The 72089-nt window shown below is 43.8% G+C and overlaps 1 protein-coding gene across 1 annotated transcript; it reads right to left on the reverse strand.

Annotated features, from left to right (window-relative positions):
• Positions 1 to 13304: 13304 nt before the first annotated feature.
• LGSN (lengsin, lens protein with glutamine synthetase domain) lies at positions 13305 to 37144 on the reverse strand (the record flags this gene model as incomplete). Its single annotated transcript, XM_082248923.1, has 4 exons — positions 13305 to 14504; positions 17084 to 17274; positions 18381 to 19209; positions 37073 to 37144. The coding sequence occupies 4 exons, from the start codon at positions 37142 to 37144 to the stop codon at positions 13305 to 13307; spliced, it is 2292 nt and encodes a 763-aa protein (XP_082105049.1).
• Between the last annotated feature and the right edge of the window lie 34945 nt (positions 37145 to 72089).

Below are 72089 nucleotides of genomic sequence, written 5' to 3' on the forward strand. Positions count from 1 at the left end.
CCGCCTCCTCTCCTACCCTATAGGACCCCACTCCCATAAATTTTTGCTCCAAGCCAGGAGCCGTGTTCCTTTTTTGTCCTCCTTCCGCAAGAGAAGTCTTACCTTATAGGATGCGTTTTCTTACATACCTGGTGGCGTGTGGCTTTCCTGGATGATGCCTTTTCTACCTTAGTCCAGCAATCTCAGTACTACTGGGTGGACCCGGGCAATTTGAAATGATGCCGGAAGATGCCATAAATCCTGAATGAGAGGTGGGCTGCATCGCTTGGCCAAACGTCCTTGCTACTAGCGGGAGGCCCTTATGCCCTGACGCACACGCTAGTCTCCGGTTGAGGAGCGTTCCAGGTCCTTCTGTCGGTATTGGTGGTAATGTATTGCTTACTTTATATTTTTTATCGTTTTGCTTCCTGGTTAGTATGGCGGCTGGAGCGCTCCTGCGTTCCAGGCCGTCGCTCTCGGCTCCTCCCCCCGCCTCCTGATTCCCAGTTGGGTGTTCATTGTGAGGCTTGGTTCCTAAGTGGTCTGCGCATGAGCGCACGCTACTTCCAGTCCTCCATGACGCGGTGGCGTCGGGGGGGGCGTGGCTTTACGGCTCCCGGGAAATTTAAACAGCTGATGGAGCTGTCATTCTTGGGATGTCTGTGGGCTTTTGCGGCGGCCTCCCCACGCTGTGTCTCTGCCTGTGTTTGGTAAGTCCTGTGCTGGGTCAGTCCTGCTTGAATGGGGGAGGGGAAAGGCGGCTATGGGAAGGTAAGATTGAGTTCTTACATCCTTCCTATTGCAGGTTATCTCGCTGTGATTTGCAATGGATGCCTCACCGCCCCCCGGTGGCCAGTCCCTGCGCAACAGGTGAGCTTTAGCTTTTAACTCTTGCTTGTCTGCCAGCTGGCTTACTGTAGCCTGAGCTTTTCTTTCCTTGTTTTCAGCCCTTTTAGGTCTGACCAACGTCCTGCATCGGGATCAAAGGACAGATCACCTTCAGGCCATCACCATGCATCATCCAAATCCAGGCACCATAGATCCAGGTCTAGGTCTAGACGCCATGATGATTGTCCAAGCCGGTCTTCCCGCCATGCTGACCGCCCCGCACACAAATCTTGCTGGGGTTGTAGGGCTGTAGTCCCTGAGGATAGATCCTTGTGTGATGCCTGCTATTCTCGGGCAATCAAGGAAAAACAAGTCCCAGATCCACCAGTGGAAACCCTGGTCAGGCGGATCGTGCAAGAATCCTTAAGGGATTGGGATCCCAACCGGCTGTCTGGTCATACAACTGATACTCCAGTTCTCCCTCAGAGGGAAGACGTAGAGCCAGGCACTTCCCAGCCGAGTCGCTTCTCGGATTCCTCTGAAAGTGAGGATGACCTAGAAGACCAAAGTTCAGGCTTTGATTTTGCCATGATTTCTCCGCTAGTGAGAGCGGTAAAAGAGGCGTTAAAATGGGAAGAGCCAGCAGATTCCCCAGCAAAACAGAAAAAATACTTTAAACACCTCAAGAAAGAACGGGATCATTTCCCTTTTCTGAGTGAGCTGGGGGAAATCATTACAGACGAATGGCATGGAGTTGAAAGGAAGAATTCCTTATCGTCCAAATTTTCCAGGTTATATCCTTTTAAGACCGACAAAGTGAAGCATCTTGATTCTGCACCTACAATAGACGCAGCCTTGATGAGGCTAGTCAAACACGTTACCCTACCTTTGGAAGATTCCGTCTCATTTAAAGATGGTCTGGATAGACGAATTGATACGGATCTCAAAAAGATCTATCTGTTAGCTGGTATGACCTGCAAACCAGCCCTAGCCCTAGCAGCCACATCCAAAGCTATGGAGGCTTGGGTAGATAACGTGGAGACCACACTGCAAGGTGTCTCAGAGGAAGCAGCCAGAAGCTCGGCTGTGTATGAACTAAGGTTGGCAACGGCCTTTTTGGGAGAGGCTTCCATTGATATCATTCGCCTGGTGGCGCGGGTCATGCTCTCTTCTGTCACGGCCAAACGTGCTTTATGGTTACGTCCCTGGCTGGCCGATCCTGCTTCCAAACAGGCCTGGTGCAGGATTCCGTTTGAGGGTGCGTCCCTTTTTGGCAACAAACTGGACAGTGCCATTACCCGTGCCACTGGTGGTAAATCAGGTTTCCTTCCTCAGGATCGCCGTTTGCTTGACCGCAGAAGATTCCAGCACAAACCAAGTTCGGATCGATCCAGAGAAGCTCGCTCTTACAGGCCTGGACGTGAGTTCAGAAAGAATTGGAAAAGATCTCAACCTACAGGTCAGAAGTTCAACAAGGGAACACCTTCTAGTGGTCGGGAGACCACAAAGTCTTTTTGATATCAGGCCTGCTCAAGCGTTGCGAGTAGGCGCTCGTCTACGTCAGTTTGCGCACGTTTGGGCAGCCTCGATTACGGACCAGTGGACCGTCAAGACTGTGTCTCATGGTCACGTTTGGTCTTTCGAAGAAACTCCAATTCTGCGGTTCATCCCTACGGCTCTACCTCGCGTGGAAGAAAAGAAGTCAATTCTTCTGTCATACGTAGATTCCCTGATCTCTCAAGGTGCTGTCATCCCAGTTCCGGCCGAAGAAAGGTTTCAAGGCCTTTATTCACCTCTATTCATGGTGCTAAAGAAAAACGGTTCTTGGAGACCGGTCATAGACCTGACTCATCTGAACTCTTTCATAAAGAAAGAGAGGTTCAGGATGGAGACACTCTTCACTATCCGCCAAGTGGTGCAACCAGAAGATTGGATGATCTCCATAGATCTAAAAGATGCCTATTTCCATGTCCCAGTGGCAGCAGAACTACAAAAGTTTCTTCGCTTTGCCGTGGGTCAAGTGCATCTCCAGTTTACCTGTCTCCCTTTCGGGCTTACCACCTCACCTCGAGTCTTTTCAAAGATCTTACTGGCTATTGTAGCTCTGATCAGATCGAAAGGGATCCGACTGTTTCACTACTTAGACGATCTGCTTCTTCTTTCTCAAGACCAAGCACAGATTCTGCAACACAGATCTCAGGTAATCTCCACCCTTCAAGAATTCGGGTGGCTCTTGAATCTGGAGAAAAGCCATCTGGATCCGACAAAATCCTTGATCTTCCTGGGGGCACTCTTCAACACCTCCAGAGGCACCATCTCTCTTCCAGTGGAGAAGATTCCGGTGATCCGCAGCAGAATACAACCGGCAATGTCAACCCCTTATCTTCGGGCATCACAGTGTCTGAAAATAATAGGGACCATGGTCTCCACGGCCCCCATGGTCAAGTGGGCACAGTGGAGGATGAGGCCCTTCCAAATCGGTTTCCTCCGCCAATGGAGCTCCGGGAATCCAGACACTCCTGTACGGATAACATCCTCTATGAGGGCGAGTCTGTCTTGGTGGCTACAACGGGAAAAATCTCCTGAATTGTCATTCGATCGTTCCCGTTCCTTGGATCGTTGTGACATCGGATGCCAGCCAGACGGGCTGGGGTGCGCACTGCCTGTCAGAGGTGGCCCAGGGCAGGTGGGACTTTTCCACCCTCGGGTTGGTCTCAAATGTCCTGGAGCTTCGGGCAGCTTTTCGTGCCATCATGGCTTTCCGTCACTTGGTGAAAGGGTCCTCGGTCCTCCTACGGCTAGACAATACGACGGCGGTCGCATATATCAAGAGGCAAGGGGGCACCCGCAGTTCTTCCCTTCTGGAAGAAGTGAAACCGATCATGGCATGGGCCCAACGGAATCTTTCCAATCTATCAGCTGCTTATCTTCCAGGAGTCCAGAACGTTCAGGCAGATTTTCTGTCAAGAACCAATCTAGACAACAACGAATGGTCTCTTCATCCAGAAACCTTCAAGTGGGTCATCTCTCTGGGGATTCTTCCGGAGGTAGACCTGTTTGCCTCTCCAAACAATGCCAAACTGACGAAATTCTACTCGAGATGGCGTTACCCCCAAGCCTACGGGGTAGATGCTCTGACGGACCACTGGAAGTTCCACAAAGCATATGCTTTTCCCCCGGTCCCAGTGATATTCAAGTTCCTGCAGAGACTCAGGAGAGAGAGGGTAGAAGTCATAGCAATTCTTCCGTTTTTGGCCAAGGAGGCCCTGGTTTCCTCTGCTGCTCCAACTGAGCTTTCGGGATCCTGTTCCCCTGCCATTCAGGCCGGACCTTCTATCTCAGGGTCCAGTGCTGCATCCATGTCCAGCGCAGTTACATCTCATGGCATGGTCCTTGAGAGGGAAAGACTAAAAGCTCTTGGCTGTCCAAGTGCGGCAATGTCCACAATGATAAGTGCCAGGAGACCGGGCACCAACAAAGTCTACGAGAGGATCTGGTCTAAGTTTGAGGATTACATGTCTAATGAGTCCGATTCCATCACTAATCCTAAGATCCATCACATTCTGGGGTTCCTCCAGACAGGCTTAGACCTATCTCTGGCTGTTGGCTCTCTCAGAGTACAGATCTCAGCAATCTCTGCCTTCACGGGGACCTCATGGGCAAAACATCCTCTGGTCCGGCAGTTTTTCAGAGGGGCGTCAAGAATGAGACCTCCCAGGAAACCCAGGTTCCCCAAATGGGACCTTCCACTAGTCCTTGAGTTTCTCTCAGCAACAGTTTTGGAACATGGAGATTCCTTCTTCCTTAAGAATCTGTCTATGAAGACGGCCTTTTTAGTAGCCATCACATCGGCTAAACGTGTCTCTGAAATTAGTGACCTGGGTTGCAAAGAACCTTTTCTGACATTTTTTTTCCTGATCGGGTCGTCCTGGTCCCTATGCTAGGGTCCAATCCGAAGGTAAATTCAGTTTTTCATGTCAACCAAGAGATTGTTTTACCTACATTCAAGTCTCAAGATGACCAGAATACCCATCCGTTGGATGTGGGCGCAGTCCTTCAAACATACTTGAAGTTCACAGCTTCCTTTCGCAAGTCAGACTATCTATTTGTTCTCTTTTATGGAAAGAACAGAGGCAAGAGGGCTTCTTCCAGAACAATTTCTAGCTGGATAGTTCAGACCATCCAGTGGGCATATAGAGCCAAGGGACTGGCTCCTCCGGAAGTGGTGACGGCTCATTCCACCAGAGGGATTTCTACGTCTTGGGCGGCTTCCCTTCATGTTGCACCAGATGTCATTTGCAGAGCGGCCTCATGGTCCTCAATTAACACTTTCATGTCACATTATTGTGTTGAACCTGCTTCTTTATCCTCAGTTGATTTTGGTTTTAAAAATTTTGTCTGTTGACGGTGCAAATTAAACCTATTTCTGTTTGACCAGCAGTTGCCCACCCGGGTGTGTATGGCTAGTTATTTCCCATACGTGTGCTGCCATGGAGTCTGTCAGGAAAACGGAAAATTTATATCAATACTTACCGTAATTTTCCTTTCCTGATAGAACTCCATGGCAGCAGGAGTTCCCTCCCATCTGCTGGAGTAGTCTATATATGGAACACGGCTCCTGGCTTGGAGCAAAAATTTATGGGAGTGGGGTCCTATAGGGTAGGAGAGGAGGCGGAGCCTACCCATACGTGTGCTGCCATGGAGTTCTATCAGGAAAGGAAAATTACGGTAAGTATTGATATAAATTTTCCGTTATATCGCATACAGCCCCATTATACAGAGTGAAGTGGACATGGTATGTATGGTAGGGTATGGTAAGTGGTATGTAATATACAGCCCAACATACAGTGGTAAGAAGTAGGTAACTTAAACCTCATCAAACAGATTGCTGCAGTACAGTCCAATGGCCATGTAACACAGGATAGTAAGGGGTATGTAACATATGCCACAGCATATGACAGTCAGACGCACATAATGTACATGGAAGGTTATGTAATCCTGGAAGCTACACCCTGTTGTGCCTTGCATTACATACTCTTGACCACTAAACCCCTGGCTGAGGTGAAGAGGCAAGGCTGATGATGTTACGATCTCCGACTAGGCAAATAAGGGGAAGTTTTGTACTCATTCACAGAATACAAAGCTGCCTATGAATGGTTGAGCACCGCTTAGCCCGACTCTGTTTTGTTCTAGATGTGAGATGGGAAGTCTCTGTATCAAAGCCAGAACCCAGCACTGTGTACTTATATACTTATATCTTGGAAGTCAATCCCATTTGGTAAGCTTATTTTAAGTGGATAGTGAAGGTGCACAAAAGTGGTGTATACTGTTTATTTTTCAACATGGACATATGTGGATGGGACTTTACTCTTTTTTGAGAGTGCTTCATTTGCACTCATATCCACTTGATATTACAGCTTGAACCATTAAATTTTTCGATTCCATTGATTTGACATTGCACAGCTTTTCAGTTTTTTGCTTTCACATGTTTGATTTATATATTTTATGTTTACAGATTCTGTGCTTTTTCTATGCTTTGGAAACACAAAGCAATTCCCAGCTGTCATTTTGACTGCTGGTATTTGTCGGTAATAGCAGCAGGAAGAGCAGCGGCAGGTAAAGACAAGCATAAGAGATGCATCCTAGGAACTTTGTTTATGTTTTTTAGTATGTATCTCATATTTTTGATATACAATATGAGCCCACTGTGAACTATTTAGTATATTGCTAGCCAGATAGTATAAGTTAAGGTTTAGCTGAGGCTTGTTCTTTTGTGTTAGTATCAATTACTGTTTTGGGAGTAGGGGTGAAGTTGGGGTATATCTCCAAGCCCACTGACATATAGAGGATTTACTGCTAACATAGGTGAATTGGGTCTCAATGATTTTCCTATTTAATATTTTCTAAATGAATCCCCCACTACTATAACTACTAGTAGAATTATTTTTTAGATTATTCGCTATATCTTATGAATTGCCCCTATGTATTACATGTCCTCCTATGTATAGTGTTGATAATAGTAGTAGTCAAAGAGATCTGTGATTGATGACCAGCAGTGATTGAAAGGTGTATACTGTATATTACAAAGAATTTTGTATATTTTATTGCAGCTGGATCATAGAGATGTTCGCTGGACACTAATTTTTGCCATGAGATTCCTTTTCCTCCTGTGGCCGAGGCTTCAACACTTGGTTCCACCTATTCATGAAAGTGTCTTTCCTGTGTGTTTTGGTTTTAATATTTTGTACATATTGCTGTTCGCTTGGGCAGGCTGCATATCCTTGAATATGGAGTTGTTATTGAATTTATTGTGTATTATTGGAGTATACAACTTGTTTTTGTTTAAGATATGGATAAAATGTTTTGTCTTTCCTGAAGAAGTAGGTGTTGACCTATGAAACGTGTTGAATGTGGAGACCCCATCTTCAATCTTCTGGAGTGTAATCAAGGGGTTGTATATCATGGGTGATATCTGTGTATGAGAGATGTGCAATATCAACAACATGTGCAATGGACATTTGATAAGAAGGGCTATTAGTGTGGTACCATTAAAATCCTATTTAGATTTTTTTAGAGGGATTTGTACTGTAAGATTTAACAATGGAGGACTCGGTACCTGTAAAACTATGGAACAAGTAAGGCATGATTTTGCTATTATTTTTTAGTTGTTGTTCATCTATGTGGCCACACTTCATGTTACACACTACATATCGGTTTAACATAAAACATGGTCTAAAAAGTGGACTTCAAATGCAGATCAAAATGGGAGTGATAACTGTTACTGTAAACAAACTACTAGAAGACTTCATTGGGGTTTCAACAAACTTCTCCTAGTGGAAGATGTGAGAAAGTGCGCTGATAAATATAAAACAAGCTGCAACCAAAGATCCAATATTCTGGAATATAAATGTGAATGAAAAAAGTCTGGTGCGCTAAAGGTGAATTACCATACAGCAAAGTGGTAATAAAAAACCAATACCTAATGCATTTCAATATACATATGGATTACAACAAAAGGTGTGTATTATAGTGAAAATTATAAGTTATCACACAAGGGGGTGATGCAATTAGTCCCAAAACATCCAAATCAAAGTCCAAATGTGGGTGATACAGTTGATCCCAAAAACTTCAACTCAGTATCCAATGGTGCTGGGTGTAATAAAAATGATGAAGTGAACTGGTGCTGAAAAAAAGCTGGAAATGATCCAAAGTGGAGTGTGACAGTTTCCCACCACCTTACAAGTTTGCTTCTTACCAGCAATTTCAGTATAAAGGGCATATACAAAAGGCAGAAATCAATCCAGGGAGAACCTCTTGTGACAAACCTATTAAGAGTGATAAGTTCCCACACCTTTATACAAAGGGGCTTCTTACCAGATCCCAAATATTAAAGGTTTTGCGGTAGATTCTTTCCGTCTCTCCCCAACCTTTGGGCTGTATGAAAGGAAGGTCTCCTGGCACATGCACTCGATTCAATGTCTGCTCCAAGCTGCTTCAACCGAACCCTCAAAGTGGGAGATATCCAGTAATTGAAAAGCCGCTTTGCTTGTCACTCAAATCCTTTGTCCACTTGAAGAAGCTGAAGTTAGAAGCGGTTTGGCTACCATACACAGCTGCACCAGATTCTGAGTGCTCCGGTTTTAGTAAATCTCTCCTTGTTTTATATTCCAAGCTGGAGCTGAGTGGTACTTTAAGGCCAGATTTGCACTTCATACACATTACCACTCCTGGAAGTAACATGTGTTGCTGTGCCATGCATTTTGAATGGCACTCCAACACCCCAAGGGAATGCAACTGTTTTGTAGCAGGCTGCGACACACAGCTGTTTTACTACACATTCTGGATGGACCCTCTGCACACTGCTACACCCTTTCCAGGAAACAATGCAATGAAAAAAAATGGGGATATTTAGTTCACATATATTGCAATACATGTTTAAGCTGACCAACAGCTGTTTTAGACACGTTAAGGTATGTTCGCATCGTATTAACAGATATGGGTTAATGGACTGAAATTAAGTAAATGGGCCCTAAAGATTTCCAAAAACTTGCTAAAAGCTCCAGAAATGCTTTTATTCCATTTAAAGCCTGTGCAAGAATCATATAAACAGAACTCAACAAATCTGTGTTAGCTTCAAACATCCAATCATGTAAAAAAGTTTTTTTCTTCTTTGAATTTCGCTACATATGATTGGGTGTCTAAAGGGCACAAAAGCTTCCTGGGGTCAGTTTTATAAAGAGTCTAAGAGAAGACCAGCTCTCTCTTTTTTGAGGAATCCGTATAGAATGTCTTTCTTTTATATGTATAAATTCTGTTCCCTAAATCCCTACCACTTCCATCATTAAATAAATAAACGGAAATGAATTGACTACAGGAGTGACAATAGAAGGCAGGTATAACCCTGAAAAGTGAATTTAAAGCTGTTAATTCGTTGCACAAGAGTACCATCTAGTGTTTAAAATGTACAATGACATGATTGCTAAACTGTTATTGAAAAGCATTCCATAATTATAGATATTACTGAAGCCGTTCCCCACAAAGGCAAGAGTAAAAAAAATTCAGCATGCAACTTTTCTAATACACACATATAACCAACACATACACAAAAACAAATACATACAAAATTGGAATACCAATATTCATACCTGGATATTCAAAGCGAACACAGCTTTATTTTATTTACTAGGCTAAGTGAACAAGTTTGCAAATTAAATTTTTCACACTTTTCGAAAACAACAGTGACTTTGCTAAATTAACAGTCTAATTTTTAGTTTATCCCCCATTACTTGATCAGCAATATACACTGATAAGCCATTTCATTAAAAGAGAAGTAGAGGAATTGTTTTTATTTTAGAATCATGGTTACCTAGGTGGAAGCTTTGACTGTACTTCTCCTTTAAGATCACAGCCAGGTAAAGTGAATATCATTGATTGTCTCAGTACAATGATATCTGAAAGTTGGTGGGATATATTAGGCAGCATATAAACATGCAGCTCATGAAGTTTATGTGTTGAAATCAGTTAGTTTGAAGTTAGTTATGCATTTGACTGTGTAGCCGCAGAATGGTCAGATTGCCCATGCTTACCCGTGTCCACAGCCAAATGCTGACCCAGTTCCATAGCCAAAAGTACCTAAAATGGGCATGCAAGTATCAGAACTGAACCAAGGAGCAATTTAAGAAGGTGGTCTGGTCTGAGGAATCCAGGGGTGGCCAATCCAGACAAGGTGCAGGGGTGCCGCCCCCCTAATCCATGCGCCCGCCGCCTAATCTAATTATTATTAATATTCCCTAATGTCTCCCTGTTTCTCCTCAAGGCCAATCAGGAAGCGGGTCCTGAGTCCTGATTGGTCAGGAGTCCTAAGACCCGACTGCCCGTGAGTCCTAACTCCTAATTGGCCGGGAGGAGAAACGACTGCCAGGACTCCGGAGGAGATGCATGGGTGAAGACGCCACCTGCATGGGGTAAGTGCGGGGGCTGGCGGGGGGCCTGACAAGTGATCCATCAATCGAGCGATGGGGGGGTTATGTGGTGGGCTGTGGGCCCCCCAAGTAAATTAGGCACTAGCCACCACTGGAGGAATCCCGTTTTCTTTTACATCGCAACTTACAGTCCTAAACATTTACATCGCAACTTACAGGCCTAAACATTTACATCGCAACTTACAGGCCTAAACATTTTTTACTCTAATGCATTCCTTGCATAACTCCCCTTTTGTTGAGAAAAAAACATTCCCCTCTGGGTAATCTATGTACATTGCAAGGATTTTAACAAACTTTGTTACAGATTGCTACCATTTGTTGTTCTGAAGAACTCACTGCTTGTTCCTCTGTGACTCTCTGCTGAGTGAGTCTAATGGGAGTGGTTTCATAATTATGAATCAGCTGTGCAGCTGCAGGGCACTAATAAAGAAAGCTTCTGGGTCTGCATCCTTTTAGACGTGTTCCTATTGGGAGTATCTTACCAAAAATGACATTTTTGCTGCGGGGCATGCAAGAAATCTTACTTCTATCTTAGTGCAGACTTCTGGGAAAATCAGTGAGCCAATCACACAAGCAGGAAATGATGTTTCTGTTCTTCAGATAGCCATTTTGCATTGCATTTTCAGAAAATTACAGCGGCTGCAGATTGAAAAAGAAAGGTACTTGTGTCGCAATTGTATACACTATATTGTTGTTTCTTTATTTGCCATTTCTTTTCCCCACAAAAGTGGAGTTACCCCTTTAAGGTAAAAAATGTTTAGGCATCAGTATCCCCATACTCTCCCTCATTATTTCTCCCAAGAGCCTTCAGTTCTGATGCAAGCAGTGGGCTGTTTCTTGGTAGAATTTATGAAAATATCAAAATACCTTGATGGGTGGCCTGCAAAAGTGGGCAATCCTAGGCAGGCTGCATTGCTATGCAGAATGCCCTAGGTAACACCCACACAATGCTGAACCACCATGATTGAAAGAACTAAAATACAATGAACAAAAGGTACAGGCCAGGGACAGTAAGGCTGGGTAGGAAAGGACTAGATGATGCTGGACATCCTTGAGCCAGGAAATGAGAAGGGCTCTGTATGACGTGCCACAGTGTACAATGAAATAGGAGTATCCATTTCAGTATTAGGTAGGTCCCTTTACGGATGGTCAGTACTAAAAGGTAAGGCTGCAGTTCAGCTTTAAGGCTACTAACATAATATAAATAAAGCAAACTGCATACTTTACAAATAACAAACAGGTGGAGCGCCTCTAAGTGCAGTATGTTTTTAATCCAAAAGGCACACAAAATATAAGAACTCACATGGAGTACATAATAGTAGGCTCGATCTGATGCTGGGAAATGGTGGTAGAGTCCAATGTCCAGAGTCCAGGAGACAAGATGACTGAAGCTGGTGAGGTGGAATCCGAAGACAAAGAAGCCGGCTGTTGTCTTCCGGGATCGGCTAATCTCCGTGTGTCATGCTGGAACGCAGCGTCTGCCGCGTGACGTCACCAAGACCAGAGGAATACTTTACAAATGAACTGTACATACCAACATTTAACCAACATTTAATTATAACTATCCATTTATTTATTTCATCTTTATCTTTCTATGAAACTCTTGTGTGTGAATAATAATGGCAGCGAGCCAGAAAAGCACAAAAAAAGCTAAATTAAACATTTTACTAGATATAAAATAGTAAAAAATAGTTAAACATTATGTTCTTCAAGAATATCAAAATGAACTTTGTAAACCAGATGTACTGCTTAAATGTAAATTACAATTTATTGTATGTGTACCTCTATGATTAAATTAACCACTTGCCTACAGGGCACTTTCACCCCCTTCCTGCCCAGGCCAATTTTCAGCTTTCAGCGCTCTCACGCTTTGAATGACAATTGCACGGTCATGCTACACTGCAACCATATGACATTTTTATAATTTTTTTTCACACAAATAGAGCTTTTTTGGTGGTATTTAATCACCTCTGGGTTTTTTATTTCTTACAAAAAAAAGAAAAAAGACAGAAAATTTTGCAAATAAAAAAGTTTTTCTTATTTTCTGTGAGTAAATTTTGAAAATAAATAAATGTTCCTCCTTCACTGATGTGCGCTGATGAGGCGGCACTGATGGGCACTGATAGGCTGCACTGATGGGCACTGATGAGGTGGCACTTATGGGCACTGATGAGGTGGCACTTATGGGCACTGATGAGGAGGTACTAATATGCCGCACTGATGAGCACTGATATGTGGCACTGATAGGCGGCACTGATGAGCACTGATAGGCGGCACTGATTAGCACTGAGAGGTGGCACTGCTGGGCACTGAGAGGCGGCACTGATGGGCGGCACTGATGGGCACTGAGAGGCGGCACTGATGCGTGGCACTGATGGACACTGATGAGCACTGACAGGTGGCACTGATGAGCACTGATGGGCAGCACCATCAGTGCCCTCACTCAGTGCCCATAGTGCTGCTAGTCAGTGCCCATCAGTGCCTAGATGAGCAGGCACTGATGGGCACTGACTGGCAACACTATGGGCACTGATGGGGGGCACTGATGGCGGGCACTGTGGGCACTGATGGTGGGCAGTTATGGCATTTTATTTCCCTCTTGTGTAATCAGGGCACTGGTGATCAGTGCCCTGATTACATTTCTCTGTGTCCCCTAACCGCTGATCGGCTCTCCTCTTCCTCACACGCAGTCTCTGTGTGAGGAAGGAGAGCTGGCAATGAGAGATGATCTCATATGTTTACATTTGAGATATCTCTCATTGGACATTCCGATCACGTGGCAAATGGCCGCTGTGATTGGCCATTCACCACGATCTGTGATTGGCTGTGTCCAAGGGACACGGCCGACACAGATTTTCCCCGATGTGCGCTCGCGGGAGCGCGCGGGGAGCCTGTTACTGGGAGCCCGTTTAAAGACGGCTTTCCGGAAATTAGAGCCCGCGTTGTAGACGTCTTTCGGCTATAGCGCAGACGGGAGGTGTATAACATATATGGTTAAGATATGGCCTGATTCATTTATATAAAATATTCCAAAAATTTATTTCTCTCTGTGTCTCCCTCTTCGGTCTCTAATTCATACCGTTTCATTGCCATAAAATAGCGAATGAATGGTTCACCCAAGGATGCTCTCATATATGTGTCTTCTTCCAAGGCAGTCAGGGCATCTTCTAGTTTCAAAGGAATTGAGGGTGCTTTCTGTGCAGCAAGTTTAGTATGGTTGTTTGCGCCTTCTAGTAAGTTAAGACCCCTCCTGATTCCATCCAGGCCTGCAGCAACTGTGGCAGCTAAAACTAAGTAAGGGTTGGCTGTGGCTGAACACAACATATTTTCGATATAAGTTCCATTGCAGCCATGAGATTTAATATTATAGGTGAAGGTATTGTTGTTAGACCCCCAAGTGGTACAGATGCTACCGTGCGGGTCTTTGTCATCTTTCAAGAAATGTTTGCGGCTTGCTGTTCCTGGAGCAACTAGGCAGCTGAGTGCAGCTGAATGCTGTAGAAGACCTGATAACCATTTTTTGCCAATGTCTGTCAGACCTTCTTCATGAGATCCAGTATGAAATACATTTTTGGCTGCACTAACATCCCACAAGCTGTGTGATAAAACTCCGGAATTATAAAAACCCACAGAGTCAGTATAAAAACTTGCTATGTAGTCTTGTTTCTTAGCTGCTTCTTTAATGCCAGTTTTAAAAGTGAAGGCATTGTCAGCAGCGGCCAACCCATATTCAGGCACAAAGGAAACCTCCATTTGCCCAGGGAAACAGGAAGGTGAAAAGCTTTCAATATTCCCACCAATGTAATACATCCCCTCTAAAAATTCTTGCATGAACATCTGGTGATCAGACAGCAATGTTGCAGCAGGAAATGAAATTGTCTTTGAATTTATAATTTCAGCAAGTCCAAATATACAAAATTCATATTTGAAAGCAGAATGTAGCAAAAATCCTCTTTCTTGTAGCTGACTAAGTAAACGTTTAGCTAGATATCGTGGTGAAGTAAGAAGAGGATTGCCTAAGAATGTAAATGAGTCACAGATCACTCTTGCAGTTTTTTCATTCCATGGTATAACTTGGAATGTTTGTAAATCTGGTTTCAACAAAATGTCACTATTAAATTGTGTCGAACTAATGTGGTCTATTTCATTGTCTTTGCGGTCCAAAGTTAGTTCAAGATAACTTCTTGGCATGCAGACTCCATTCAAAGCTTTGTCCTACAAAACATTGGAAATATATATTTTGTTATAATCTAATGTGAGAGTTGCTAATCAAAAATACATTCCCTATTTGTTTCACTAATCACAACATATTGGTTGACCAGCTATTGTGTAGATCAGCCATCAAAAGCCTGAACAATGCAGCAATACTGAGCTAGGCACTAAGAAAGAGTCAGAAAAAGGGCAAGGATCAGAAACAATCAGGCATAGGCAGTACTAAAATGTGATACAAAACAGTAGCAGCATTGATAGTATAGCCAAAGGACTCTGCTGTAGAAACCAGAAATGTCAGAACAAAAAGCAAAAACACAGTCAGAAACTAAAATGGTTGGATCAAGGGTTTTTACCTTCATGCATTCTATGCATGAAAGTAAAAAATCTTAGGTGTGCAGCAGCCCCCCTCAGCCCCTCTAATACCTGAGCCCCATCTTGACCCTGTGATGTGCACCAGAGCAGCGGCTCTCCCGGGTCTCTTCCTCCTCATTGGCAGACAGCAGCAGGAGACATTGGCTGCCGCTGGTTGCTATGGGGGCACTCAGCAGAAGGGAGGAGCCAGGAATGCCAGCGAGGGACCTTAGAAGAGGAGGATTGGGGCTGCTTTGTGCAAAACCAACCGCACAGATCAAGTATGACATTTTTGTTATTTAAAAAATAATCTGCCCTTAATAGCATTAAACCTAAAACTTTTTAACTTAAGCCCTAAAAATATTTTCTCTATGTGTGCTGATGTTTTCTCTAAAAAAAAATATTTTACTATTTAGTAAATACCTTTTTTCCTTCCAGTTTATCAGAGTTCCTTATTCATAGTCGCAATGCTATGCTGGCCTATCCATTCCTTCTGCATTTACACTCTGTCTGCACATGCTCCAGTTTCCCCCAGGGAGAAACCTAGAACTTCTTCCTTCCTTCTCAGCTATCCGCCCCATGTTACATTCCTGTACATCTTCTGGGGCGGCTAATGGATAGTGATTGTCAGCAGAGTACTATTTGCTCTCCTGAATGTGAACTTCGCAGGGTGCACATGCAGGCCTTTGACTCATGTTGCATACTAAAGTTATATACTATAAGTATATAAATTAAGTTACATAGTTAGTGAGGTTGAAAAAAGACATCCGTCCATCCAGTTCAACCTACGATGTGTGTGTGTGTTTACTAAATATATAGTATAGATATAATATAGTATGTAATATAGACACAACTTTGAAACGTGTAGGGAAAGGCGTGATGTCATCACGCACGATACACCAGACATCCTGTGGGGGTCCATTAGTGCTCTGCAAAATGTTGGATGGGTGAGTAGTTTATTGATCTCCCTTGGTACAATACCACAATATCTGCCATATTGCAATGCTCAAGGATGTGTAATGCTATATATGCACTTAGTTGTCTGTTTTTACCTTTTTTTTATAAATAAACAATATTACGCTATATGAGACCTTTTATTTTTTTGCAATGACCACGAGTTATTGGGGAGACAACAAGTTTTCCCATCTATGGGTTCAAACTTTAGGCCTTTTAGACCTTTCAATAATCTGGGGGTCACAAATGTTGGGAAGTAAGGGTTGTGATTGGTAGAGAATCATGTGGTGACCAATAGAGAGAACATTAAAAAGTTGATTAGATAGATAGATAGATAGATAGATAGATAGATAGATAGATAGATAGATAGATAGATAGATAGATAGATAGATAGATAGATAGATAGATAGATAGATAGATAGATAGATAGATAGATAGGCACAGTATCTGACAAAAGTGAGTACACCCCTCACATTTCTGTAAATACTTTATTATATCTTTTCATGCGACAACACTGAAGAAATAACACTTTGCTACAATGTAAAGCAGTGAGTGTACAGCTTGTATAACAGTGTAAATGTGCTGCTCCCTCAAAATAACTCAACACACAGCCATTAATGTCTAAAGCACTGGCAACAAAAGTGAGTACACCCCTAAGTGGAAATGTCAAAATTAGGCCCAATTAGCCATTTTTCCTTTGCCATGAGGTGCCATGTTGAACTTCCAGTGACCAGTATGAGAGAGTGAGAGCAATAACACCAAATTTAACAGACCTGCTCCCCATTCACATCTGAGACCTTGTAAAACTAACGAGTCACATGACACCAGGGAGGGAAAATGGGTATTTGGGCCAAATTTAGATATTTTCACTTAGGGGTGTACTCACTTTTGTTGCCAGCGGTTTAGACATTAATGGCTGTGTTGAGTTATTTTGAGGGGACAACAAATTTACACAGTTATACAAGCTGTACACTCACTACTTTACATTGTAGCAAAGTGTAATTTCTTCAGTGTTGTCACATGAAAAGATATAATAAAATATTTACAAAAATGCGAGGGGTGTACTCACTTTTGTGAGATACTGTACATACATACATACATACATCTATTATACACATACTGATCACAAGCTGGAAAGAAAGGGGTTTCACTAACACCTTAGCTCACCTATCATTGTGTGTTAAATCACCTGTGGTAGGTTAAATGTTAAAAGTGCATAAGGAGATAATTTTCTGAAGGTGAAGATCTAAAAACACCCAAATATCTATGAAATTTACCTGGAAAAAACGTGCAGGAATGGTTTTTGACCTTGACACACCATGGAGGTCAGTAGCTTCAAACCGGACAAATCGTATATCTTCTCTAGCAATCTGTTGCTTTATATGTTCCACGAGGGTAATTAAGCTAAAAGAATCCTCACTTCCATTGCCACTTGGATCAGCATCTTTACTACTGGCCGGTAGATTATCTAATACAAAAAAAACATACATTTAGCCAATCCAGATATAGGCTCCAGTCATTAGTTCTAAACTTTTCCTGCAGTGATTTTCACAATGTGAGCCTAGAAGCAGCAAAAAAAAACAGTAAAAGGCTTAATTTATGCTAGGGAGTCACACCTTTGCTAACCAGACCAGCAAAATGTCAGTCACTCAATGTTCACTCACTATCGAATGAGATTTGGTAGTGTTCCAAGCCAGCAGGGGGAACCATTTCTATTTAGTTAAATGAAAGCATCTGCTCTATGATTTTGCTGCTGGCCATGTGTCCCCAGGAGCAGTAACTGAGCTACGATTGACTTACATCTTTAAAGTGACCCTGTACTCCATATTTTTTTTAAATTAAAGATCTGCATCACAAGATGGCTGATATGACATTTGACAACATAATAGCCTATCCTGTTTTATTTTTTTTTAAAAATCAAAAGAAAGCCAGAGGGGGCACATAGGAAAATGTTTTGACTAATAGAGGTAAAAGTCATTATACTGTGGTTCTTTTACTTATGCCTCGTACACACGCAACGATTATCGGCCGACCAGAGTGGTGTTTTGTTGGTTGGAATGTGCCTAGACTGCACACGAATTTTCTCGGCCAACAAAAATCTACTTCAGAAGTGATATCATGTGCTGGTTTACTTTCCGTGTGTTTTTTCTTCTCTGAGCATGCCCAGTCTTGCTCATCAGATTTTTGTCTGCCGGAATCTGTACTGACTGATGGAAAATCGGCCGTTGTGTTGACGGCCAACAAAAATTTTATAGAATGCACACCAGATTTTTTTCGGCCGAAAAGTCGGAGTCGGTTGTCGGAAGCATCATACTAACAAGCCGAACATTGGCCGATCGGACGTTGGCCGAAAATTCACGGCCAATAATCGATGCGTGTGTACGAGGCATTAGGCAGTGCTTCCATTTGCATAACTCTAAAATGTAGTATGGGTTAATTTTGAACACTTTCTTTAACCCCATTTTTACATTTGATATCATACAGTCCAGACTCAAATCATCCTTCACCTAATGTTATTTTATGATCTCTATATTTTTATTACGCATATACAACAAATATTTTGTTATACATTACCCCTAAACTCAGTTGCTGGAGGTTCAAACTTGGATCCAGCGGCAATATTTAGTTGATCAGGTATTAATATCTGGTTTTCATTAAATGTCTGTATGGGTTGAATAATTTGCTCATCTTTCTCTGAGCCTGCAGGATCTGGCAGAATTGGATCAATTAGCATCTCCTGTGATTGCTTTGCCTCAAAAAGATTTGCAGCTCCTTGCTTCTGGATGTCTTTTTCCATATGTGGACGAAATGTTTCAAAAGTTAAGCCAGGCTTTTCTCTTATGTTTTCAACACGTCTTGGAAGATGAATGTGCGTTACAGTGGTGTTCATTTTTGGATTATGTTTGTTTCTTTGATGAATTAAAGGACTCTCCTTAAGAAAAAGTTTCAGCTCTTCTAATGTCTCTTTGGGTATTGCAGAACCACAAGGTAACACATCCTCATCAGATTTTGCTGTTGCATTTTTATCATCTGTTTTTTTATCATTTATCTTTTCTTGAGGCTTATTCCCAAAAGCTTGTGTAGATGCAACCGATTCCATTCCTTGTTTTTCTTGCTCTGTTTTACGTGTATTGTCTCCTCTGTGATTTGTTTGCGTAGAACCTTGTCTATCATCCTCGAGAAGTAATTTAGTAGACATATCAGATGCTTGAAAATAATTTTCTATATCATCATATACCTTTTCGAAGTAGGAATTATTCAAGGAACTCACAGAACGGGATGCATTTACCTTCTCCCACTCTAAAGTAGGAATGTATCTCCCAGTAACTTTGACTCCTCTTCTTCTTCTATATCTTGAGATCACACTTCCATCTACTTCATCATTTTCGGTGTTGCTTGTGTCCTAAAAGAACCAAGGTACATATTTTTCAAGCATACCAAGTCATTTAAAGTTTATATAAAGCCAAAATTTTTATAAGTTTAGGTTTTACTTCTGTCTCCTAATGAGGGCATTTCTTTTTACTTCCAATTCTGGAGACAAAGAAGTGAGAGTAAAATACGTCAAAGTAAGGCAAAGTCTCCTTCTACAGGTGTCACTAGAATACTGTACAGAGATGTGTCCCAATTGGGAGATTTTCTGTACTGTTCTGGGGAAAACTGTAAAAATCTGGATTTTGTTCCACTTTCTACCTCAGTGACAATGGTCAGCAGAACAATCAGAGAGGGTGAACCTTTCCAAAGGGAATAGAAACTACAATAAAAACATGATAGTTGTTTTAAAACTTCCACTCCATTCTAAATAAAACAAAATGGGTTTAGACTTTATGCAGACAACAGTTCTTTCACTAATGTTACAAAGAAATATAAATTGGCAGAATAGCAAAGCACATGTTGTTCATGTGATAAAAGCACACAAACATACTGTAAACAGCTCTGGTCATTTGGCCAGTTATATTCAATTAAGCATATCTAAACCCCAAAACAAAAATTAAATATATTACAACTTACCAGTCTGGGATGTTGCAGCAAAATTAGATTTCTTTTTCTAAGTTTTTTTGTCTTTATTTTTACTGGTGACACTGCCAGTAATACACTCTCTGTCTTAGGGTGACAACGCTCTCTCAATGTACTGCATTTATGGAGTAGTGTTGTTACCCAAAGCTGCTCTCCTGATCTGGACCACAAACCACTTTCCCTCTTTCCTCATCTTCATTACATAGGAAGAAGGTGTTCTGTAGTTCACAGAAGATAGCTGGAAAACTGACAACATTGTTTAAGATATCAGTTTAGTTCACAAAATGTTACAAGATCTTTAAGATTCTGTAAAGATAAAGTTATTTTTCTTTATTTTTATCAAATGTATGTAAAACGAAAAAGGTAAAACTAATGCAGACACTATATCAAAGGTCTGGTAAGCTGAAAAATACTAGGATTTTTAAATATCCATTAAATCCTTTTCTTGGAGTACATTAAGGGATACAGGATGGAGTATTCAGGTACACTGGTTTATGCTGTTGTCTTTAGAAGATTGGACACTGACAAAGAAAAACTGTAAAGACAACATAGTATAACCCCTCCTACTCCATTTATGCAGTTTTGTAGCAAAGCCATGGTAAAAGATCCACTCCAAGAAAAGGCATTTATTGTAAGGCAAAAATCCACATTTTTTAATGACACATTAGGGGCACAGGATGTCGTATTCAGGTTTATTCAATAGTACAAAAACAGTCTCACTAAGGGGTAAGCAACACAACAAATGAAAAGTTAACAGGCACACAAAAATCAACAGATTAATCCCCTTTCACACGGGCATTCGTTTTGCGGATGATATACGGACATAATGCATGTCAATGGGATTGCGGATGTCAGCGGATGACCATCCACTGACATCCGATTTGCGTCCTTTCAGTTCTGTTTCGTTTTTTGGAACGGAACAGAACCCTATTTTTTCTTCGGTTTAAAAAACGGAAAGGACGCAAAATCGGATGTCAGCGGTGTCATCCGCTGACATCTGCAATCACATAGACATGCATTATGTCCGAATATCATCCGCAAACAGATGGGATGATATGCGGACATACAGACCGGATGACACAAATGTCATCCATGTCCGTGAAAAAAAAAAAAAAAAGTTCCTGAGCGGATCGCAATACGGTCCGCTCCGTGTGAACGGAGCCTAACAGTAGGGGCCAACAGAACGATCTGAAGCACCAATCCAGCATCTGCTGAGGCCTGAAAATGCACCTGGTAAAACCTAAACTTTTGAACAAAAGATCAGATACAGCCTTACAAACTTGAGAAACAGATGCCTGATGCTGAGAAGCCAAAAAAGCCCTTACTGATCTGGTAGAGTGCACTCTTACTGGAAAATGTGGAACCTTGTCCTTAGGTCTACAGACTGAAATGATGAGTTGTCAAATTGACCTAGTGACAGTGGAATAAGAAAAATGCTGTCCACTAAAGGGGACCTTCAGGAATAGCAAAAAACAAGCTGAAGCTGGGAAATAGACTCGAACAGTACATACCACATGAGACAATGGAGGAAAATCTCCTTAAGGATTCATGCAGCAGGACAAAGAGTAAAGAGGACAATGTCCTGATTAAGGTGAAAGGAAAAAAAAAAAACTTTTGAAGAAAGAAGGCTTTGTCTTTGGGACAAGAAAGAGTTTTTTTTCAGGTTAAGGCCTCATGTACACTGCTACTTGTAAACGACCGTTTTGGAGCAGTTGGGCGTTTTTTTCTGAGAATTCTGGTTCCTCCTTGAGGGGTCGTGTAAGTCACTGCCATGGCACTCTCCGACCGAATCCTTGGAAGATAACCTTGCAGTCAAGAGGTCAAGCATTGAAAGAATAACTGAATCACTCTGAGCTTTAAAAAAATTGATTGGGAGACAAGCTTCCTCCAGCAACCACATCCCTTGCACAGAGATAATATAAAGGACAACTCCCCAATCTGACTTTGACTGATCTTGATTGAACTATATTGTCTTGTATATTTCTTTCTCTCTGTCTTATTTGACATGTTATGTTGTGTTTTTGTCTGATTTGGAAAATATCAATACAAAAATCCTGTTCAAAAAAGGACTCCTGCCCAGCCAAACAGGCTGGCATCTGTTTTGAGAGCCTTCTATACAGGAGGATTTCACAGACTACAGTGCTAGACTCATGATCCACCAGGCCAGGGCAGGCCTGGTCAGGCAAATGCAGCAGTCCAGAGACTGAACATTAAAAAAAAACAAAAAAAAAACATGAATCAGGCGCATCAGCTGCACAATCTAAAAAAGTCCATAATGTTCCATACATAATATGAAAAAAAAAGCATATAGGGCTGCTATCAAATGAACCATAAGCCAAAGGTTCCAACGAAGCTAGAGCTAAAAGGAGAGAAGAGGCGCCTCTAAGTGTAGACTTTTTAACATTTATTGAGATATAATAAAACACTCACATTGGTTCCAGATTACAAATGGTGGGTAAAAAAACATCCTGGGTGTTCCAAGATAGGAGTGTTCGTCATCCTGTGGACGCCGCCATCAGAATTAGTGTCCTCTCTTCGCCGTTAAGCCAGCAATAGCGGTGGATGGAGCAGGAGCAGGAACGAGGCTTAGAGAGCAAACAAGTGAAACCGAGGCTTGGAAAGTGGGAAGCTCTGGCGTTGTAACTGGATGACGTCACAAATAGGCATTCTTGATGTCCACAGTGGCCAGAAGCTCTCCCGGATATAGGAAAGCTATGACTTTCTTTGCAGATTTCATGCAACATTTCTGTACCTTGAGAAAGTTGCTGAGCAGTATGGGGCCTTTGGGTAAGGTGAACTGGTTTTGAATAAAACCCCTGAAGCTTTTCCCTTTCCAAGTTGGACAACACAAAGTGGACTGGAGGCAAATAGCTTGGAGACAACATTCTAAATCCAGAGGTCTGGAAAATGCTAGGACCAGATAGTGCAAGTTTTCATTGTGAGGAAGACATTTTTTTGCAGAGTTTGAGGACTTGACAGTCTAGGACTTCTGCCAGAACTAGGTTCAATGCTTTGCCATGGACCTGAAGGCCTGGAAGAAACAAAAATAACTTCTACACCTCTTAAGTACACAGCATTTCGGACTGAGGTTTAACCTGCTTTTTTTCTGCAGCAAAATTGTACTTTTCCTTCTGGTGACTTACCTAATAAAATTGTCTAGGGATTCCCCAAAGAGGCGTTCCCCCCATCAAAGAGCATATGAAAAAAGACGTTCCTTGCACTGATGCTCTGCAAACCAACATCTGAGCCAAAGGTTCTTCTTCATGTGTACCAAAATCCCATCCTGGATATTTGGCAAATAATATTCACTACCTCATCAACTCAGTAGAGCAGGGCCACGATAATGAGCTCCATTTGATGCAGAACAGCAGGATCTGTTTAGATAGATCCAGGATACTGAAACATATCCTTAGACCAAACACCCAGAGTCTGAAAGCTGGACATGGCAGCAATAGCAGGCTAAGGGCAGAACCTGTAAGGGAAAATAAGCCCATGGCAATGCTAAGGATCATCCAATCTGTAAAGCTGCCAAATGAGTTCATTCTGGCTCCACAGCAAATAAAGAAATTTGCTAGAGGAAAAAGAAAATGGATTAAAAGGGAAAAAAAAGGTTATGCTTTTCTGATAGCCAAGAAGAGGAGTGTCTCCTAGGACATTAGCAAAAACCTGAGGCATGATGGAAATAATGGGAGGGGTTCGTTTTTGATTGACAATGTCCATTCTCGTGAAGATAGCAGCAAAAGCAAATGTACCTAAATACATCATCCTTTGCCCTTTAATTTACAATTAACACATTACAATTTTAGTTCTTGAAAAAAAAAATGCATTGCTAGACCTACTAATTACACAGATCTGAACACAGATGAGGAATTACGGAACAAATTAGGAAACAGGGATCACAGGGTAATTATATTCAATGTAATTCATAGTAAAACGAGGCATGAGGGTAGTGCAAGAACTCTAAACTTCTCCAAGTTGTGCTTCATTCTACAAGTTATTAAATGGGATCAAATTCTAGAAACACTGAGCACTGATAAAAAATGTCAGTGCTTTAGGAACATTTTAAATGAGGGTATTAGCCAGTGCATTTTAATGGGCAACAAATATAAAAGATCTAAGGTTAAAGCGGATCTTCACTGCATCAATGCAAACTCCCACAACAATCCATGTCTCTGCACTTTTTTTTGCTGAGAAATCGCTTTGTAATCACCCCTAGCATTTCTGGCTGTGGCCATCTTGAGTAAGGGCACAGGATTCATGTAGCATTTACTTCCTGCCCTTAGCTCAAGTATGCATACAAGAGAGTGTGTTTAGCTGAGGAAACCCCTCCTCCTCCTCTCCCCCCCCCCCCCACAACCAAGAAGTAACTGAAGAAATGTAAAAAAAAGAAACAAGTAAATATTTTTTCTTCCAACAAAGATATATTGAGTGTAAAAGAATAACATACAGTGTCGATAGCCAAATATATACAACATATGTAACACACTTCTTATAACAATAAGAATATTGCTTAACAATCATGTAACTAGTCATGTCTTAAGGGGAAGATGTAGGAGAAGATAAGAGAAGAGTGAACGGGAGTAAGACAGCTGTAAGCGTATATTGGTGTGGTATTGAAGTGGAGTTTCATTATACATCTTAAGATTACTATATTAGAACAGGGGTGTCAACATACATTCTGGCCAGATGGCAAGCCCAATAGTAGTTCCGCAGATCGGGGAGACTAATGCCTCCCTTGTGTTTGGGCCGTGTCAGCTGATCAAAACCTATCCTAGGTCTTTTCCAATTCCAATAAACTGTATACAAATAGACTTGAATTTCTTGAAGAATGACGGGGGGATTGCAATAGGGATCGCCTGAAGGACATACAGGATTCGCGGAAGAGCATTCATTTTTATTAGCGCCGCTCGACCAAACCAGGAAAAGAAGGAGCGGTCCCATTTGTTTAGGTCTGCAGTAATGGAGCACAGGATGGGCATATGATTTTCCTTAAGAAAGTCAGACAGCTTCATGGGGAGAAGGATACCTAGGTATTTAAGGGGAGCGTTTTCCCACTTGAATGGGAAATTGTTTTGACAGTGCCGGACAGTTGCAGCAGGGAGGGAAACATTTAAAGCTGAGGATTTAGAAAAGTTTATTTTGAGGTATGAGATCCGTTGAAAGCTTTCGAAATCTTTAAGTAGGTTGGGGATAGAGATGTGAGGGTCCCAAAGGAAAAGGAGGATGTCATCCGCAAATGCGGCTAATTTATAAGTAAGATCTTTAACCTCGAGGCCCCTAGTGTCAGGATTGGATCTCAAGCATCTCAGAAGTGGCTCTAAAGTAAGGATAAAGAGTATCGGTGAGAGGGGACATCCCTGCCTTGTACCGTCGTGTATGGAGAAGGCGTTCGACAGGTGGCCATTTACTCGGACCCTTGCCGTTGGAGAGGCATACAGTGACATATTAAATGTTATCATTCGGTTTTTGAGTCCTAAGTGATGAAGCACTGCTTTCAAATAGTCCCACGCCAACCCGTCGAACGCCTTCTCCGCATTCAGTGACAGGAAAAAAACAGGGGTTACGGAATGTAGTGAGCCAGTGGTGTAAGGTAATCACTTTTATGGTGTTGTCCCTTGCCTCCCTCCCCGGTACAAAGCCCGTCTGGTCGTTTGAGACTATAGATGTGAGGAACGGTTGAATGCGATTTGCTAAGATCTTGGCAAAGAGTTTTACGTCTACGTTTAGTAGGGAAATGGGTCTGTAGTTCGCTACTGCTGTCGCATCTTTCCCTGCTTTGGGTATAACTGCTATGTGAGCATCCAGGACCCTGTGAGATTGGGTTGATGGGGAGGATAGGGAATTAAATGCTCTAAGGAAAAGAGCGTTGAGTTGGTCTAGAAATGTTCCAAAGTATACTGCAGTAAATCCGTCTGGGCCCAGGCCTTTACTAATTTTAAACTGTTAAATGGCTTGTTTTAATTCAATCTCTGAGATGGGGGTTTCCAAAAGTTCAGCTTCTTCTGTACATATTGGGTTGGGGCTATGTTTTTCAAGAAATTTTTCTATGGGTGTCGTTCTGTTGAAGGAACCAACATTAGTGTGGGTGTTATGTAAATTGCATAGTTTACAGTAATAATTTTCGAATTTGGTTGCTATGTCTGGTGTAATTATGTTATGTTTTTCCTGAGGGTCTTTGATGCAGTGAATGGTGGAATTGGATTTTTTAATTTTAACGATTCTGGCTAGCAGTTTGTCACATTTGTTACTTTGTTCATAGAACAGCTTTTGTGTTAGCATGGCTTTGCGCCTTTGTTTGTTATATATAAATTCACGCAGGACCATCCTAACCTGGAGTAGTTCTTGGTATGTGTGTCTTGCTTCAGATTGTTTATGTAGTGTTTCGAGGGAACTTATTTTAGTTATTAAGTCTGCTACCTCTGTTTGTTGTTGCTTGTTCCAAGTAGCTTTTATTGCTAATAGGATGCCTCTGATGGTACATTTGTGAGCTTCCCATTGGGAAATGGCTGAGGTATCTGGGGTAACATTATCATTGAAAAAGTTTTGGATACTAGAGAGTATGCGGGAAACGTCAGGATCTGAGGTAAGTAGAGTAGGGTCTAAACGCCATATTTTGGTGAAGGGGGTTTTCTCAGGAAGGATCAGTGTTAGGGTAATTGGGTGGTGGTCCTACAGGAGCATAATTTCGATAGATGTATCAGATATACAAGGGAGGTCTTTTTGGGAAAGAAACAAGTAATCTAATCTGGAATATCTGTTGTGTTGTGGGGAATAAAAATTTAAATCTTTATCATTTGGATTCAGAAATCTCCCGGAATAGTGGAGTGATAATTGTTGTAAGGACTTTTTAATCTTTGATAGTGCTTGGCAGGGTATAGATGATGTACCTGTGGAGGTATCTATGAGTGGGTTCAGGGCTACATTGAAATTACTGCCTAGAATAGTTATCCCCAATGGAACCAGCTAGCAGTTGTGTAGTTTCCTTGAGGGAATTGACTTGGCTAGAGTTTGGGCTGTAAATGTTTGCTAGGGTTATCGGACGTCCCTGAATGGTTCCTTTCAGGAATATATAGCAACCCCCTTCATCAATGAGGGAGTCCAGAAGTTGCCACTGGAGACGTTTGTAAAGTTACATAGTTACATAGTTACATACATAGTAGGTGAGGTTGAATAAAGACAATAGTCCATCCAGTTCAACCTGTGTAGGTATGCGTGGCCGTAATCATCTCTCTTACCCCTGAATGTTCTGATCCTTGAGATGTATGTCTAAGAATCTTTTGAAAGCCACCATACTTCCCGCAGAAACCACCTCTTGTGGTAGAGAATTCCACAATCTTGTAGCCCTAACAGTAAAGAACCCCCCTCGTTGCCTGAGGTTAAAACGCTTCTCCTCTAATCGCATTGTATGCCCTCGAGTCCTCATGCAATCCTTTCGGCTGAATAGCTTTTTTTCCATGCTGAGATCACCATTAAGATATTTATAAATTGCTATCATGTCCCCTCTCAGGCGTCTCTTCTCCAGGGAGAATAAATCAAGCGATTGCAGACGCTCTTCATAATTAAGGTCCTCTAATCCCCTAATTAGTTTATTTGCCCTTCTCTGGACTCTCTCCAAATCCAACACATCCCTCCTGAGGACTGGCGACCAGAACTGGACAGAATACTCCAGATGTGGTTGGACCAGAGTTTTATAAAGTGGAAGGATTATCGTTTTATCTCTGGAATACATCCCTTTCTTTATGCATGCTAATATTCTGCCGGCTTTGGCAGCTGCCGCTTGACATTGCATGCTATTGCCTAGTCTATCCTCTACCAAGACTCCCAGATCTTTCTCCATCTTTGATTCCCCCAAAGGTTCCCCCCCTAAAGTGTATTGTGCTTTTATGTTTTTAGTCCCCAAGTGCAAAACCTTACACTTCTCCACATTAAACCTCATTTGCCATGTCGTTGCCCACTCTGTTATTTTGTCCAGGTCATTCTGTAGGATATCTGCTTCATGCTGTGCAGTTATTGCCCAATTTTGTGTCATCTGAAAAAACTGATATAGAACTACTGATCCCGTCCTCAATGCTGTTTATGAATAAATTGAACAAGGTTGGTCCCAGGACTGAGCCTTGGAGGACCCCACTTACCACCTCAGACCAGTCTGAGTATGCGCTATTTATTACCACCCTTTGGACACGCCCTTTAACCAGTTCCGTATCCAAGAGCAAACCTTGCGGTCGATGCCTGCAGACCTTATTTTATAAATTAAACGCTTGTGGGGAACTGTATCAAATGCCTTAGCGAAATCCAGGTACACCACATCCACTGGTCTCCCCCAATCTAGCTCACAGCTCACCTCCTCGTAGAATGTTAAGAGATTGGTTTGACAAGAACGCCCATTTGTAGACCCGTGCTGATTACTGCTGATGATGTTGTTGTCTTTAGCAAACTCTACAATATAGTCCCTTATCATCCCCTCCAGAAGTTTACATACTATCGATGTCAGACTGACAGGCCTATAATTTCCCGGGACATGCCTCTGCCATTTTTTTGAATATCGGTATCATGTTAGCTTTCCTCCAATCCCCTGGTACATTTACTGGCATAATACTGTCAGCAAAGATCAGGAACAGTGGTCTAGATATAATCTTACTAAGTTCTTTGAGTACTCTCGGATGTACGCCATCCAGGCCTGGTGATTAATTTGTGTTAATTTTATCCAGCCTTTCCCTGATTTTACCCTCTGTTAGCCATAGCGGCAAGTCCTGTGTATTACTACTAACCATATAGACGTGGTCAGTGTACCCCTCCTTTTCCTGTGTAAAGACTGACGAGAAAAAAAGCGTTCAGCACGGTTGCTTTTTCAGTGTCCTCTGTAACCATCCTCCCATCATCGTTAATTATGTGTGCAATATGCTCTGCCCTAGTTTTTTTGCTGTTGATATATTTAAAATATTACTTTGGGTTCTTTTTACTATCCTTCGCTATTTGTCTCTCAAAGTTGATTTTAGCCATTTTGATTTCGTATTTACTTTTCTTATTTACCTCCTTGTATTGCTCGAAAGCCGATACTGTGCCCTCTGATTTATATTTCTTGAAGGCCATTTTTTTCCCCTAATACGTTTTTTAACATTACGGTTTAGCCAGCCAGGTTTGGCTTTGTCTCTTATAAATTTATTTATCCATAGGAATGCACTGCGAGATGCATTTGTTTATTATGTTCCTAAAGCATTTCCATTTTTCCTCCGTGGTCAGTGTTCCCAGGGTTTGGTCCCAGTTTACCCTTTTCCTCTTGAGCACAATTTGGGAAAGTTTGCCCTTCTGAAGTTTAGGGTTCTTATGTTCCCCACTTGCCTTGTTATATTGTTATTTACGCTAAATGTGATCATCCTGTGATCGCTAGAGCCCAGGTTGTCCTGGACTCCTACCTCCGAGATTAGGTCTGGGTAATTAGTGATCAATAGATCCAGGGCTGCATTTTCTCTAGTAGGAGAATCCACCAACTGAGACATGTAGTTGTCCTGTAAGGTTTCCATGAATAGACGGGCCTTCTGTGAGTGTGTAGTCCCCTCTTCCCAGTTAATGTCGGGATAATTGAAGCTCACCAATATGATGACTGATCCCAGTTTTGCCACTTTACCCAACGGTGATATAAATTCCAGCTCTACCTCCTCCCTTTGGTTGGGTGGCCTATAGCAAACCCCCACAATTTGGATTAAGACCCTCTTGGTTTTTGCTAGAGGGTAATGGCATGATAATAGGTAGGAAAATGTGTATTGTGAAGTTTAGGAATAGTGTTTAAACGAAAGTGCGTTTCCTGGAGAAACAAGATGTCAGCTTTCAGTTTATGTGCTAAAGATAATACTTGGCTTTGTTTTTCTGGTATGTTTAGTCTATTTGCATTCAGAAAGACAATCTTAAGGGTGTTAATGTAAAAGGTGTGAGTTGGAGAAGCCATGGTATCTTGTAGGGATAGAGGGGGTGTCGGTATTTATATTTGGAGCTTGGCGTAATGTGATGGTATGGTAGGTGGTCTCAGTTAAACTATAGTAGGCACTTGTACAGAGAGAGCTGTCAAAAAAAAGGGGGGAGATAAAGTAAAGGAAAAATGTGGGGGGATAGGAGGCGGGGGAGAGTGGTAGGGAAATGAGAAGGGTGTTACAGATGGAAAAAAGAACTGTTAAGGAGTAAAGGTATATTCCGGTGGTCAGGTTTTAGTACTTAACCTGATCCTGAGTATAGCTTTATATCCGGAAAGTGTTAACAGATGCCAGGAGGGCCTCAATCCCGCTGAGTCAATTGATTTAGTGTTCGAAGAGGGATGTACAGTGTATATGCTGGGGTGTAATAGTTGCTTGGCGCGTTCATGTACAGATTGTAGGGAAAATACCATAATGTGTAAGGGTAGAAAAAGGCAATGCCTTTCCTCTATCTAAGCACTGTAATATCAACACAGAACTTAGAAAGATATACTATCCCATATTCGGTTCATGTCAACATTTTCAATAAGATCATATAGAAAAAAGTAATATAAAAAGAAAAGCAATCAATAGACAATATTCAGTAAACTGGGCAAACAGTAGTTAGGCATTATCAAAGCTAAACGTGTTAGGTCAGGAATGGGACCTTATAGGACTGGTGTCATATCGGGTAGGGGGCTCAGAGGAAGGGGTAAATAGCCCTGGAGAGGAGAATAGGATTTCTGGCTTAGGCTTACTTTCAGTTCCCTCTTCTATGGGGTGAAGGCGGGAGGTAGAAGCTGGAACCTAAAAGTATGTGTAGGCAAGGAAGATAGTATCGTCAGAGCTCAGGAAACCCGCTCAGCCCTGCAGTAGTGGTGATGCGGTATATAAAAGCTTGCTATAGGGGGTATCCATCCTAGGGTGTAGCTACTGGAGGGGAATTTTATCTTTTTCCTCCGAACCCCCTAGTGACCCCTAAATCTTATAAAAAAAATCAGTTGTTACTGATAGCACCGCCGTCCATAGGTTAGGCCGATAAGAGAGATTAGCAATGCTAAAGGGGGCAAGATACCTGCACATAGAGCGTAACTAGTCTCCTCATACCCCCCTGATTGTATATTCTATGTGTCGTTCTCCCCATTCAGTCTGCACAAAAAGAAGAGGGAAAAAAAAGAAAAATACCAGAGTTGTGGATGGAGAGGGTTAGAACAAGGGTGTGTCATGACATGACAGGGAGGGTTCTATCATGTATGCAGTGGCTTGTAAAACTACTGATGAATGAGAAGTCCTGCACAAGTGGTTTTCAAGTGAAAACGTTGTTCAGAGAAACAAAAGATTAGAGTTCAACAGTGAAATAAACAGTAAAAATGTAGTTTCTCAAACTGAGTCTAGGTGACAAGTGGAAGAAAGTCTGAACTGGGATAGTGCAGTCGGGAGCAAGGAGCGGTCAGACTGATTATAATATCAGGCGACAGCCTCGGCTGAATTATTTTACCTGGACCGCTCGTGTCTCGGTCTCCGATGGACTGGAGAGGCGGTGGGACTGTTGAGGGGCAGAGGCGGGAAGAGCTCTTGGATATGGGGACCTGCGTCTTCTTACATGGAAGACGTTGCGTTCTGGAATCGTGTCCATAGATGTTGCTCTCCTGAGTGGTTGTGCTCGGTACAGGTCAGACCAGTTAAGTAGACTGACCGGAGGCAGGTTGAGAATGTCGCAAAAGGATCTCATGTCGCCCGGTGTTCTTAGAAGCACCGTGCAACCCTGGGTAGAAGCCAAAAGGCAGAAGGGGAGCTTCCACCGGTAGGAGATGCTTTTAGTGCGCAGAAGGTCCAGCAGGGGACGCAGGTCCCGTCTATTCTGCAGGGTTATGGGTGAAAGATTCTGAAATATCTTGATCTCTGTGCCTTGGAAGCGCAATTCCCTACGTTCCCTGGCTCCTTTCAGAATATCCTCCTTGGTCTTGAAATTGATCAAACAGCAAACAACGTCTCTGGAAGGATCCGTGTCTCTACCTTTAGGCTTGAGAGCTCTATCTAGCCTTTCATATTCGATGGCAGTGTCAGGTGGTCTGCCCAGCAGGTCGTTGAAGATTGCTGTGGTGGTCTGAGTTAGCTGATTGCTTTAGACGGTTTCGGGGATGCCTCTTACACGTAGATTATGTCTGCGACTTTGATTATCGAGGTCTTCCAAGTGTCTCTGCATGTCCCTGAGTTGGGAAGAGTGAGCAGCGGTTGTTCTCTGTGTCTGATGCAATTCGATCTTGTGGCACGCCGAGGCCTCTTCCAAGTCGTCCATCCTCATGCCCATCGCCTGGATGTCCTGTCTTAGATCCGCTATAGCTGCAGCCAATGTTTCTTTGATATCAGGTGCGACGGATTCCAGGACACCTAGGTTCAATGGCTGATCGTTTGGCGAGTCTGTGACTATCTCCTGCGCTCCCCTGGAGACAGGCGGGCTAAGGCTGGCTGTAATGGCTGCACGAGGTAAGGCCGGAGCCAAGGCCTATCGTGTCTGTGCCCTGAAAAGTCCTGGGATGTTTTGGTTTACCTGTGATCCCCTAGGCGAGCTGGACCTGGATTGGGAAGGGTTTCCCGAAGATTTCCCCATGTTAGCGGGAGCTTTTACCTCCTGTAGTCAGCTAGCTGGAGTCTTGTGGAAGAGAGCGAAGGGATCAGGCGGCCATCACCCTTCAGTGCCAAGCCACGCTCCTAAGTAAATATACTATACTTTCCTATCTATTTACTAATGCTGGCAGCATGAGGATTAAAAATAATCAATGTTGATTGGGAGAGTGAAGTTCCACTTTAAACCTGGGTGGCTAAACATTAACGTTTATAAAAGAGAAAAAAATGGTCTTTAAAAAGCATAAGGCCAATCGGTCATTGTCGGCATTCCACAACTACAAGCATTGCAACAAGTTGTGTAAGAGAGCAATCAGGGTAGCTAAAATAGACTACAAGAGGTACATAAGCAGAGGAGAGTAAAAATATTTTTAAATATATTAATAGTAAGAAAGCTAGGTCAGATGGGCCCCATAAAAGATGATTAGGGGAAGTTGGTTACAAATAATAGGAACAAAGGAAAAGGAGGGGGTATAGTAATCAAGAGTGGATCGTTAGTAATGCATCACAGAATGTACCCTTGTGGCTAACAGAAGTCACTGTACAAAAAACATTTGAAAAACTGAGTGCATAAAAATCACCAGGACCAGATGGCTTACACCCAAGAGTCCTCAACTTAGCCAGGTAATAGCCAGACCATTATTTTTAATTTTTATGGACAGCTTAAGAACAGGAATGGTACCAGATGATTGGCATAAAGCCAACATGGTACCAATATTCAGAAAAGGACAAAAATATATACCCAGAAACTAGTTCCCCAAGAAAGCTTAACTTACAAATTGAGGTCTGTTGGCTTAGACCGTAGTAGGGTATGTACCTGGATAGAAAATTGGTTGGGCACGACCAAAAAGGGGTGATAGATAGTTTGTACTCAGAATGGTCTGGCGTGGTAAGTGGGGTACATCAAGGATCTGTCCTGGGACTAATTAAGTTATATTTATTCATAAATGATATAGAGGTTTGATATAAATAGCTCAATCTCAGTGTTTGCTGACGATACAAAGCTAAGCAGAGCAATTACTGCAAAGAAAGATATAGAAACCTTACAAGAAGGCTTCAATAAAATAATGGGATATTCAACTGCATGACAAATGAGGTTTAAAGTTGAGAAATGTAAAGTAATACACTTGGGGGCTAAAAATATGAATGCAAGTTTCTCCCTAGTGGAAGAACCTTTGTGGGAATCCAAGATGGAAAAAGATCTGGGGGTCCTAGTAGATCACAGGTTTAACAATGGCATGCAATGCCAAGCTGCAGCAATCAAAGCAAGCAGAATATTAGCACGCATTAAGAAGGGTATTAACTCAAGGGAGAAAACTCTAATTTTATCACTTTACAAGACTCTGGTCCAGCCACATCTTGAATATGCTGTCCAGTTCTGGTCACAAAACCTCAGGAAGGATGTGCTGTGACTGGAGAGAGTTCAGAGAAGTGTGACAAAGCTAATAAGGGGACTGGAGGACCTCAGTTACGAGGAACTACTACAAGCAATAAACGTATTCTCCCTGGAGAAGAGACGCTTGAAAAGAGATTTGATAGTGATATAAAAAATAACTAAATGCTGATTCTAGCATAGTGATAAAACTATTCAGTTTAAGGGAGCTTAAGAAGATAAGCGGAAACTCCATGAAATTGGAGGTGTAGCGGTTCAACCTTAAACTATGTAGGGGGTTCTTTACTGTTGGAGTGGTAAGGATGTGGAATGTGCTCCCATAATCAGTGGTGTCAGTGGAAAGTGTCCGTAATTTCACAAAAAAATCTTAAATGGGCACCTTAACAAAAGCAATATACAGGGATATGGGAAATGGTATTGCCAGAAACACACACACATGCACACACCTACACAGGTTGCACGAGATGGACTGGTGTCCTTATTCAACCATACCAATACCAACTATGAAACTATGAGTTTAGATATCTTTGAGGGTTGTTTAACACATGTCTCTGGAAGTTCAATAAATGGGTATTCTATTTGCAGTGGAAAAAAATTGCAGTTTAAAATAATATGAAAAAGAGGGGAATCCCCTCAGGATATTTTAACCTCCCAATCATCTGTTCAGAATCAAGTAAAAACTGGTTCTTGATGCCTGTATAATAAAGCTATAATATCAAAAGACTCTAGCTGTTTAAAGGATACCAAAGTCCACAGCAGATTATATTAGAAAGCCTATAGCCTACTGATCTTCCAGCCATCTCAAAGATAAGCACTAATGCAGAGATCCTCAAACTACAGCCATCCAGCTGTTGCAGAACTACACGTCCCATGAGGCATTGTATAACTCTGACATTCACAGACATGACTAGGCATGAGGGGAATTGTAGTTCCTCAACAACTGGAGGGCCATAGTTTGAAGATCCCTGCACTAATGTAAAGCAGCCCATAGATCACTTGATTCCCCCATCAACACAGTCAGTGTTCATAGGGGTATGCCTCCCGCAGTGCTATTGTGTTCTGCCACAGGGATGGGGGGGGAGACTTCCCAGGCCAGGCATCATGATGACTGCTAGTGGCTATAGAATCTGGCAGTAATCGAATGTAAAAAATCCAACAGGCTGGTTGTCCCCAAGTCAATTGGTGGATTGACTTGGGTACAATCAGCCTGCCCCTACATGGATCAAATATCGGCTGGTCCCTGCTGAATCGATCCATGTATTGCTGGCCCAAGAGTAGACCACAGCACATGCATACTCCTAGGAAAGTTCTTCAAAATTCTATTGTTTATTTCAGTCTAGTCAATCACACATTAAAGCTGATATTTAATCTGATTGTATTTTGCCTTTCTTCGTTCCTTCTTTCCTCCCTCATCAACGTGCTAATGGCATTTAAAAAGAACATTTCCATTTTTGATTATGTACCTTATTTCAGACTCAGATACATTATGCCTACATCTTGGTACTTCTCTAAAAAATACATGCAGATTGTGGCTGGTGGGAGAGTCTGACAGGGTAATGTACATATTTCCTGAAAACTTTACAGTAACCTGCCTCAGTACTCTTCTTAAGAGCCCTAAGTCCTGATGCAAACAGTGGGAGGGTTCTTGGGAGGAGTTGTGCAAATAATAAAATAGCTTAAAGTGATATTAAAGTTTTGTTTTTTTTTTTGTTTAAAAATAACAAACATGTCTTACTTACCTGCTCGGTGCAGCAGTTTTGCACAGAGCAGCCCAGATCCTCCTCTTCTCGGGTCCTTCACCGGCACTCCTGCTGAGTGCTCCCACAGCAAGCAGCTTGCTATTGGGTAACCGAGCTGAGCCACTGCTATGTGTGTGCATTCAAAGAGCCGCAGCTTGGCCCCACCCACCACCATTTATCCTCATCAGCTTACTAACTTTGATTGACAGCAGTGGGAGCCAATGGCGCCCACTGTTGTGTCTCAGCCAATCAGGAAGGAGAGACCCAAGCAATCGAGGGTGTAAAAAACATGGAGCCTGTCTCCAGAGAGCTCTGCTTTTTAAAATACTGGTTGTTGTGCTGACCCACTTACTTCAATACTTTAAATCTGTGACCAAGGTCAAGTTTACAGTAAAGTGCTTCTGACTTTCACAAAATTTCCTGATCTGCATACTTGCTGGGTCAGTGATTTAAAAAGTAATAATTGCTCAATTCTGGATTTTTTTTTTTTTTGTTAAATAAGAATTCGGCCAAACCCTAATTACTAATAAAAACGCTTTAGTTGCAGTACCATGCATGTTATCACAATGCATGGTACTGTTTATGCACATTACTATGCCATTAATCTCTAATGGTTCACCAATGCACTAAAGCCCCTTTCATTCAGGCACCATCAAGTCCAAAGCAGAAAAGGAGTGATGTCTCTTTTGTGACAATTCCATCCCTTCAGTGCTAAGCTTTATTTAAAAACAGGGGCTTTCCTGACCCCCATTAGTTCTAATGCTGCTCCAGCCCTGACAACATTGAATTGAGCTTATGTTTGATTATTTAGGTGCTCCTTCCATTTTTTTTGTCTTATCTTTATGTTTACTTATATCTAAAAAGAGGTAGCTATTATTGGCACACTAAAACAATTGTATGTTTTTGCAGAACTTTTACACGGGGCATATCCGTTTTGACAGACTCCCCTTCCTCAGCGGGGATCGTTCTGTTGAACTCTGCTGAGCAGGCGGATGGCAAGTCCGTCTCCATTCACTTTGCAGAAACAGACCTGTCAGAGTCCTGCTCTCCTCTTTGGGGAGATTGCATGAATACGGACAGCCTGTCCATTTTCATCCGATCCCATCCAATCTGACCTGCTGGATGGATGGCAAATGTATCACAATATGTCTGTTTTCAACAGATCTTGTCGGATCGGATGCTAGGTGGGTGTCAGCAGACACATGTCCGCTGAAATCCGCCTCCCCGTAGAGGTCAATGGGTGGCCCGAACGGGTCTGCCTGAAAATGGAGAGGAGGACACAATCGGTCCGATCGTGTGAATGGGGCCTTAGGAACATGAAGCATAATCTATCATCAGTAAATGAAACAGTCCATCTCCTATCTTTAAAGTGGCATCTATTACACAGAGGTTATACAGATCTTCTTGCAGCTTTTAGAGAAAAATTCCAATCAAATGTATATATTACTATTTAGAAAGCTTTACTATGAAATGTAAAATATATAATAACGTTTTATGCCTTTGAATATAACTTGTATAAATTACAGTTTTAAAATGTAAACTGTGACTTACCTTTGCAGTGTTCGTTTCATTGTCCATTCCACTCTTATAACAGTTTAGGTCACCATTTGGAACAGGATTCATAAGCCCCAAAAAGAAAAATACAGTCTAAACTATATTTATAGCTAGATCTACAATACTGTGTATCTGGAAAGAGTAATCTAACATAGCTTCGCTTTTTCTAGTGTTTTATGTGGTGAATGTTAAATCAAAACAAAAGCAAAAAAAAAAACAACAAACAAACAAAAAACACAGCTATGTTTAACACTTGAGTACAGTGTACTAGAATGATGTTGAAATGGTCAGATGATACTGTACTATGTTTACAGTCACTATCTAGCAAAGAGAACAAAGGAAGCAAAGAGCTTACTTGCTAAATAACATATACAATAGACTTTGTAACAATACTAAACTCTGGAACCTGTAATTGTTGATTGCTAAATGTTACTTAAACTCAGATGTACAATCAAAGGCAAATATCTACAAACAATAAGCTAGACTAATGGAATTAGGAAATCTGTATCTCTGTATACTTAGCAGATAAAATAAATGTGTACAGCTCAGGAGGAGCCGCTGTACTAACAATTTGATGTTAGTACAACAATCTCCCCTTTTGTGCTATTGTGTTCTGACAGAGGGGCGGCCCCCGTTGCAGGAACACTCCTGTCAGTGTTCTTAGCCAATGGCTGATCGGGAGCCGGCCAGGAGACCTTTTAAACCACTGTCAGACCAGAGGATTTCCCCCCTTAACCACCTAAGCCCTGGAAGATTTTACCCCCTTCCTGACCAGGCCCTATTTTGCGATTCGACACTGCGTGACTTTAACGGACAATTGCGCGGTCGTGCGACGCTGCACCGAAACGAATTTGACGTCCTTTTTTTCCCACAAACAGAGCTTTCTTTTGGTGGTATTTGATCACCATTGTGCGATTTTTTGATCATGCGCTATAAACAAAGAAAGGGCGACAATTTTGCAAAAATAACAATATTTTTCACATTTTTTTTATATGAAATTCCCAAAAAAAGAATGTAAAAATCAAAATTTTTTAACATTTTAGGCCAATTTGTTGTCTGCTACATATGTTTGGTAAAAAAAAATTGCAATAAGCGTATCTTGATTGGTTTGCGCAAACGTTATTGCGTTTACTAACTAAGGGAAAGATCTTTTTCATTTTTATTGTTTTATTTTTTAATGAGTAATGGCGGCGATCTGAGATTTTTTTTTTGCGGGACTGAGAAATTGCGGTGGACAGATCGGACCCTTGACTGACATTTTTGACACTTTTGGGGGTACCAGTGACATTACTACAGTAATCAGTGCTATACATATGCACTGTTACTGTAAAAATGACACTGGCAGGGAAGGGGTTAACTTTATTGGAGAAGGAGGGGTTAAATGTGTCCCTAGGGGCATGCTTCTAACTGTTATGGGATGTGGCTGTTTGTGTAACTACAGAGATATACAATCCTACATAGCAGGACCGTATGATCTCTGCACTTACACAAGGGAGAATGACAGGCGGCTTTGTTTACATTAGCCGCCTGCCTTTCTCCCTCTGTACCGGACGATCGCGAGTGGCAGCCGGACATCGAGTCCACCGGTCACACGCGCGGGGATCACAGTGAACAAGCGGGGGCGGGAGCACGCCTCCGGCGGCGCGCTCTCCCCCTCTATTGGCTCGCAGGCGAGTGACGTACCCATACGTCACTTTGCCTGCACGGGGCTGACCGCCGCAGTATATGTACTTGCAGCGATCGGCAAGTGGTTAATGACCAGGCCTTATTTTGAGTTTCGGCACTGCGTGACTTTAACGGACAATTCCGCAGTCGTGCAACGCTGTACCTAAAAAAAATGTACTTCCTTTTTTCCCCAGAAATAGAGCTTTCTTTTGGTGATATTTGATCACCTGTGCGATTTTAATTTTTTGCGCTATAAACAAAAAATGAGCGACAATTTTGCAAAAAAAAAACAAAAAAAAAAAAACAATATTTTTCACAGTCTGATAAATAACATTCCCAAAAAAAAAAATGAAAAATTTTAGGCCAATTTGTTTTCTGCTACATATTTTTGGTAAAAAAAAATCACAATAAGTGTATTTTGATTGGTTTGCACAACTAACTACGGGAAATATTTATGTCATTTTTTTTTTTTTTACTAGTAATGGCGGCGATCTGCAATTTTTTGCAGGACTGCGACATTGCGGCAGACAGATCGGACCCCTGACTGACATTTTTGACACCTTTGGGGGTACCAGCCACATCTCATACAAAGTCCCAAACATTTTTTGAGCACTATGTGCTCTACATGTAAAAGTAGACATAGGGATGGAGACCCAAGGCAGGAGTCTCACTCAAAAACCCACCAATCCTCAAATACCTTTCCTTTGTCCTTCATTTTTCCCTTCCCTCCCCCCTTCCCTTCTTCCCTTCCCTTTTTCCCCCCCATGTTTTCCTCCCTTTTCCCTTTAATAATATTGACATTACTACAGTGCTAAAAATATGCACTGTTACTGTAATAATGACACTGGCAGGGAAGGGGTTATTACTATTGGTGATCAAGGGGTTAAATGTAAGCCTAAGGGAGTGATTCTAACTGTGGGGGGGGGGGGGGTTGGATTTGTGAGATGAAGACAGAGACATGTGATCCTATATAGCAGGATCACATAGCCTCTGTGATCATCTAAGGGAGAAAAACGGACGGCTGTGTTTACATCAGCCGTCCGTCCTTCTCTGTTAGAGGGGAGAGATCGCCGGTGTCAGGCGGCAATCGGAGCCGTCTGGCACCCGCACTGGCTTCCCCGCTGATGATCAGGGGTGGGAGTGCACCACCGACGCCGTGCACTCACCCCCTAGCTCCTGCCTGATTCTGCCTGGGAGAGCCACTTTGCCGACGTAAATGTACAGGGACTGGTCAGCAAGTTGGTAAGTTATGCCCCTTCAACAGAAGACAGCCCGACAGCTGTACACATGGGCCAAATGTCGGCCGGTTTCTATCAGAGATGTATAGTAACAAAGTAGAACTACTTCACTACTGTACTTAAGTACCGAAAGGCGGTATCTGTACTTTCCTGGAGTAGAATTTTTTTCTCCTACTTCCACTTTTACTTCACTACATTTTTTCGATGATTTCAATACTTCTACTCCGATATTTTTTTTTTTTTTGCTGCATAGTTACTCGTTACAATTATAAAAATTACCACTGCCAGAACAGTAGATGGCAGGTTTCATGAAGTTCAAAAAAATGTGTATAACGTCATGTGTAAATCAGCGCATAAGAAAATAAATGCTACTGTATGTATAAATAAAATGGTCTACATATCTGCTGTTAAGGGGAAAGAGAACCTCCCCCAACCAAGGAGAGTCACAAGCAAACATAGAACTTTTTTCTGGTAAGAGGCTGATTTTGCTTTTTTCACTGGAAGTTGAGAGCACAGGTTTTGCAGTTTTGTTTCACTGGAAGAGTCTATTTGGATATTATTTTGCACTTACCTTCATCCGCCAGGGAATGGGGAAATCCACAAGGTGGTGGGAGTCTGCACCTATTATTTGGAATAGCACCTGTTTGATTCCTGCACATTTGAAAATATATTCATCTTGTTTTTTTCACATATATATGGTATTATGCCATTATATATATGGACTTTTTATTGACTTTGATTTCATACACTCTTCCTTTATTTAATTATTGGAATATATTGTTGTATATCACATTGGTTTGTATATGATTTTGCGCACCAAAAGGCTGTGGAGAAAAAGAAAAACATGCAGGGAAGAGAAGGAGGGATGCTTTAAAGGGGAAAGGGAGGGACATACTTTATGTTTTATGTTTACAAAAAGTTACAGCCAAAGGAATTGTGATTGTCCTTTGGGTTAATCATTTGAAATAATAAAAAACAATATGATGTTCAAACTTTTGACTTCTTTCTTTAATAACTACATAACACAGTACTTGTACTTTTACTTTCAGTACTTGAGTAGCACATTTTTTTTAAAACTACTGGTAATTTTACTTTCAGTACTTGTGTAACAAAATTAAAAAAAAAACTACTTGCAATACTTAAGTACAAAAAATGTTGAATACTTTAGTACTTCTACTCAAGTCACTTTTTGATCGAGCACTTCCACTTCTACTCAAGTCACTTTTTGATCGAGCACTTGTACTTTTACTCAAGTATGGGTTTCGAGTACTTTATACAAGTGTGGTTTCTATTGAACCAACAAATGCCACCTGACATTCAGCCTGACATTGTGTACTAGGCTTTATTTAAAGGTCTCATGCACACTGGATGTTTTGCTAACTCTCCTAGACTCCTTTCCTCGTGGCAGCAGTGTTTTGACAGAAAAAAATGCTTGATGCTTGTAAATGCATGTAATGCATTCAGGTGCGTTAGGGGCTTGGGAGTTAAATCATTTCATTGGCCCAAATAATAATTTATTCTAGCCACGGAAATGAATTAACATTTCAATGCTAAATGCACATAGCGCTTACACGCGTTTAGGTGTGTCAACGTTTATTTCCTGCCAAACGCCGCTGCTCCTGCAAGCACTGGCTGTGGGGTTTTTCTGCCTCTAAACATCCCTGCCTCTCAATGCTCATGGGTGCATGGACATATAGCTTAACACGCAGGGGCGTTTAGGGGCAAGAAAAGTGTGTAGAACAATATCAAAGGTGATTATAGCTATTAGCATACATTCAAAAATCGCAGCCTTATATATATATATATATATATATATATATATATATATATATATTTAATATATGTATATACAGTAAAACCTTGGTTTGAGAGTAACTTGGTTTAAGAGCGCTTTGCAAGACAAGCAAAATTTTCAAATAAATTTTGACTTGGTTTACAAGCGATGTCTTGATATACAAGTAGCCTCAAGTCACAGCTGAGTAGAAAAGAGAAGAGAGTCACCTCTAAGTGTAGCAATATGGTTAAATTTAATGAAGGTACAAACTTTAGCAACTCAGATGGTTGATGATTGGAACAGGCACATCTAAGGATGCAGGCATCCAGGCTAAAGCTGTCCACATAGACCATCCTCCGCACCGCCATCTACGTCATCCCTTCCATACTGCCCCTTGCTTTCAGATCGCTTTACTGCAGGGTGGTCTTCCCGGTAAGGATTACAGACTAGCAGCCGGCGAGGCGGAAGATAGTCTATGTGGACAGCTTTACCCCGGATGCCTGCATACTAAGATGTGCCTGTTTTATTCATCAACCATGTGAGTTGCTAAATGTTGTACCTCCATTAAATGTCCCCATACTGCTACACTTAGAGGCGCCTCTCTTCTCTTTCATACTCTGTAGCTCCTGCTGGACTTTGCTTCTAATCCCCTTGTGGAAGCGGCTATTTGTGGATGGACATTTTATGGTTATATAACCTCTCGCAATACTATAATCTTTTTATATGGACTATAAACTGAAGGACTTATGAATAAATGGTTGTGGAACGAATCATCTGAGTTTCCATGATTTCTTATGGGGAAATTTGCTTTGATATAAGAGTGCTTTGGATTACAAGCATGTTTCCGGAACGAATTATGCTCGCAATCCAAGGTTTTACTGTATATTGTAATGTTTTGGGGCTGAATGTTTTTTCGACTCAAGTGGTGCATGTGATTTGAAGAAGTAGTGCCAGTCCAGACTGCATTTTTAAGGGCACGGCAACCCACTTTTATTTAAAGGCATAAAGAAAGTTCACAAAACAGCAATTTTCCCTCGCAGGGGTTCCACCATTACTGTATATTTGTTAAATTCAGCCTCCTGGCTTACTCAGATGCCATATGGCTGCTTCAGGCCTCACGCCTAGGCCTTAGGTCTGCTCCTCAGACCTTCACAAGTGTCCTTTGGTCAAGCTCCCTTGAAGCTTCCTTGGGATCAGCACCCCACTGCGCTGTTGCGGAACGCATCTGCCTCCTGCAGACCTGTAAACTCTGGCTGCCAACTGCGGCCTCTCTCTCTCAGGGAAGGTGGGCCCTCCTGACTCCCATACACAGACCTCGTGTTGTCGGTTGGTGTCCTCCTGATTCCTGGGCCAGACCTCATGTCTGCCCGGGTGCAGCTGTCTCCAACTGGGAGCTCTGAATGCTAACCCTGTGATTAATATGAACCCAGCCCACAAATGTGCAATGTGCAATCAGCAGGCCTGTCTTAACCAAAACCAGGCTTAGATGGCTAACACACACAGTGACCCGGGGTCGCCTCTCTACATATCCCCCCCCCCTTGTTTCGCACCGGAGGAAGAAACACATCACCTTTCACACTGGCACCTTTGTGCCTAATACCACCCCCAGGGGTCAAAACCTGTCTGACCTTCTTCCTAAAGGGGCACTCCACCCACCTCTTTTTCCAGGTATGCTTCCACGAGCACTTCCTCCTGACCTTTGGAGCCCACTGATCTCTCTATCATCCCATCTACCTTTTGGCCCTGGGTTCCTAGATTTATTTTCACCTTCCCCAGACCTACTCTCCCAGGACTGTAGGGGGCATACTTCTATTACACATGTCTCAATACCTGTGGGGTTACCCTTGGCCACGAATTCTCCACAAATATACACATCATCAACATTGTCAAAAACATTGAGAACAATTGTAGCACTGCATGTTAGGACAGTGTCTGTGGAGGGACCACATAAAGGCAAGCAGTTACTCTCTATGGGACCTTCCCACAGTTTCATATCGCTCCCTATTGTCCAACTCTCCATCACCAACTGTTCTACCAAGAAACATTTTTCCACACAAGTCTCTTTAACCATTTCTGTTAGCTCTGGTATTTTCAATACCTCTGACCTGTCCAACAGTGCTCCAGAGTGCCTCTCATACACAACCTCTGTATGAAGCAATCCAGCACACTGAGAGACAACTTTCCACATCAACACAAAACATTGCATTAACCACTTTACCACCAGAGCATTTTGCTGTCTTACGTCTGGGCCACTTTTTGCGATTTGGCGCTGTGCGACTTTAACTGACAATTGCGCTGTCGTGCGACACCGTACCCAAACGAAATTTACGTCCTTTTTTTCCCACAAACAGAGCTTTCTTTTGGTGGTATTTGATCACCTGTGCGATTTTTACTTTTTGCGCTATAAACAAAAAAAGAGCGTAAATTTTGAAAAAACAACAATATTTTTCACATTTTTTTATATGAAATTCCCCCCAAAAAAATGTAAAAATCAAAATTTTTTTAAATTTTTGGCCAATTTGTTTTCTGCTACCTATGTTTGGTAAAAAAATTCACAATAAGCGTATTTTGATTGGTTTGCGCAAAAGTTATTGCGTTTACTAACAAAGGGAAAGATTTCTGTCATTTTTGGTGTTTTTTTTAACGCGTAATGGCGGCGATCTGCAAATTTTTTTTGCGGGACTGCGACATTGCGGCGGACAGATCAGACCCTTGACTGACATTTTTGACACTTTTGGGGGTACCAGTGACATTACTGCAGTAATCAGTGCTATATATATGCACTGTTACTGTAAAAAAATGACACTGGCAGTGAAGGGGTTAATTTTATTGGAGAGGGAGGGGTTAATGTATGCCTGGTGCTTACTGACGTGTGTGGGGGGAGGTGACTGAGTGAGCCAGGGACAGATCGGATGTCCAGCTATGCTGAACACTCCGATCTGTCACTGCCTGTCACTTGGGAGATCCGCCCGCTTGTGTTTACACAGGCGGGCGGATCTCCACACTAGATCCCCGACGATCGGGGAAGAGCAGCGGTGATCGCTGCTGCTCCTCCCCTGGCCCAACTCCCGCTGTGACTGAATACAGCGGGAGCGAGCCTCCTGGGGCGCGCAAGCGCTGCCCAGAAGGGGAGTGTCTGACGACGTAGGTCTACGTCGTCAGACGATAACGAGCCACTTTGCCGCAGTAGTACTACGGTACTCAGCGGTAAAGTGGTTAAATGATTCCACCATTCAAGACATCAACCTTTCCATTTTCATTGACAGACTGCATTAACCCATCATCATGAGCATTTTCACACATTTTAGTTTCGGCATTTTTACTCTCAGTAAACAGCACATATTCATTTTCATCCCTGGTCTTCCTGCTAAACAGCAGCAAGTCTCTCTTGGCAGCGGATCTCCCCACCGGACTTGCCACCACTTCACTGGCATAAGACAAATAATAAGTCTCTTTCACACAAGAAACAGGAACAGTCTTACCATTCCAGGCGGTGTGTTTTGCACTTTGCATGCGTCGCTGCAGGAACCATTCCTCTGCGGCCCTTTTCTCTGTGTATTTACCCATGCGGTCATAGGGTGAAACAACAGATACCCTCCTAAGCATCACAGACTCTCTGATATTATAGTTCTCTCCACTGGAACTCCACCATCCATATGACACTTCAGGCTTTGTTGCCATGGGAAACCACACTCTTCCCACAGAACTTCTTCAGCATTCTCCCACTGGCTGTAACAGTGCCTCTTGAGCCCACCACTCAGAAGTCTCATCAGGATCACTCCACCATCCCCCATAGGTCTCATGATTGACCTTGACTTTGTTGCTACGGGCAAAACATTCAACTTTGCAGAAGCCCCCACATGGATATAGGGTGACATTGCAGCTTTCTTGGACTCTCCAACATCCGCTGCAGGCCAAACAGGTTTACTGTTGCCAGTGGTAACAGCAGACACTTTTGCACAAACATCTTCAGTGTAGCTCCTCCTTTTTGCTAACAGACTTTCCTCGGTTGCTATGGGAGACCACATTCTCCCTGCAGTCAGGAAAACATAGTTCCTTAGAAAAAAAAAGTTTTTGGGTGTACTGTCTCCTTAAGGGTGAGACAACACACAACTCTTTGAAAATGTGTAAAATCCGCGCTAATGGAAAGTGGGCAAGATGGCTGCAGCCTACCTTCAATAGAAGTATATACCTCTAAAAAGGGGTAATATACTAATAGTGGAAATTGGAAAAAAGGGGGGAAGGTACTTGGCGCTGCCACTAAATAGATGTAAACACGTGCATGTGTGCAAAACCGCAATGAGGGTGGTGAATATAAATAATAAGGTGCTGGTGGCAATAAGCAAAATATGCAAATAGTAAAGTGCTAAAGGCAATAAATAAATACAAAAAAATGTACAATCAATGCATAATAAAATCCTATACAAATATGTTGAATATATTAAATAAAGTGCAACAGATGTTCCATAATTGATAATAAAGTAAGGTGCAACAGTGATAAGTGCAATGGCAAATAAAAGTGGCTAAGTGCACTAAATAAAAGTGATAGTGCTCCTTTGTAAAAAAGGAGCAGGGGTTGAAAGAGTCCCCAAAGAAGGCAAAAAGAAGAAGTGCCAGTGCTGAGAATAAATCACATAAGGTGATCTGTGATTAAAAAGTGCACAGAGCAATAAGTGCGTAAGAAAGGGAATATTGGACAAAGTAAGAAAAAAATAATAATAGTAAAGTGAAGTAAACAACAGTATCGATATGGTAAGCAGGTAAAAACCAATGACACTTTATAAATGGATGAGTGCCCTGTATAGGGAAAAAGTGACTAAGCAGGTGAGTCCGTGTGGAATCAAAAAGTTCATAATCCGAATAAGATGACAATCCTCCAATAACAGGCCGTGATGGTTTAAAGTGGGGCTCCTGTATACGGTGACGCATGCAGGTGAATCCTTGTGTTCCCCCAACGAATTGCGCACTCACCAGATAAAGGTACTCCTACAGGGGTGACAAGCGTTGAATATCAAAGGTAGGTGATCACAATAGCCTCAGTAGGGAGTATGCACCGTCTCCAGGGTCCCATTAACCCTCATGGCATGTAGCAGTCATATATACATTAGGAGGTCCGGATCATGAATAGGGAGGAAAAGGCTTACAATAGTGAAGTATTGTATGATAAGTATTTTATATAAAGTTGAAAAGTTACTCACAATTTAGCGGTGAAACATAAGCAGTTTAAATACAGATGGTTCAGTACCGTTCCCGCACAATTCATTGGGGAACACAAGGATTCCCCTGCACGCGTCACTGTATACAGGAGCCCCACTTTAAACCATCACGGCCCGTTATTGGATGATAGGGGCGTGCTTCTAACTGTCAAGGGGCGTGGCTTTTGATGTAACCACAGAGACGTACGATCCTACATAGCAGGATCGTATGATCTCTGCAGTTACAACAGGGAAAATGACAGGCGGCTTTGTTTACATTAGCCGCCTGCCTTTCTCCCTCTCCAGCGGGAGATCGCGAGAGGTCGGCGGGCATCGGAGCCGCCGGTCACTCGTGCGGGGATAGCAGTGAACAAGCGGGGGCGGGAGCGCGCCTTCGGCGGCGCGTGCTCGCCATGCCATATGGCTGCTTCAGGCCTCATGCCTAGGCCTTAGGTCTGCTCCTCAGACCCTCACAAGTGTCCTTTGGTCAAGCTCCCTTGAAGCTTCCTTGGGATCAGCACCCCACTGCGCTGTTGCGTAACACATCTGCCTCCTGCAGACCTGTAAGCTCTGGCTGCCAACTGCAGCCTCTCTCTCTCAGGGAAGGTGGGCCCTCCTGACTCCCATACACAGACCTTGTGTCTGTCGGTTGGTGTCCTCCTGATTCCTGGGCCAGACCTCGTGTCTGCCCAGGTGCAGCTGTCTCCAACTGGGAGCTCTGAGTTCTAACCCTGGGAATAATATGAACCCAGCCCACAAGTTTGAAATCAGCAGGCCTGTCTTAACCAAAACCAGGCGTAGATGGCTAACACACACAGTGAACCGGGGTCGCCTCTCTCTAATATATATATATATATATATATATATATATATATATATGTGTGTGTGTGTGTGTGTGTATGGTCTTTGTATGCTTTCATGACCGCTAGCACTTTCAGTGCTTTTGTTACTGTGTATGTAGCACCCTTGTCATAAGCAGGGTTGCTGGTAAATTTAGTTTGCTGGGCGATAGCTAGCCTGGCTGATTATATTTACTGTGGTAAATTGGATTTCCTCCTAATGCGGGTTTGGCTGTAGTTCTCCCTTCTGTCAGTAGGTGACACTGTCGCCTTTGACATTAGAGTGATAAATACAGTCAAATAGGTTATGAATATGTATAGGTCTCCTGGCCAATTTAACTGCAACTGGAGCATGCTGGGAGAGGCTATTTATTTGGGGGAAGTCCAATGATCGTTCTCTGGAAAAGGGGTTTTGAGTAGGATGCCCTATAGTAAGGTTTTGCCACCGTCCCTGTGAAATCGTTGTGTTTTGGGTTTGGTGCCTCAAACCAAGGTTGTTGGGACTTTAAGGGCAAGAGTAAACAAAGTATCATAGAATAAAAATTGAACAGTTTATTTTCAAAAAAGTTTTACAAGGTAATAGACAAGTTTGTCGTGGATGGGTTTAAGGTCTATCGGTGAGAGAAGTGAAGAGGTTAGAAAGGTAGGTGACAAGGTGAAAAATGGTGACTTTTGAGGAACATTTGTCTCTGTTGTTCCATGCGTGTATTTCAGGCTTGGAACTTTGTTCAGAGGAAAATGTCCAGGAGATTATCCTACGTGTTTCGGCTGTATAGGTATTAGCCTTTTTCAAGGATAAGTCACCATGTCTAGAAACAACAATGAATTGTAAGTTTTTTGGACATATGCAGAATTTAAAGTAGAATTATTCAATGTGCTTTATGTTACATACATCTTTCCTTTGTCTGGTCCATGTGTGAAAGGTTTTCCCCAGGTTTCTAAGTCGCATCAGGAACTAAGGCTGCTTCTATAAATGACGTGTAATTGAGATAAATTACTTGAAAAATGCTATTTTTTAGGAAAAGGAAATAATTGTAGATATAGATAAAGATAGTCATATATAATTTTGAACAAATCAAAAACTTAATTATTATGGATACATTTCAGGATATCTTGTATTGTATTAACAGCAGTTGAAATAAAAACAAGGTTGGAGGTGGCACAGATTGTGCCTGGGTAGGTTGACTGGTAGGGGGAATGAGGAGAACAGTCAATGTTGGGCATAGATGGTGTACTTCCTCGGGATGGGCATATTTTTGGTTCAGGTCTTATGGCTGAAAGATTGTATTTACAGAGAAAGAGATTTTTTTCTCTAGGTTCTGCTCTCAAAGATATCAGGGGAGGGTGGGAAGGGAGGGGGAGACTGCTCTCAGGTTTGCTTTTTTGCCACAAATAGCAAGCTTTTCACCCTTGCTCAAAGATACAATACCCACCATGAAATTATGGTCTTCATTTCTACTTTATTTTTATAATTATTTTCTTTGTTCATCTCATCTTCTTTTTCAATCATTCACACATAAAATCCTTACATATTTTATAGCTACAAGCTTTCTCATCTTGAGGAACTCCTTTTTTGGATTCTACCAGTACAGCTAATCTATATGATTTAGCCTGTAAGTAAACATAATTTTTTATCTACAATTATTTCCTTTTCCTAAAAAATAGCATTTTTCAAGTAATTTATCTCAATTACGCGTAATTTATAGAAGCAGCCTTAGTTCCTGATGCGACTTAGAAACCTGGGGAAAAACCTTTCACACATGGACCAGACAAAAGAAAGATATATGTAACATAAAGCACATTGCATAATTCTACTTTAAATTCTGCATATGTCCAAAAAACTTACAATTCATTGTTGTTTCTAGACATGGTGACTTATCCTTGAAAAAGGCTAATACCTATACAGCCGAAATGCGTAGGATAATCTCCTGGACATTTTCCTCTGGACAAAGTTCCAAGCTTGAAATACATGCATTCCTCAAAAGTCACCATTTTTCACCTTGTCACCTACCTTTCTAACTTCTTCACTTCTCTCACCGATGGATCTTAAACCCATCCACGACAAACTTGTCTATTACCTTGTAAAACTTTTTTGAAAATAAACTGTTCAATTTTTATTCTATGATACTTTACTTTGTATACTCTTGCCCTTAAAGTCCCAACAACCTTGGTTTGAGGCACCAAACCCAAAACACAATGATCGTTCTCTTGCCACCCAGACCCCCGTCTGGGGTGGGGTGTGCCACTATGTCTGCTGCTGGGTAGGCCTGAAGCCTGGGGCCTAGCCACGTGCCTGAGACTCTGCCTGAGTACTGCCTGGAAGTGAGCATCCACAGAGCTCCTACTTCCTTTTGTGAGTTACCTGCCTTTTTGATATAGAAGATAGCTGTCCAGCCAGTACAGATTGGGAGACTGCCACAGACCCCTGGGGAGTCGGGTGGTCCAGTAATTACACATCATTTCCTTCGCCAGCACCTGGTTCCTTCTCCCGCGGCCTCCTCTAAGATGGTACCACCACGCACAAGCTTCACTAGTACAGCTTCTACTAAGAAACTAACACAGAGGTCTGCACCTGCTCCTGTGGATGCCACAGCAGCTCAGTCTCAGCCGGTTTCCTCAATCCTTTCTCCAGTGCTCCCCTGAGTCGACCGGCTCTGACCCAACACTGGGGCTGGCTAGTTGTTCTGAGGGAGCCATTAGGGAGATTGTGGCGGATTTCCCCACTAAACAAGACCTGCAAGTTATGGCCACTTCTATTGTCAATGCACTCTAGAGCAGCCTTTTTCAACCTGGGTGCCTTGAGGTTCTTCAGGAGTGCCTTGGAAAAAAGCCTAAAAAATGATAACAAAAATTGTATACAAGCCAGCAGGTGGATGACTTTTATTTACATAAAGCCACAGATTTTTCATTATGCACCATTACGACTTTCTAGACACTGGCATCCTAACAACCAATGACAAGATCAATTAATAAGGAGGATGTCTGTTGCCTCCACAGCATCCTTGCTTGACCCTCCTGTGCCTCTCTCCCTCAGTGCTGGGGTGATGTTAGCTGACTGATGGAGAGAATTTGAGGAAGATGAGAAACACTGGAATACTAGTCAGTACCAGTGTGCAAAGGTGTATTTGCTTTAGAATAATAAATCACCTCTAACGTATGGATGTTGCTGCATTATGTAAAGCTATTAGAATAGTTTTTTACATTTTAGAATGGGGTGCCTCAAGACTGTTCATAAATATAAAGGGTACCTTGAAATTGTCTATAATATTAAAGGATGCCTTAGCTGAAAAAAGGTTGAGAAACACTGCTCAAGAGAGCTGCATGACCTCCACAAGCAAGTGAACACTGTCGAGGAGCTAGTGATGGACCTTGAGACAACCTGCACTTCCACAGACACCCGGCTCACTGCCCTTGAGGCTGATCAACAGGCCCTCTGTCATTATCTAATTGACGTTCAGCTGTGGGCTATACAATAGCGAAACCGTAACCGACTGAACGACTTGTGCCTGAGAGGGATTTCTGAGACCACAACAGGTTCAGACCTGTGCACCACAGTGCTGGCGGCAATTCTCAATCAACTTTTGAGGAAACCTCCCACCGCTGAGGTGGAATTGGACCATGTCCATCGGGTGCAGAGGCCTTATGCTCCTTCACCATCTCAGGTGGCTCCTAGCTCGGCTGCTCCACCATTTGATGTTCTCTGTAGGGTCTATTTTTACTGTTAAGGAGAAGATCCTATGCCATGCTTGGGCTAGAGGTTCCATTGACTTTCACGGGACCCTTGTTCCTGTGTATCCAAATGTTTCCAGGCAAACCCGGGCCATGCTCCATTCCTCTGCAGCAGGTCAATCGTGCAGCAGATGCAACCTATCACTGGGGCCATCCTTTCTACCTTATCATGCAAAAAACAGATGACTAAGTCTTATCTGCCCTCCCCTAACCAGTTACCATCTCTTTTCAGTCTCTTGGATAAACCTCCTGTAGAAGTTCCCAATTGGTTTGACTTTCTCTTGTGCCCAGTGGCCTTTTCTTTGTCCCTGCCAAGACCAAAACAGATCCGCCCCCCCTGCTCTTAAGCCTCTGGTGGAGAGGTCAGCAGATCCACACCAGCTACTTCTGAAGACTGACTCAGCAATCTTTTCTTCTAAGTGAAATCATTATGTTTGGCCTGCTTTCATAACTATTTTTTTGAAGATACCCCTGGCCTAAGGGCTCTATCTTTGATAATTGTGCTTTGCCACCTGTTCTATGTATGCCATGGTTTTGTTATCCTTAATAATGTCTGCCTGCAACACCCCTGGGCTCTAATTTTTCTTACCCTGGCTGTTACTTTTTGGGATTCGGCTGGTCATCCCTTTCCACGGCTAGGCCAAGGTTTTATCTGGTAGCCACCATGGAGGCTCTTGAGCCATGTCTCTTGGCCTATTTGCTCTGGCTTTGGGGAGCCATTCTGTATTTTTTTGTTTCAGAATAATCTTTTGTCCTGCAGTGCCAGGGGCTGTCATGGTAAACACGGGTCAGATTGTGTTTGCTTGCCCTCTTTCGCCCCTTTTTTGTTGGGTGGCTGCAGGCAACCGGTGATCATGCCAGATATCTATTACAGTGAATGATCGTGGGTGGACCCCCTTCCCCTTACGTTTGTCAGCCAATCAGGAGAGAGAGGGGGCAGGGCAGCCCCATGTCTGAATAGACACACGGAGCTGCAGCTGGGCTCAGGGGCCCCCATAGCAAGCTGCTTGCTGTGGAGGCACTCGATAGGGGGGAGGGGCCAGGAGCAGCAACGAGGGACCCGAGAATAGGAGGATAAAGGCTGCTCTGTGCAAAACTAACTGTACAGAGTGGGAAAGTAAACCATGTTTGTTATTTACATTATTTACAAAAAAAAAACAAAAAAAATTAGACTTTACAATCACTTTAATAATAAATAAAATCACTGCTCCTGAAAAAAAGATCATGTTTTATTTTTTATTGATACATATCCACCAGGGCAGTACCCAGACCGCCATACCCCTTTTATGGCCAAATACTTCCATATAAGCCTTCAAAATGAGCACTTCCTGTTCGGCTCCTATAAACTTCAATGGGGTTTGTAGTTCGGTTAAGAACATTTCCCCTGTTTGGGAGTTTTGCTGCGAGCTGAACAAGGGGGTGTTCAGCCCATCCCTAGAAGTGACTGGTAGAGGAATGTTTTCCTGTGTTACAGTCCCGGACTTAATACTAGATCCGTCAGCATCATAAACAGAAAGTTCTTGGGCATTGGATTGCAGGGGGAATAAGGTACTTTAGGTCTATGAAGCAGCTGCAGGACCCTAAATCAGTTATGGCATATACCGGCAAGATCCTTCCTGAAAGCAAGAAGAAAATGGGAAGAGCTACTTGAGCTGATGCAGACAGAGCAGGTGGTTTGCTTGTAGAAGAGATGGACAAGCACTAATGTAGTTTTGCTGGGCAATTCCACACGTAGTGGCCTGTTTCTCCACAGTAGGGACACAAGTTGTTCTGTCATCGATGTTGGCGTTCTACTGGCGTAAGAGAGGGACACAGGAGACCCACCTTCATAGGTTCAGGTTCATCGGATGCAGGTGAGGCTGAAGGTGCCAGACTGCCTGAAGATAGCAGTTTGGGCAACATCCACACAGGACAGGCTTGGCCAGTGGGTCTCTCCAGCCTTTGCTCTCTAAGCTGCCGGCCAATTCTAGGAAGATGCAAAATGCCCAATCAGTCACATTTAGAAATTCCAGCCTGTCCATACAGTGTTAACATCTGTGTGCAAATCTGTAACACTTTTCAGTCTTCTGTCTTCTAACAAAATGCTGTCTTTTTTTCCACCAAAATATAATGCTCTTGCTCTTTAACTTAGAAATTGTGGCCTATCCAAGAAAGGATAACTTTTTTATTTCCAGGGGCGATATAGCCACTCAATTCCTATGAAATTGCAGCCTGTCCATAAAGCCTTAACAGCTGTGTCTTTTTTTCCTTCAGTCAATCTCTGAATAAAGAAGCTATTTATTTATTTTTTTTACAGATGCAATATGTCTGCTGAATTGCTCAGAAATTGCAGCATGATTATACAGGCTTAAAGTGTTACTAAAGTCTGATTTTTTTTTTTTAACTGCTTGCCAAACACCCATTAGCAGATTTACTGCTACAGGGTGGCCGCTCTGCGCAGGATCACGTATATAAACGTGATCCTGCATCTCCAGGTATCAGACGTGAAAGCGCACCACCAGAGGCTTACTACCGCTGTGTTAATTAACCACTTGCAATCCAAAAGATTTACCTACCCTAATGACCAGGCCATTTTGTGCGATATGGCACTGCATTATTGTAACTGACAATAGTCGTGTGACGCTGCACCCAAATAAAATTTATGTCCTTTTTTTCCCACAAATTTTGTTTTGGTAGTACTTAATCACCTTTTATTTTTTGTGCTATGAAAAAAAAGGCAGACAATTTTGGAAATATTTTTTTACTTTCTGCTATAAAACATATCCAATAAAAAAAAAAAAAAAACTGAAGAAATCAAATTTCTTCGTCACTTTAGGTCAATATGTATTCTGCTACATATTTTTGGTAAAAAAAAAATTTCAATAGGCGTATATTGATTGGTTTGTGCAAAAGTTATAGCATCTACAACCTATTGGATATATATATATATATATATATATATATATATATATATATATATATACAGTATATATATATATATTTTTTTTTTAACTTGTTTTTTTTTTTTTTTTTACTAGTAATGGTGGCGATCAACAACTTATAGAGGGGCTGCAATATTGCAGCGGACAATCGGACACTACAGTTGTGTAGGATACAACAAACAGTGTCAGGAGAATAACAGAGAGAAATGGATTTTACGGCAAGTCAAAAATACCATTTTCTATTTCGTTCATTGACAGACCCAGCTCCTGGTATTCCTAACCATTGGGACGTCCCAAAGCAGTGTTAAACATGAGGGGTTGGAACAACCAAAAAATTCCCAAGGCTAAACATTAGCCAACCAGGGAACAGGAGCTCAACCAAACAACCAGAGCCCACCTGAAAAAAACAATACACCCTCAAAGAGCATCAGGTCCTCTTAAACAGCAGCGTGCAAAACCTTGCAGCCAAAGGAAGCATCCGCAGATGCCAACACATCCACTTTATAAAACTTTGCAAAAGTGTGCACCGGCGACCAGGTGGCCGACTTGCAAACCTGCGTCACTGATGCCTGATGACGGAAGGCCCAGGAGATACTGAGTGCCTGAGTAGAGTGTGCCTTGACAGGGAAAGGAGGAACCTGACCCCTGATGGAATAGGCCTGAACCACCGTCTGTCTGATCCATCTGTAAATGGTAACGGAGGAAGCGGACAACCCTTTTCGAGGTCGATCCGTGAGTAAAAATAGAGTCTGACTTCATGAAAGACTCCGTAGCTGCCAGGTACACCCTAAATGCCCGGACCACATCCAAGGCATGCAAGGCAATTTCTTTTGGATGTTTAGACCTGGGACACAGGGAAGGCAACATAATGTCTTCATTCAAATGAAAATCAGAAACAACCTTTGGAAGGAACGACAGACTGGGGCAAAGAACCACCTTATCCCTGTGAATCACCAGGTAGGGTGAACGACAGGATAACGCCGCCAGTTTCGACACCCCGTGTGCAGAAGTGATAGCCACTAAAAAGCCCACCTTCTGAGACAATGTAAGCAGGGGAATCTCCTGAATATTTTCGAAAGGAGGCTTCCGCAGAGCAAAAAGCACCAAATTAAGATCCCAAGGTGGCAACAGAGCCCGCACTGGATTAACAAAATTTCGGACACCCTGAAGAAAGGTACACACCAGGGAGCGTGTGGTTGTTGGAAGAAGACCACCAAAGCCGACACCTGGCCCTTGGTGGTACTCAAGGCAGGGGCGTACCTAGAGCATTTGGCACCCGGGGCGGATTGGATTTCTGGCACCCCCCCAACTTTAAAATGTAAAAACACCCACAAAAATTTGTAATATTTTTAAGAATATTTATTGCGCAACTTTGTAAACTTTACATCAACTTGAAAAATAATAATGCTTTTAAAAACAATAAAAAAAAATAAAAAATCCACAATTCTATACCATAGTTTGTAAACGCTATAACTTTTCCGCAAATCAATTAATACCTCCCCTTTGCAATAGGCCCTCTATACTTCTGTCCTCCCCCTTAGCAGACCGGAGGCAGCCCCTCCATGCTTCTGCCCCCCAGCAGACAGGAGGTAGCCCCTCCATGCTTCTGTCCCCCCCCCCCAGCAGACAGGAGGTAGGCCCTCCATGCTTCTGTCCCCCCCCCCCCTAGCAGACAGGAGGTAGCCCCTACCTCCTGTCTGCTGGGGGGGGGGGACAGAAGCACAGAGGGCCTAGCTCCTGTCTGCTGGGAGGGGGGCAGAAGCACGGAGGGGCTACCTCCTGTCTGCTGAGGGGGGGACAGAGCATGGGGGGCTACCTCCTGTCTGCTGGGGGGGGGGGACAGAAGCACAGAGGGCCTAGCTCCTGTCTGCTGGGAGGGGGGCAGAAGCACGGAGGGGCTACCTCCTGTCTGCTGAGGGGGGGACAGAGCATGGGGGGCTACCTCCTGTCTGCTGGGGGGGGAAGCATGGGGGGCTACCTCCTGTCTGCTGGGGGGACAGAGCATGGGGGGCTACCTCCTGTCTGCTGGGGGGGGCAGAGCATGGGGGCTACCTCCTGTCTGCTGGGGGGGGCAGAGCATAGGGGCTACCTCCTGTCTGCATTGGGGGGGCAGAGCATGGGGGGCTACCTCCTGTCTGTGGGGGGGAGGACAGAGCATGGGGGGCTACCTCCTGTCTGCTGGGGGGGACAGAAGCATGGGGGGCCTACCTCCTGTCTGCTGGAGGGGACAGAGCATGGGGGGCTACCTCCTGTCTGCTGGGGGGGGACATAGCATGGGGGCTACCTCCTGTCTGCTGGGGGGGGGTGGACAGAGCATAGGGGCTACCTCCTGTCTGCATTGGGGGGGACAGAGCATGGGGGGCTACCTCCTGTCTGCTGGGGGGGAGGACAGAGCATGGGTGGCTACCTCCTGTCTGCTGGGGGGGGAGGACAGAGAATGGGGGGCTACCTCCTGTCTGCTGGGGGGGGGAGGACATAGCATGGGGGCTACCTCCTGTCTGCTGGGGGGGGTAGCCCCCATGCTCTGCCCCCCAGCAGACAGGAGGTAGCCCCCATGCTCTGTCCCCCCGCAGACAGGAGGTAGCCCCCATGCTCTGTCCCCCCGCAGACAGGAGGTAGCCCCCATGCTCTGTCCCCCCGCAGACAGGAGGTAGCCCCATGCTCTGTCCTCCCCCCCAGCAGACAGGAGGCAGCCCCATGCTCTGCCCCCCCCAGCAGACAGGAGGTAGCCCCCATGCTCTGTCCTTACACCTCCCCCCAGCAGACAGAAGGTAGCCCCCATGCTCTGTCCTTACTCCCCCCCCCCAGCAGACAGGAGGTAGCCCCCATGCTCTGTCCTTACACCCCCCCCTCCAGCAGACAGGAGGTAGCCCCCATGCTCTGTCCTTACACCCCCCCCCCCCCAGCAGACAGGAGGTAGCCCCCATGCTCTGTCCTTACACCCCCCCCAGCAGACAGGAGGTAGCCCCCATGCTCTGTCCTTACACCCCCCCCAGCAGACAGGAGGTAGCCCCCATGCTCTGTCCTTACACCCCCCCAGCAGACAGGAGGTAAGCCCTCTTGCTCTGTCCTCCCCATTAGCAGACAGCAGGTGTTCTGATCTCCTCTCCTGTTGAGGCAGCGGAGAGGCATGAAAGTTATTAAAACCCTAACCCACTGACTTACCTGCTTCTTCAGCACTCTCTCCCCGAGAGCATGCCTCTGCACCGGAGAAGAGGAGGAAGTGGGTGGAGCGTGGAGTCGGAGCTAGTTACTGGCACGGAGGAGCGCGCTGTGAATGCCGGGGCCTCGGTATCAGTCGTCTTCTGTCAGTGACGTCACTGGTTGCATTGTCCCAGAATGAAGCTGCCTGTGACCTACTCATGCCAGTACACGGCGGCGGCACCAGCCTGTCTGGCACGGGACCCCCCTCAACATGTGGCACCCGGGGCGGACCGCCCCCCCGCCCCCCCCCCCCCCCCCCCTTGGTACGCCCCTGACTCAAGGTCAATTTCTGTTCAACTCCCCGTTGAAGGAAGGTTGAGATCCGAGCCACCGAGAAGGAGCGAGAAGGAACCCCAAGAGACTCACACCACGCATTGTACGTCTTCTACGCATGATGGTAGATCTTCCTAGAAGTAGATTTCCTAGCTTTCAAAAGGGTAGGAATCCCCGACTCAGATAAAACCCTATCCTTCAGCCAAGCCATCAAAGCCAGAGACTGTAAAGCAGGATTGAAGATCGGTCTTTGGGACAGCAGATCCTCCCTGAGAGGAAGCTTTCAAGGAACGTCGGTTACCAGCTGCACCAGATCGGCGTACCAAGCCCGGCAAGGCCAGTCTGGAGCCACTAAGATGACCGGAATCCCTTCTGCCTCAATCCTGTGTAGAAGTCTTGGCAGAAGCTTGAGAGGAGGGAAGGCGTAAATCAGCCGATACTGACCCCACAGGGCCACCAGTGCGTCTGTGGCGTCCGCTAAAGGGTCCCTAGACCGAGCCACAAACCTCTGCACCTTTCTTTTGAGCCGAGACCCCAACAGATCCACCTCAGGAGTGCCCCACCAGAGACACAACTAATGAAACACCTCCGGATGAAGGGACCACTCCCCGTGGTCCAACGCCTGTCAACTGAGATAATCCGCCTGCCAATTTTCTACCCCAGGAATGTGTACAGTGGAGAAGACTGGAACGAACCGTTCTGCCCACCTCCAAAGCCGCCACTTCTTGTTCCCCCCTGGTGATTGACATAAGCCACGGTCGTTGCATTGTCCGAATGAATACGCACTGGACATCCCTGAAGATGATCTGTCCAATGTTCCAGGCACAGTCTTATTGCTCAGAGTTCCAAGACATTGATCGGTAGTCTGGACTCTTCCAGTTTTCAGATCCCCTGAGCAGAATTTTTGTTGAGGATGCCACCCCAGCTGGACAGGCTGGCATCCGGGGTGACCACTGTCCAATACAAGGGGAGGAAGGACTTTCCCAGCCGAAATGCCCGAGAATGAAGCCACCATATCAAGGACTCCCTTGTTCCCCAACTTAGCCGGATCTGATATTCCAGAGAGTGGGGAGTCTTGTCTCATTTGATCAGAATCTCGTATGGAACTGTGCAAACGTAACTGCCTCGAAGGCAGACACCATCAGGCCCAGCACCCGCATGCAAGTCCGGAGGGACGACCATCTGGATCAGCAGGGACTAATCGCAGCCTGCAAGTTCTGGGGTTTGTCCAGAGTCAGGCCCAGATAGTTCAGCTTCGTGGACTGAACCAGAGCAGACTTCTGAAAGTTCCGAATCCAGCCGAACTCCCGCAGAGTTCGTATTGCGATCTCCCGCAGAGTTCGTATTGCGATCTCCAGGTTGTCCACCAGAGCAGAGGGAGACTCATCTCACAGAAGGAGATTGTCCAAGTAGCCCAGTACCACGATCCCCTGTTTGCGTAGCAAGCCTAGCACCGGGGCTAACACTTTTATGAAGACCCGAGGAGCAGAGGCGAGACCAAAGGGTAACGCAACAAACTGATAATGCTCCTCTCCTACAGCAAAGCGGAGAAAACGCTGGTGACTGGCACTAATTGGAATGTGAAGGTAGGCATCCTTGATTTCGATAGAGGCGAGGAAATCCCCCCGACGCAGGGATGCCACCACTGTTCGAATGGACTCCATTCTGAACTTCTGCACCAGCACAAAGCATTTCAGTGCTTTGAGGGCCAGGATTGGAAACACCTTGCCATCCTTCCTGGGAACTGTAAACAGGTTTGAGTAAAAACCTTGAAAATATTCCAATGTCGGAGCTGAGACAATCACCCCTTGAAGTAACAGGTCTTGCACCGCCCCAAACAGACCCTGTAAGCGGTCTGGGGACAGGCGTAAGTTGGAAGGAAAGAAACTTGGCGGGGGGTAAGAGTGAAACTCGATCCTGTAGCCGGACCGTATGACTTTGTGGACCCACTTGTCTTGTACCAGGAAAGTCCACGGGTCTGGAAACCAGCGAGGACTTTCGATATGGGTGAGGGCGCACCTTTATGTTGAAGGAGCCTTGTCTGCGGGTCTGGAGCAGCCCGCTCTCATATTGCCAGACCAAATTCGCTTGGATCCTCCAGAGGAGGCCCTGAAAGGCTTTGATCCCTTATCAGTCGCAGGGACTAACTTCTTATGAGCGGATAAGGATGGCCCATGTATACGACGAGGGTTCTTGCCCTTACTAGCCTGTGGAAGAAAAGTACTCTTCCCCACTTTGGGACCCTTCATGATGTCATCCAGGGTAGCTCCAAATAGGCGATCTCCCTGAAAGGGAAGATCAGTCAAGATCTTTTTAGAAGTCTGATCCGAAGACCAGCATTTGAGCCAAAAAATATGCCGAAGCACCACTGCTGAAACAGAGAGCCTAGCGACTAGGGGAGGAACATCCAAAGAGGCATCACAGATAAACTGCAGCCCCTGGACCCCCTCCAGGACATGGTGTAAAAGCTTAGCCCACTTGGTCAGAGTTTGCAACACCAATGCAATGGTAAATACAGGCCTCGGTACCGAACCAGCCACAGTGTACATATTGTGGGCCACAGCCTCCGTCTTCCTGACAGCCGGGTCCTTAAAAGCTAGGGGACTCCTCAACCGGACTCATGGTTGCCTTGTTCAATCTGGAGCCTGGTGGGTCCACTACCGGTGGAACAGTCCACATTTTTAGAAGAAACTACTCATAGGTGTACCGCATAGCAAATCGCTTAGGGGACTACAGGGGGACATTTTGGCCGTTCCCACTCTTTGGCTCCAATTCTGTCAAAATAGGCGGGGAAAGGAAACACCTTTGCCGCTGTGGATGGCTTGTCAATACCAAAGGGAACCGATGCCTCCATTGCAGCTTTAGCTGCATCCTTTATTTTTAAGGTCTCACGCACAGATACAATCAGTGCATCCACCAGAGCTTTTCCGTGCGTGGCTAGAGGAGTGGAGGAATCATCCTCACTATCTGAAAACTCAGGACGCGTGGTTGCAGACAGAGCAGAGTGACCCACATCTGCGAAGATTAGGCAGGGGAAGGCGGGAGCAGTTTTTGCTAGCCTGTCACCCCAAAACCACCTCCACCCGGGAAACAAAGAACTCCAGGACCACCGTCAGTGCATCAATGGATGGAACCTGGAGGGCCCTGCAGCCTCTGAGAGGGGATCAGGTGGGGAAATGTGCTCCAAAGAGCATATACAGTGGGTACAGAAAGTATTCAAAATACATGGAGAATATACACCGGGCCTAGAGACTATGGTGTCTGTGTATGCTTGACACACTCCGTCTGGAGACTCATCAGTATATCAGACAGCCTCTACTAGATCATGGGGAGCCACCGCAGCCAAATAGCAGTAACAATGTAAAAAAGGGATGGGGGCTATAGAACAGCTCCGTGGAAACGGCTGCATTAAGGGATGCTCACACCAAATGTGTTAATTTGAAAAAATCTTTATTGAAGAGCAAAAAGACACAGTGTCTAAAATGCCCCCTATGGGGGAACAGTGTACAAAATATAAAGGTATCAATGGTGAAAATATACAACATACATGACAATCAACATGAAACAATGACTCACACACACCGAGCCGGCCACACATACGCTCCGGAGGTACTGACCAACAGAATAACATACAGGCTGCATACGTTCCTAAACGGAATCTATGGATGCTGCTCTGTTATGAGTCTGTTGGTCGGCATGCCACAATAGAAAAAATTGCACCACAAAGTGGAAACTAGGTCACTTAAACTGGATTTGTCATCACGGTGTAGTACACATATTGCATATAATATATGCCTAATTGGTCAGCAAACTACTAATAAACCAAGTCCCTGGATAAAGTTAGAGTTTAGAAATTCAAAATTCAAAAAGGGATGAAAAAATAGGAAAAACCAGTAATTTTCATTCAAAAACAATATGTGTCATTCTTGAACTCATATAGATTGTGATAATTTTTGGGACTCTGCTGCTTCAATTAAAGTCCTCAAAGACTGGAATGCAGTTGGAGGAGTGTCTGTGTGTCATTGCTGACGAGCTGGATGTAATTTCAGTGCATTTAAACTGAATAGTAATAAATGACTCCTAGTGGGTGACAAAGGAAGTTCACTTTGATTATAGGGGTAACGGGATCAGGCCAGCATGATCACCTTGCCACAATGAAAGTCTCTCCTTATTAAGAACCAGATACGGGAGCTAGGGGAGAGACGCAGTATTGTATACTAACTGCGCAGGCTCACACCACTTCAGGGCTGTGTCTGGTATGATAACATAGTAATAGACTTTTAGTCGACCACAGAGATATGGGTATCAACTAGTTATTTAACCCAGACCTGCCGGTGTTCACTGCCCTTTCGCTATCCCCCTTTTTGTTCCAAATCAACTGTGGCTCACCGTAAGTTCTCCAGGCTGAAAAGTCACACGCCGGCCGCACAACACCCGGAAGAGCCACCGATGCGTTCCAGCTCCTGTGAATGGCGTAATAAGTCCGCGACGTATGGTACATGCTGCCTCCTCGTGGAACGCTGATAGCGGAACGAAAACTTTGGGCCTTCATGTTCACTCCACCCACGGAGGGGTCACAGTGATCTCCCGTCTTTGAGCAGCTCTTTTCAGCCTGGAGAACTTACGGTGAGCCACAGTTGATTTGGAACAAAAAGGGGGATAGAGAAAGGGCAGTGAACACCGGCAGGTCTGGGTTAAATAACTAGTTGATACCCATATCTCTGTGGTCGACTAAAAGTCTATTACTATGTTATCATACCAGACACAGCCCTGAAGTGGTGTGAGCCTGCGCAGTTAGTATACAATACTGCGTCTCTCCCCTAGCTCCCGTATCTGGTTCTTAATAAGGAGAGACTTTCATTGTGGCAAGGTGATCATGCTGGCCTGATCCCGTTACCCCTATAATCAAAGTGAACTTCCTTTGTCACCCACTAGGAGTCATTTATTACTATTCAGTTTAAATGCACTGAAATTACATCCAGCTCGTCAGCAATGACACACAGACACTCCTCCAACTGCATTCCAGTCTTTGAGGACTTTAATTGAAGCAGCAGAGTCCCAAAAATTATCACAATCTATATGAGTTCAAGAATGACACATATTGTTTTTGAATGAAAATTACTGGTTTTTCCTATTTTTTCATCCCTTTTTGAATTTTGAATTTCTAAACTCTAACTTTATCCAGGGACTTGGTTTATTAGTAGTTTGCTGACCAATTAGGCATATATTATATGCAATATGTGTACTACACCGTGATGACAAATCCAGTTTAAGTGACCTAGTTTCCACTTTGTGGTGCAATTTTTTCTATTGTGGCATGCCGACCAACAGACTCATAACAGAGCAGCATCCATAGATTCCGTTTAGGAACGTATGCAGCCTGTATGTTATTCTGTTGGTCACTACCTCCGGAGCGTATGTGTGGCCGGCTCGGTGTGTGTGAGTCATTGTTTCATGTTGATTGTCATGTATGTTGTATATTTTCACCATTGATACCTTTATATTTTGTACACTGTTCCCCCATAGGGGGCATTTTAGACACGGGGGGCCGGATTTAAAGAAACTGCAGCTTCAAACATCTATGACGTGTTTCAGTTTCGCCGCGTTCAAATCAATTAACTGGCGCTGCGGCGAATTGGCGAGTAAAACAGCAATAATGAATTCCGCCGTCAGCGGGATTCACTTACGATCGCGGCTTCGCCAATTCGCAAACTTATGTCTTCGTGCTTATAGCAGTTTCACATAGCGATGTGGGCTAGTGGATTAGTGCACACATCACATGTCTGTAATTCATCTCCCTCTGCTGTAGGTTCGAGGCTTACCATCTCCACCTACTTTTTTTATTTTCTTTTTTTGTTTATATTGCTAAATAATGTTACACTCAGAAGCGCTTGCAAGCTTACACCATTTTAAGTGTTTTTTTTGATCTTGTCTGTGTGTCGAATCGATCTTATGAAGGAAAGTACCAAAGGCAAGTGACCAAACCCCTACCCTACTTCAGGGCAAGATGAAACCTCACAATTTTACCATGGTCTTCTTCCCACATTCCATACAATGTTTAGTTCTTTAGCTATATGTGCTTTTTAGCCTTAACACACTCCATTTTTTCCACCATACAGCTTTATTCTGCACAATAGCTAAGTGCTTTGCAACTTCACTGCAGTTCACAACGTCATGGGTTCAAATCACATCACTACACTTGGGATCTCTTTTCACTCTCATTTTTTTAAACAGTTTTTTTAAACTATCTTGAATTTGGGGGGGGAGGGGGGTGTCCTACCCAAATTTCAAGCACATCAATGGAAACAACACAATTTTGATTTTATGAGTGTGGTCCTAGTTTTATCGAGATGCAATTCTTTACATATTTACCATGGTTCTTACAATTTCTTGACCAATAAACATAGGTGTCTGATATTGGACTCTCTCCATATTTCAACAACACAGACCCTCATAGTCCAACACTACATTTGCCTCACACCTCAACACAACACTGTCACATCCCTACTCTACATTACAACCCCTCACATCACCAGTACAAGCAGCATGCAAAGTGCAAAACTCCGGCCTTGGCAGCTTAATGGGCCATACACTAACAATTTGTCTAGACTTTTTCCTGTAGACTTAACCAAACCATATAATAGAAGCTCAAACCTCAACACTTTCAATTTGGATGCAATCAGGCAGGCCCTTGCACTACATAGAAAATGTCAATCTGAAGGATAAAGTCTTCTCTAAATCTTACAGTGTGGATGGCCCTTTTGTCTGTAGGCACCCACACAAAACAAAAAAACACATGTTCAATTCTAATGTATTTATTTATTTGAGAATGACAGCAGAAGGAGGGATGCAGCAAAAGAATATTGTCACTCTCCAGTCCGTGTGCCTTTACAGCGCCAGACCACGATCTTTGCTCCATGGCTACGGGATTCTGATGTCTTCCACAACTTCCGGCAGAGTTCAGAATCCATTCTGCACCTCTACCAGCTCATAGGGGACAGGCATGGCAAGGTTGCTGGGCAGCTTCCAAGCCACTTTCGAAGTTCCAGGGTGTTCATGTTGGTCATTGGCCATGTGCCTTACCAAATATCCACTGACCACAAAAGAAAATGAGTGGAGTCCATCAAGGTGGGTTTCTACCACCTACACCCGCAAGCAGTACCACTCCTGGAAAAATAAAACAAAGGATAAGACATTTCATAATGAAAATCACATCTTAATGCCTGTTTGCTTCATTCTGAACTTCATTTAATTTCGACATCACGAGTGAAATAACACATTTTATGCCAACTTACACAAACCAGAAATCATTAATGTAAACATTTGAATACACACCTGTGACGCCAGACAGCCCATCACCACAGGCTTCCCATGGTACGTGCCATGATTCCAAGATGTTGATGTTCTGGAAAATTACAACACCATAAGATACCAAGCAGCCGTTCATGTTATCAATAACTACACAGGTGGCATAGACACAAATAAACACCTGCCAGCTCTTCTCAGCCCTTTACACTATTCACAATACCAACATGTTTATGGTTAGAGGTGCATGTTTTTGCTCAAGTAACACAATTTTACCAATGTTGACTACACTTTATCTACAATGGCAAGTGTCATTGGCAGATGATAATCACCCTCTGTCTCCCTGTGAGTGGCACCTCTGCTAACTAGCTAATTAATACACATGCCCTATCTTGACCGGTTACAGTACTTACATGTAAAGTGGCTAGCAACCAGGGTATTCCGGGTGGCCATACCGGCAGCGGTGCTCCGCCGCCTGGGGGCCGCCGGCTGACGGACCTCTGGCTCCCTCTCCTCCGTCAGCTCCCAAGAATCATCCCGGGCAACGCACATGTTGTGCAACACGCAGCACGCCAGGATGATCTTGGAAGCCTTTGTAGGAGAGTACAGGAGTTCACCCCCAGGCCGGGCCAAGCAGAGAAACCGGGACTTGAGAAGACCTATGGTCAACTCAATGATACTCCGGCTTCTCCGCAAGGCCCTGTTGTAATTCCTCTCTGCTGGGCCCTGGGGGTACCTGATTGGAGCCATCAGCCACGTCAGCTGCGGGTAACCAGCATCCCCTGAAAAATAAGAAAAATATACATTAGTTATTCATATCATGTGACTTTAGATGACTCCTCAAAATGGGAGACAATTAGGCATTTTACTAAACAACCTGCTCGTCTGTTTGCAAAAAATCATATGAAACATCTCAACTCTGTCTAACTGCCTAAATCACTAATACAAATGGGAAAAAGGACACACAAAGTGGTGGGTTTCTCTTGCAAGTTACAACTTGGCCCCTATTTTGTTCCTATTACATTAGCCTAGGTCTTACTTCTGGAATATATCTGCAACTAGAGTGAGGAAACCAATATTGACTCACTTATGCAAAGTACTTTGGGGATATGGCAATACCATTGGAATCATTTGTCGGTTTTCTTTGGGTGGCTAGAGGACACCATTTACACATTGGTTAACCACCTTCATTGGACTCAAAGACAACTTTGCAAATCTTTCTTTTGTGAGCTGCTAAGCTGCTGATCTGGTTGTGTGTGAACAGCCTGACAACTCCTAACACATCCATTTTAGGTAGGCTTTGCTTAAATCAGGGTGTACACCGATGTAGCTTATTCCTATGTCTATGTAATCTTACAGTTTATGTTGTTAAGACAAAATACTTTACCAATAAGCCACCCTTCGGGCATTTGTCCACTTTCAAACACCTCGTACAGAGTACTTGTTCTTAACATACTGGAATCATGGCACGACCCTGGGTGACCAGTGTTGACACTCATGATGCGCTGTTTGGCGTCACACACTAATTGGACGTTCACGGAGTGGTACTGCTTGCGGTTCCGGTATTCACTTTCGTGGCTCCTTGGGGGCCTAATGGCTATGTGGGTGCCATCGATTGCCCCTAGGATTTGCGGCATGTGTGCCCGCCGGTAGAAACCCAACTTGACTTCATTCCACTCATTTTCATTCTGTGGCCAGTGGATAAAATTGGGCACTATATCCACTATGGCATTAATGACCAACATGAACACCCTTGAAACTGTGGGCTGGCTAATGCCCATGATACTTCCCGAAGTGGCTTGGAAGCTGCCACGCCCTAAAATATACAAAGTGGCCAGCAATCTGGCCATGCCGGGCACCGCATGGCCGCGCTGTGTGTCCGGGTCAATTTTCTCTGCTATGAGCTGGTAGAGGTGTAGAATAGTTCCTCGCTCGAGCCGGAACTTCCTCCTGACATCAGAATCCCGCAGCTTGTCCAAATAGATCCTTGGAGCAAAAATGCGTGGCTGGCGAGGTAAGGGCACACGGACTGGAGGTGCTGCTGCTGGAGGTGCTGCTGCTGCTGCTGCTGCAGCTTCCCCACCTTCTGCTGCCTCCTGTGCCAGGGCCTCCTCAAACAAGGCACCAATAAATGCCAGCATTGCACCATCTAATGCGTCTGGGATATCGTCCTCCATTTTGAACGCGCAAATTCGCGAATGCGCAGATATATATAGAAACGGCCGCTAATTATCACACCTGTGAGCCAGCTATAAAAGGAGCACATGGCCAATATGGCTGCTGGATGTTATAGATCGATGTTTCTTATGTGCTAGCAAGACCCTGTGACCCACAACCTACATTATCTGGAGGTAAGACAATTGTATCTCTCTCTCCCAAAAAAAAGGAAGGAGACAATTTGTACTTATCTTGGGTGTGCTTAAGTTGTCTATGGTGAATCCCCTCCAACCCACAATAGCTTGGGAACCCCTCAAGTGTCTTTTAATCATTGGCAGTTGGCCCCATGTGCATGTGGTTTGGACATGTGTTTTCTCATGTTTGTTAAAGGTGTGCAGTCTAGATTTGGCATCTAAACCTGCCCCCTTACCTTCCCAGCTTCCAAAGACACCATTTTTGCTTTCCTGATAACTGTAATTTATTATGTGCACGTATGTAGGTCATGCGATTTCTCATGTATGTTTAATGTTTGCAGCCTCCTTTTGCCTATAAAGGATTACACCACCACCACCACCACCACTGTGTTTGTGCCATTAGGTAAGTGTTTGGAGGGCCTCGTGTGATTTGTACCCCTATGAGTTTTCTTATGTGGTTTTTTTTTCCATTTCTTTGCAGCCTCTTCTGCTCTTTGCCACCACCACCACCACCACCACCACCACCACCACCACCACTGTGTTTGTGCCATTAGGTAAGTGTTTGGAGGGCCTCGTGTGATTTGTACCCCTATGCGTTTTCTTATGTGTTTTTTTTTTCCATTTCTTTGCAGCCTCTTCTGCTCTTTGCCACCACCACCACCACCACCACTGTGTTTGTGCCATTAGGTAAGTGTTTGGAGGGCCTCGTGTGATTTGTACCCCTATGCGTTTTCTTATGTGTTTTTTTTTTCCATTTCTTTGCAGCCTCTTCTGCTCTTTGCCACCACCACCACCACCACCACCACCACCACCACTGTGTTTGTGCCATTAGGTAAGTGTTTGGAGGGCCTCGTGTGATTTGTACCCCTATGCGTTTTCTTATGTGTTTTTTTTTTCCATTTCTTTGCAGCCTCTTCTGCTCTTTGCCACCACCACCACCACCACCACCACCACCACCACTGTGTTTGTGCCATTAGGTAAGTGTTTGGAGGGCCTCGTGTGATTTGTACCCCTATGCGTTTTCTTATGTGTTTTTTTTTTCCATTTCTTTGCAGCCTCTTCTGCTCTTTGCCACCACCACCACCACCACCACCACCACCACCACTGTGTTTGTGCCATTAGGTAAGTGTTTGGAGGGCCTCGTGTGATTTGTACCCCTATGAGTTTTCTTATGTTTTTTTTTTTTCCATTTCTTTGCAGCCTCTTCTGCTCTTTGCCACCACCACCACTGTGTTTGTGCCATTAGGTAAGTGTTTGGAGGGCCTCGTGTGATTTGTACCCCTATGCGTTTTCTTATGTGTTTTTTTTTTACATTTCTTTGCAACCTCTTCTGCTTTTTTTGCCACCACCACCACCACCACCGTGTTTGTGCCATTAGGTAAGTGTTTGGAGGGCCTCGTGTGATTTGTACCCATATGCGTTTTCTTATGTGTTTTTTTTTTCCATTTCTTTGCAGCCTCTTCTGCTCTTTGCCACCACCACCACCACCACCACCACCACCACCACTGTGTTTGTGCCATTAGGTAAGTGTTTGGAGGGCCTCGTGTGATTTGTACCCCTATGAGTTTTCTTATGTTTTTTTTTTTTCCATTTCTTTGCAGCCTCTTCTGCTCTTTGCCACCACCACCACTGTGTTTGTGCCATTAGGTAAGTGTTTGGAGGGCCTCGTGTGATTTGTACCCCTATGCGTTTTCTTATGTGTTTTTTTTTTACATTTCTTTGCAACCTCTTCTGCTTTTTTTGCCACCACCACCACCGTGTTTGTGCCATTAGGTAAGTGTTTGGAGGGCCTCGTGTGATTTGTACCCATATGCGTTTTCTTATGTGTTTTTTTTTTTCTTTTCTTTGCAGCCTCTTCTGCTCTTTGCCCACTACTACCACCACCACCACCACCAAGTCTGTTTGTGCCATTAGGTAAGTGTGTTCTGTAACTGTTCACTAATTATACTGTATATGAAGAGCAATCTGCAAATCCTGTTTTTTCTGTTTTCTCTTTTGTCATTTCAGATTTAGGAGTTTGGGGCTCTTTGCTGCTGCTGGACAGCCAGATTCTCTGCCCACCTCGTGCTCCCATGGCCCCACCCACTGGAAGGATGAGAAGGGGCAGGGTGGCCAGGGGGGCCAGGGGGGCCAGGGGGGGCAGGGGGGGCAGGGGGGGCAGGGTGGGCAGATCGTCTGGCTCTGGTGTGAGGGAGGCTCCAGCTGTATCCATGAGGGAGTCCACCATCCCCATCCCGGAGGAGGAAGCCGGGGGAGGTGTTAACACACCAAGTGGACAAGCTGGCTCTTCTGACAGTAGTCCTGGAGCGGGTCCGTCCACCAGAGTCAGCTTGTCCACATTACCCCGGCTTCCCCGTTTCACCCACAATCAGTGCTGTGCCCTGGTCCACGCCTATATGGCCAGATATCAGGCGATACATGGGACCAGGGCCGCGTCTTACTCAGTAACAGAGAAGAACAGATTGTGGGATGAAATCCGGGATGCTGTAAATGCACTGGGTGAAGCACCTCGCCACCGTGACAGTGTGCGGAAGAAGGTCAACGACATCTGTGGGTCCGTTCGGAAGAAGCTAATTGCATGGGCTGCGGAGGGTCTTTATGACCGTCAAGGTCGGCTGGATGAACGTGCACGAAGTTCTCTCTGGGATTATCAATTACCTTTCTTGAACATCATAGGACCCGATACCATCTTTCCCAGAGAGGACTTAGATTCGGATGCTTTGCACCGAGGTAGGATATTATCTTGGATGTCAATTGTGTGAGTTGTTTGGAAAAGATTAACTACTATCCTATGTGTGACATTAAGAGAATGTGATACTTGCCCTTCCAATTGTCCTTTTTTTGTTTTCCCCAACCTGCAATTTGTTCATCTGTAGCACGGATCTCAGCCCCTCCACAGCCCATGCAGCTTGGCGAACCAGATGGACTCACAGGTGTTGACATCAGTGCTGACCCTCCTCCTGGTAGGTCCAATATCATACTGTGCCAAACAATGTAGATGTTTTTTTTTTTCCAAGATAGCTCATATTGCTATGTCCTTTACAGAAGATCCGCAGCAGGGAACACACCCAGTGCAGCTAGGCCTGGAGGAAGGTGTTGGTATGTCTAGTCAAATAATGTTTTTTTGAATCTTATTAACCCCATTAACACACATGTTTTTTCTTAGGAAAGAGTGTTGCCTTTTAGATGTTTACCCTGCAAAACACAGTTGACAGCATTAATGGGTGCCGTCATTAGTAGGCAGACCAAGCCTTCTTAACCTTTGGGAGGGTTTAGCAAGTGTCCTATGAGCCCAGGAAAGCACTTTTGAATGTTTGGCCTCAATGCTTCATTCATGAAGCTAGGAGGGCAATCTGGCCATAATCATTACTGACTAAGGTTATGTACTAAACATGGTTTTTTTTTTTGTTTTTAAAAGAACATCAGGCCCCTCTTGACGTTGCAGCTGGAGTTGGATCAGGAGCTGGTGACGATTCTGCATCCAGTGCTGTGGTATGTGATATAAGGGAACAAGGTGCACATGTAACATTTCAATGGTAGCATTGATTTTGGACTAGATGTGGCTTACATTGTGTGTGTTAAATTAGTGCTATGACATTCTGACGATGCACCAGCACAACAAGAGTTCTATCTTGAACATCAGGGAATTATGTTATAATTTGGTGTGCCACTAATGTTCCAAAAACATCCAGGATCTTTAAAGTCCGGCCCGTCTTTGATTTTCCAGGTCCAAATTCATGGGTATCGTTTGGTTGGGTTGTCCTGTAGCCGATTGATGGCAAGATTTTAGACAACATACGTAGATGTATAAAGTCATTGGTGTAGTAACAGATTTACCAAAAGCATAAACAACCTACCACACCAGGGTTAATTGGGAACACCTTCATGTTGAATCTTTTTTGCCTTTGTCATATTAGTCACACCAATATAATATGTACCCATTATCAGAAGTGTTGCTAGCTTGGATAATCTTACAATGAACAAGTACTCATTAGAAGCACATCAAACTTTTCAACGTTCTGCTTGGGGTGTTAAGTTGTCAAACTAATCTGAAATATTTAGTCATGATGTTTGATAATGATTTGGTCTATTTCTTCTGCTTTCAGGTAGCCTTAGATGCAGAGGGATTGTCACCTACCCAACTTCGTCCATCTATGCTGGATGTAGCCGAGAGGCTGCTTGATGAGTATCAGGTCCAAAATGAGTTAAGGAGGCGTACTCAGCAATCTACTGAGGCAGTACGTCTGCTCGGGCTCATACAGGAATCTGTAGCAACAATGGTACAGGTTCACCAGGATATGTTACAGGTTCAACAGGATATGCGTAACAGCTTGGTAAGTTTAGCAGACCAGCATCAACGGGATCGGCAAAGTGTTGACACTCAGGTGCTGGCCACACGCCAATGCCTGTTTGGATCTGAAGATGCCCCATTGGCAGAGCCCTCCCAAACATCTCACTCACCTGCCACTGCAGGTTGTGGTAGTGGGAGGGTAATGCCAGTGTTGGCCACTTGTCAGGCA

Source organism: Pelophylax lessonae, assembly GCF_965119305.1.
Source record: "Pelophylax lessonae genome assembly, chromosome: 3".
Lineage (NCBI taxonomy): Eukaryota > Metazoa > Chordata > Amphibia > Anura > Ranidae > Pelophylax > Pelophylax lessonae.